The following is a 72,089-nucleotide window of genomic DNA, read 5'->3' on the forward strand; positions in this document are numbered from 1 at the left end:
ATAGAGACACTACTACAATCCTTCAAACACCTTTAATTGGAGTGTTGTATTGGGGTTGTAAATGCCTCATTAACTTGCCATATCGAGACACTACTAGAGTGCCCCATACACCTTCAATTGGAGTGTTGTATTAGGGTTGTAAATGCCCTACTATCATGTCATCTGGAGACACTACTAGAGTGTCCCAAACACCTACAATTGGAGTGTTATATTAGAGTTGTAAATGCCCTATTATCATGTCATATGAGGACACTACTAGTGTGCTCCAACCACCATCAATTGGTGTGTTGTATTGCAAATGCCCTACTACTATGCCATCTAGAGACACTACTAGAGTATCCCAAACACATACAATCGGAGTATTGCGTTGGGGTTGTTAATGCCCTATTAGCTTGTCATATAGGGACACTACTAGAGTGCTCCAAACATCATTACTTGGGGTGTTGTATTAGAGTGGTAAATTCCCTATTATCTTGTCATATAGAGACACTACTAGAGTGCTTCAAACACCTTCAAATGGAGATTTGTATAAAAATGTGAATGTTGTATTATCTTGCTACATAGGGACACAACTAGAGTGCTTCAAACACCATCACTTGGAGAGTTGTATTAGAGTTGTAAATGCCCAATTATCTTTCCATATAGAGATACTACTAGAGTGCTCCAAACACCTACAATTGGAGTGTTATATTAGGGTTGTAAATGCCCTATTATCTTGCCATCTGGAGACACTACTAGAGTGCTCCAAACACCATCAATGGGAGTGTTGTATTAGGGTTGTAAATGACCTACTATCATGCCATCTAGAGACACTACTGGAGTGTCCCAAACACCTACAATTGGAGTGTTGCGTTGGGGTTGTTAATGCCCTATTAGCTTGCCATATAGGGACACTACTAGAGTGCTCCTAATATCATTACTTAGGGTGTTGTATTAGAGTGGTAAATTCCCTTTTATCTTGCTATATAGAGACACTACTAGAGTGCTTCAAACACCTTCAATTGGAGGTTTCTATAAAAATGTGAATGTCATATTATCTTGCTACATAGAGACACAACTAGAGTGCTTCAAACACCATCACTTGGAGAGTTGTATTAGAGTTGTAAATGCCCAATTATCTTGCCATATAGAGATACTACTAGAGTGCTCCAAACACCTACAATTGGAGTGTTATATTAGGGTTGTAAATGCCTTATTATCTTGTCATATGAGGACACTACTAGTTTGCTCCAAACACCATCAATGTGAGTGTTGTATTAGGGTTGTAAATGACCTACTATCATGCCATCTAGAGACACTACTAGAGTGTCCCAAACACCTACAATTGGAGTGTTGCGTTGGGGTTGTTAATGCCCTATTAGCTTCTCATATAGGGACACTACTAGAGTGCTCCTAATATCATTACTTGGGGTGTTGTATTAGAGTGGTAAATTCCCTTTTATCTTGCCATATAGAGACACTACTAGAGTGCTTCAAACACCTTCAATTGAAGGTTTCTATAAAAATGTGAATGTCGTATTATGTTGCTACATAGAGACACAACTAGAGTTCTCCAAACACCATCACTTGGAGAGTTGTATTAGGGTTGTAAATGCCCAATTATCTTGCCATATAGAGATGCTACTAGTGTGCTCAATCACCATCAATTGGAGTGTTGTATTAGGGTTGTAAATGATCTACTATCATGCCATCTAGAGACATTACTAGAGTGTTCCAAACACCTTCAATTGGAGTGTTGTATTAGGGTTGTAAATGCCCTCTTATCTCTCCATCTAGAGACACTGTTAGAGTGTTTCAAACACCTTCGATTGGAGTGTTGCATTGGGGTTGTGAATGATTATCTTGTTGTATAGAGACACTACTAGAGAGTTCCTAACGCCATCAATTGGATTGTTGTATTAGGATTGTGATTGCCCTATTATCTTGCCATATCTAGCTCCTTCCATTTGAGTGTTTTATTAGGGTTACAACTTCTCTCTTATGTTGGCATTTGGAGACACTAATAGAGTGCTGCAAACATATTTAATTGGAGTGTTGTATTAGGGTTGCAACTACCCTCTTCTCTTGCTATATAGAGATATTACTAGAGTGCTGCAAACACCTTCAATTGGAGTGTTGTATCGGGGTTGCTACTACCTTCTTCCCTTGCCATATAGAGACATTACTAGAGTGCTCCAAACACCTTCAATTCGAGTGTTGTATTACGGATGTAAATGCCCTATTAGCTTGCCATATAGAGACACTACTAGATTGCTCCGAACACCGTTAATTGTAGTAATGTATTAGGGCTGCAAATGCCCTGTTATCTTGCTATATAGAGACACTACTACAGTGCTTCAAACACCTTTAATTGGAGTGTCGTATTGGGGTTGTAAATGCCCCATTATCTTGGCATATCGAGACACTACTATAATGCCCCATACACCTTTAATTGAAGTGTTGTATTAGTGTTGTAAATGCCCTATTATCTTGTCAACTAAACACACTACTAGAGTGCCCCAAATACCTTGAATTGGAGTGTTGCATTATGGTTGTGAATGCCCTATTATCTTGCCATATAGAGACACTACTAGAGTGCTCCAAACACCATAAATTGGAGTGTTGTATTAGGGTTGTGAATGCCTTATTATCTTGCCATCTGGAGACACTACTAGAGTGCTCCAAACACTTTCAATTTGAGTGTTGTATTAGGGTTGCAAATGCCCTTTAATCTCGTCATATGGAGATATTACTAGAGTGCTCCAAACTCCTTCAATTGGAGTGTTATATTAGAGTTTTAAATGCCTTATTATCTTGCCATATAGAGATACTACTAGAGTGCTCCAAACATTTTCAATTGGAGTATTCTTTTTGCATTGTAAATGCCCTATTATCTTGCCATCTGTGGACACTACTAGTGTGCTCCAAACACCATCAATTGGAGTGTTGTATTAGGGTTGTGAATGCCCTATTATCTTGCCATCTGGAGACACTACTAGAGTGCTGCAAACAACTTCCATTTTAGTGTTTTTTTAGAGTTACAACTTCTATGTTATGTTGTCATCTGGAGACATTACTATAGTGCTACAAACACCTACAATTGGAGTGTTGTATTTTGGTTGCAACTACTCTCTTCTCTTGCCATATAGAGACATACTAGAGTGCTCCAGACTCCTTCAATTAGAGTGCTGTATTTGGGTTTAAATGCCCTATTATCTTGTCATATAGAGAGACAGTACTAGAGTGCTGCAAACACCTTCAATTGGAGTGTTGTATTAGGGTTGCAAGTACCATTTTCTCTTGTCATTTAGAGACATTACTAGAGTGGTCCAAAAACCTTCAATTAGAGTGTTGTTTACAACCCTAGTTCATTTAGGCATTTAGGTCATGTTTATTTATGGAGTCGCTAGAAGTTTTAGCTAGTTCCGACTAGAATCACCGTGAATTCTAGAAGGACGAACTAGGGTTTTTATCTAGCATGCATTGCACTTAGAATCTTGTTGCATTAGGTCATATAGGAATCTGATTGAGATTCTTCTTCTGAAAAATTATTTTTCATTTGTAACTCCTTTGCTTCTTTTAACTCTTCTTCTGAAGCAAAGTTTTTGTCATTTTGTTCCATCTCTGTAGACAATTCATAGTAAAAAAATAATACTATTAAACCTATTAATAAAATAGCAAGAATAGCTATAAGGAGAATTGTTTCCGTACTTCTCATAAATTGACCTTGTTTTTCTATTTGATTTTTTATTTTTATGAGTATTTCATTTTTTAAATCTAATTGAAAAATTAGAAAAACCTAGTAAAGCATCCTAGAGGATAAATTAGGGATTGTTAAATATTTTAGAAATTAACATTTTATCATGATATTGCTTCTCCTTGCTTTATATGCTTTATTTTATATCCTTCAAGACACTTGAATGATCTTTTTAGAATAAGAAAGACTAAGGCTAACAACATATTTGAGATTGAAAAGAAAATTTCAAAAATGAATTTATTAGAATTATTACATATGAAAGTTTTTATAAAGTTAGAAATATTCAAATTACATTCTTTTTAAGTTTTGACCCCGATAATTTGATGAAGTCTAAGGATAATTTCTAGATTTAGGAATTGTGTGTATTCATAGTAAACATGACTCATACTTTGCATTTGTATATATTTACTTACTTTTTCAAAAATGCAAGAAAAACACAAACAAAAATCAGAAAAATAGAAAAACACAAAAAATTCAAAAAATAGAAAAACAAAAAAAATATGAATAAAGGGTGGAGATAGAAAAATGAGTACGAACGCCTACGCAAGAATGGTTGTTAATAGGCTCGAAAGATCTCCCATCCACTCGGCTTGATCTAGGGCCCAATGAAATCCTTAGGTGCATTCGGAACGCATAACCTCTCATTTGTATCTATGCATTAGAAGGGTGGAACTGGATCGAGTGAGAAGGTGGATTTTATCTATTTCTAATTTTAATTTCTGCATTTGTAATTTTTACCCCTTAATTAAATTTTCAAATTTTTGCATTTGCATAAGTCACGTCTTACTAACACACTTTGTCACTTAGCTTTATCCCAAACCCAAAGGTATGGTCGAAGAAGGGATCAAAGTATAAGGGGAGTTGTGAAATGAATGTTTATCTTCTTTATAATAATTCTCATAGTAATAGTTTTAAATTTATGTTTTTGAAAGATTCTGATTAAAGTCAAGAATGGTGTTGTGAATGTAAAGGTTTCTATTCCTAAAATATCTTCATTCAAGTACAAAATTTGAGTTTGAGCAAGTAATTTCATGGCAAAATCTAGATCTGAAATAATTTGACAAGTCTTGTAATTCAGTTTAGAGCAATATGAGTCGGGAATATGAGCCGGGAATGAATTGTTTAGATTTACTTGGGGACAATCAAATCTTTCATATTCATTAATTTTCGTATTTTATTTGAGGACAAACAAAATTCTTAGATTGTTTGTTCGGCACGAACAAAGGTTTAAGCTTGGGGGTGTGATAGGGGTTAAATAAATCATTATTTTCCCTATCACTTAGCCTAAATTATTGTCATTTATCGAGTTACAATTGCTCATTTTATCGAGAATCAGATTCATTTTTGTTGTTTCACTCGATTTTAGACAATTGCATATTTTCAATGTTATTAGAGCTAAAACAGTCATAAAACGATCCAATTCTGACATTCAGCCTCAGTTACATGAATGCCTTCATCCGCATGCTATCTAGAAGTGCTACTGCAGACGGTAATGTCGCCCGTGCGGATCTCAGCCAAACCGCATGCTATTCAGGCATCCACACGCAGAAACTGCCAGAACAGTGGTTACAAATCTAACTTCCCAATTAAGGCATATATAAGCAAATAGACGCCAAGGAAAGATCTCTCTCTCGAATCACAGAAGAATACACATATTAGAGAGCACTTAGAACTAGGGTTTCACTCTAGTAGAGGCTATGCAAAGGAGTAATCAAAAGGAATAACAAAGTCTCCATTAGAAGAGGAAGAAGCGACAAGACATGAAAACGGCGTGCATGAGATAAAGGGCAGTATAGGTGTTCTCCCTCCATCTCTCTCTGCTCTCTTTCTTTATGTAATTTGTCTCTTTTGCTGTTGTTGAACCCGCCATGAGCGGCTAACCAACCCTTTTCTAGGGTGAGACATGTAATCTTGAATTCTTATGAGTTTAATCTAGTTGTTCATTTATAATTATCTCTGCACTATGATCTGAATTCTTACTGAGATTTTATGCCTTATGTTCTTGCTTATTGTGTGCTTAAAGTGACCTCGTATGTATGGAGTATACAATCCATTCATACCCATAATTGGGAGGTTAACCAATATTCTAAGGATATAAGTATCTTAGATATAAGTAGAATAAACTGACCGGTTAACCGCTTGTATTCGAACTACAGTAAGGAACCTTTTAGGATATGGTTTAGCAGACGAATGTCGCATTCCATGACTAATAGTGGGGTATTCTTAATTGTTGTTATTACCAAAGGCTAGAGGAAAGACCAACCAAGTGAACTTGACCCTTTTGTAATATTAGTAATTATGACTTATCATTAATTTACATGCAATTATGGTAAGTACCCAACAAGTACTTGCTCAGTTAGGGTGTTGTGAGATTGACCGGAGATCAACACTAGAATAGGATTAGCAGCCCTTAGGTCGCATTGATTAAGGCTAAACCGTGTGCGATTCCGACTGGAGTAGAAACCAGACTTTGTACGGTTTACCCAGGCGTGTGCGGATGGTGACAGAGCCGCATGCTACTGAGTAACTTTGCAACTGACAGGTATTAGCAGTAGCATGTGGTTGGTGACAGACCGTGCGCTATTGTTATAACAACCAGTACCTAGATTAAACTGTTAGTTTGTAATAATCTAGAAGTCAATAATATGATAAATTATCATAAAGCTTTGTTCATGAATTGAGTGATTAATAAACTGTCATTTTGTTGCCTTGAGTATTATTGCATTTATGGATCATTCCTTTATCTGACTAGAGTCAATAACTGGAATTGTGAAACTTCATAATATAGATGATATATATTCTTAAAAGTCTCTAACCGAGGTAATTAGCAGGAACACTAATTTACCGTTACAAGGTTAGTATGTGGATTAAAAGATGGTCAAGTTTTACAGACCACTGACAGATGTCATTTTAATCACATAAATACATGTTCCAGGAACATGGTATTTGACAGACCCCGAATGAAACATTAAATGGAATTGTGTACGTGTCATTAATATTTTCATTCAGTGTTAAGTTCTAAAGTATGAGGTATTCATATTTCCAACTAAGAGTTGTGTATGTGTGATTGTTATCTAACGCTGTCGGTAAAACACAATTATAATGGTAGCTCTTCGGTATACATAACTTAGCTGAGGTAGTGATGGTTTATCAAAAGTACTATTGTCCCTCGTATCTCTATACGAGTTATAGTATCACTGGGCCCCTTGGTAAAGTAAGATTATCTGCTAGCGGTATAAATTACAAGAGTAATTATATTTGATAATCTGCTCAAGATCAAGAAAATATTAAGCTTGCAAGGATGACACACACCTACCTTGAAACTGATCTGATAGCTATGAGACAAAAGAATTAACACGAGTAAAATAGTTTACTAGATCGTGGTATTGTACAGTACAACATCATCTATGCAATTGGATGGTCATAGTGTAGATGTCAGATGCCTCCTATGATTATAGAAGTTAAAATAGTTTTAATTCTATTTACCAACATAACACAGATCCTACTGGGTCACACCATAAAGGAGCTACTCGGAGAATCTTATTGATTAATTATAAATTGATTATGATTAATAATAAGATGGTTATAATTAATTATATGTGTTATAATTAAATTATAAATGTCATATAAAAATGGCAAAGCAAAAACAAAATGTTAATTTATAAACGTACACGGTATGTTGTATAAAAGTTACTGAAACAACAAACCGCAAGAAATATAATTGTTCAGAATAATTATATGGATATTAATTGAATTTGGGCCGAGGGCATTTTGGTCTTTTTACATGTCATCCTTATCCGCATGACATGTCATCATCCCTATCTGCATGACAAGTCATCATCCCTATCCACATGACATGTCATCATTCTTCTTCGTTCAATGGCATTTTGGTAATTTTGGGAACTTTTGGGGTATTTCGGTCATTGACAAACCTCCGCAAAATGCCTATAAATAGAGGGGTGAGAGTAGAGAGAAAGATCACTAATTCACGTGTTATCGGATTGTCTGATCAGTTCGTTAATTATATTTTCTCTCTTTCTCGGTTATGGTTGTTACGAGATTCAGAAATAATATATTTGTGAAAGTTGCGATATTTCTGTTTTTGCTTATTAGTGAATCAGAATAACTACGAGTCATAATTATTATTATTCGGTCCTTTTCTTGATGAATAGTGTTTTTGCATAATTCTGCAGTTTATGGTATTTCTGGCAAAAGAAATAAACCGCTCTTCGGTTAGTCCTGGTGGATAACCGATAGAGGTATCAGACGTCTGATACTCCGAGACGAGTCATTCCCAGATGTCGCTCTTCTCGCTCAGTTATATTAATATATTTAATTGGTAAGTAGATTAAAGTTTTAGAAATCAATCATGGAGTAGATCTGTAAAAGGTTTAAATGAGGTTTTGATGCCGAAGGAATACTGAAGGTGGACCGCCTTGGAAAGTTTCTTGACATACCTCGTTTAATCCTTGGCTTAAGTTAGAAGTAAATTTTTTGTTTTACGTTCTTTCCACATCTTAAGCAAATAAATGAGTTTGAACAGTCAAAACCCCAACAGACTTAATCAATGGTTTTGAACCGTCAATACCCAACAATGGTATCAGAGCACAAGGCTCTCTCACTGATTGATTTTCTAAAAGTTATAACTTATGCAAATTAGGTGCATATACCGCATATCAGTTTAATTCTTACATTTGCAGCTTAAGTCCAAAACCGATTAGAAATGAGATTTTCTTGGTTCGGTTCTACCGACTAAGAAAGTTAAATTAGATTTAAGCTTTCTTTATGCTTTCTTATGAAATGTAAACTTTTACATTTCTTGGATCGATTTTCCGACCGAGAAATATAAAATAGGATTTTATGCTTTCTTTATGTTTTTGTTTTCAAAACTTTCGATTATGTTAAAGTTCATCGAAGAATGTGATGAAGCAATAAAGTACTTGAGTAAGAGCTGTTAATCTCCACCCGTAAAAGATAAGGTTAATATCAAGAAAAGTCTCGGCTTTTCGACTAACCCCTTTTACGTGTCTTGATGACTGGTCCAAAGGGAACTTTGTCACGTTACCAAATTGCTTTAACATTTTTTAAATGGCAAAATGTAACTCTTTCGCCTTTTCGAAAACCTTTGGATAAGTAAAGTTCATCGAAGAATGTGATGAAGCAATAAAGTACCTTAGTAAGAACTGTCATTTCCACACCGTAAAAGAGATAGTTTTGTCTAGGAAAGACTGAGTCTAAAGCGGTCCTCGTGACCCCGGTCTTTCCTGAGAGCCCCTTTTACATGTCCTAATGGTCCTCGTGACCCGGTCTTTCCTTGGAGTGTTGTATTAGAGTTGCAACTACCATCTTCTCTTCTTATATAAAGACATAACTAGTGTGCTGCAAACACCTTCAATTGGAGTGTTGTATTAGGGTTGCAACTACCCACTTCTCTTGCCATATAGAGACATTACTAAAGTGCTCCAAACACTTTCAATTGGAGTGTTCTATTAGGGTTGTAAATGCCCTATTGTCATCTCGAGACACTAGTAGAGTGCTCCCCATACACCTTTAATTGGAGTGTTGCACTGGGGTTGCAAATGCCCTATTATCTTGTCATATAGAGACACTACTAGAGTGCTCCAAACACCATCAATTGGAGTGTTGTATTAGGGTTGTCAATGCCCTATTATCTTGCCATCTGGAGACACTACTGTTGGTCTCAAAGGCACCTAAAGGGAGGTAAGTAGGTTTTTTTATAGTTTTAATCTATTTAATAATATTCTAGCGTGTCTATAAGTTATTCTTGGCAGAAACTAGAATAAATTTGTCCTAAACTAAATGTAAAGTAAATAGTAGAGTTTAGAGACACTTGACACGAGAGTTGTTTACGGAGTTCGGCACTAACGCCTATGTCTCTGGGGCTCGCGACCTTCTAGATGACGCGCCTTTCTTTGCCCAATGAGAAAGGAATACAAGGTGGAACCAGTGAGCCCTTACAATCTTCTGGGAAGTCACACGGCCCTAACAAGACAATCCAATTTGTGAGTACTCAAGGATTGATATGTGAGCACAAGGCTCGAAGTAGTATATAATTAGATCACGCGGGATCACTCTAGGAGTTGGTTGATTGATTGAATAAGCTTGAGATTGATTATATATATTGAAGTTTGAGTGCCCAAGCAGCAACGGCTTTCTCTAGATCTGTAAATACGAAATATTGAAGTTGGAGGCAGCTAGAGTTATTCTCCAAACCTTGGTATAACTTCTATTTATATAGAGCTTATAAAAGGAAGTAAATGGTGGTAACCGTTGCAACGGTACAGGAGACCATTACAATGGTAGGTTAATCTGAGCGGTTTGGAGTATAATGGTGGTTACTATTGATAATAGTGAATGACCGTGACAACAGTTCCCACAATGTAAATCCTCTGACTGGTTTAACGTTACATGACGCTAAACCCTATTTTATGCGTTATGGGTTTTGCAGAGAATTTATTTATTCCGCTGTAACAGTCACTAGACCGTTACAACGGTAGGCCTCACTTAGATAAATCTCAAGCTTATTTTACCATTCTTACATATACGTTATCCTTAATCTTGAGTTAATGCTTTTGCTATCCGGTGTCTTGTGCTTCATGACTACGTCCTTGATGTTGTATTGCAGTTCATTAATTCATCCTTGATGTATAATTACTGATCCTTCACTTGTCATGAACCTGCACAAATACTCAAGAAGGAAAACTGTAAAATGCAATTACGTATTTTTGTAAATCCAGTCAAATGCATTAGTCGAGGGCTTCCAAGGCCAACAATCTCTCCCATTTGATGATTTGCAAAACATTCATATCAATTATCAAGTGAGTGCACAAATTGGTTATTCCCAGAAAATACGAAAAATTTGAATTTTTGATGTTTTTGTTTTTCCCTTTTGTTTATGTCATATGTCATGGAATACCAATATAGCATGAACTTGTAATATCTCTCCTCCTTTTTGGAAATGGTCAAAAGGGTTGAAAATAAAACATAGTTATGCTCAAAACGAAGAGAGGGCTCCCCCCTCAATTCATACACTCCCCCCTTAATTTGGTAAAATTGTAAATTAAGGCCTAACAATAAAAAAATATAAATAAAATATTGAAATAAAATCATGAAAATTTGCACTAAATATGAATTCTAAGGGTATATAATGCAATATATGTAACTTTTTACTCATTTTCGGTCATGAAATTGTTGAAGTAAATTAGACCCTACTTGATCAACCAAATCTTCTAACTTAAGAGAATATTGTGGTTAAATTTTGATCAAGTGTATTAGCCTCTTATTTTAGGCAAAATATTAAAATTATAGCATTAAATTTATGAATATTGAAATTTAAGATTATTAATTGATCATTATGGTGATTCTTTTAATCGGTAAAATTTTGAATTGTAATAAATGATCAAGTGTTTGTGTCTCTAAAATAGGCGGAAGTATTGAAATTATATTGATCAAAAATCGACCACAATATGGTGCTACTATTTTCGAATTAGTGCTATTCTTGTTCCATCCAAACACACTCTAATTTAAAAAATAGAAGAGCAAAGAATAGATAAAATGTATTAGATTAGATATAATTTAAAAATTATTACATACAATTTTGTTATTTATTTTGTTTCTTAGAGGCCACCAGACGATTACCAACCCACATTTCTATTAAAACAAATAATAATTTCAAAATTACAAAATGATCGAATGTTACAATTTTTTAAATTTTAAAATAAAAGAAATCAAACATTGTCAATGAAACTACACAATCAATAAAAACAAAATAAATCATAAAAAACTAGCAATTTCACAACTGACGTAGATTTATTTATAAGCGTTGTATCAGTTGTCACCAGGTACAAATTATTTATCATTAATGCAATCCATTCACTTTAAATAGAGAAGTGCTCGATATACATTTTTAATATTGAAAGCCATAATAAATGAAAAGGCCTGGTAACCTGATCTGTACTCTTCTTTTTTTTGAAAAAAATGTAATAATTAATGTCCGTTTCATTGAATTGAAACTTAATTTACATATATACACACACACATAACATATTACCATACTCTAAAGTCTAAACTATGCATTTTTATTTTTCTACCCTGGACCTATTGAAAACCATGTAAATATATGATTTAAGCACTCACATACACGCTTCCGCTTCTTTGATAGTATATATATTCAATTTTTTCATTATACTCAGTACCAGAAAACGGAAAACAGATACAGAGGGGCAAAGTGCTAAACATACTAGCTATAGTCTCAGGTACACAATGTGCATCTTGACCATTTCCTTAAATAATACACAATCCCTTTGCCCTTTTTTTTTTATGTTATAAAAAGCCTACTGTTATCCATATAGCTCATTTAGGGATTCCAAGCGGATTGAAAGTCGAAAAAGAAAATGGTACATGTTCTGTTTAATTTGTCCCCTAAAAGCTTGAGCAAATCACTAACCACCTTACTATTTGCTCTCTTTTCTTTTGTTCCTAGGCCCCTCTCTCCACTGATTAAATTGGATAGTGCTAAAGACTAGTTGGGGTCAATTTGTAAGCACGATATAAATAACGAATTTTTTCTTTTCCTATTTGCTAATATATATATTATTTGAGTAAGGCTTGAGTGATATGGATAATATAAAGTCATCTGTGCTATGGCTTTAAAAATCTATCGAATAAATTTTAAATTTCGATCTAAGTAGCTCAATAAATTAGTTATATAATGAACTTATAAAATACTAACTTTTACTATTTTTGATTTTCTTTACTATTTTTTATGATTTATGAAAGATGTCAAAAAAAAACTTAAAAATAAAATAAAATTGTTAATATTTTTGACCATTTTTTGTCATATTTCATAAATCATAAAAATTAAAATTAGTAAAAAAGTTTCAAAAATAATAAAAATTATATTCTACAATTTTATTATATAACCAATTTAATGAGCTATTTAAATCAAAATCTATACGATATATTTTTTTAAATCATAATACGAATGACCTTATGTTATCCATAGCACTCAAGCCTTACTCATATTATTTTTATTATATTATTCGAAGAGTTGTCTCATATTTGAGCAATAGGACGCTCTTCTTTTTAGTTAAAAATAACGACTTCAGATATCGTTGCTTTTTGAAGAAAAAAAAAAAAACTATCGTTGTTTTTCAATTTACTTTTGTTTGTGCAACTCGTATAATGGGATGCAGTCTATACATCTTTTCAGACAGGTGGGGTCCGCATATCCAGAGAAAATGAAGCAAATTTGTTGCATAAGACCTTAAAAAGTTGAATTACTGTGAATCAAAATGAAACAGTTATCTAACTCTCTAAGGGTGTGTTCGGCTGCTAAGCAGAAATGAAAATAGATTTGAATTCAGATATAATTTAAATAGCTAAAATACTGTATGCATGGAGAAAAAAAAAAATCACTCATATGAACAGTAAAATCTCCCCCACATCTAGACAGATCTAAGAGAAACTAAAATGAATTAAAAATCACTTTTCAAAAAGTTGGTGGTCCCTTTTCTCCTTACGTCCATTCTTTAAAAAGATGCCGCCATTATTGTTCTTGTCTTCTTTATCTATTTTTTTCTTATCATGTCCAGTTTAATTGATTGGACCTGTATTTTCCGACGCTGTAATAAAAAAAAAAAAAAAAAGATGAAGTTCCCTTTTTCTTTTAACTTAGTGGTCGTCCGGCGGTGCAGTGATTTTTTTTTTATAAAGAGTAGCATTTCAAATGTTTTTATTTTTTTGTATGTCATCATATCTCTATTTTCTAATATTACTAATGAAAAAAATTGTAGAATTTATATGTTAAAACAAGACGATGAATGTGATCTATATTATTTTCTTCTCATATGCATGCATATAAAAAAATTTCACTTTTTAGTTTTAGTTCTATATGAATTAATAAGTTGAAACTTAACATTCAGAATTTATCCACATCAATATATTTTTATAAGTCTTGATTCTAATCAAAACAAAATTGAAATGTGATAATTTTAATTTATGTATAAAGAAAATGATATAAATCGTATCTAACAATAAAATTGACATTAAAGTTTTAAATTTTATGTTATTGTAGTTCTAATAATTCAAATACAAAAAATGAAGACAATTGAACCCTCTTTATTTATAAAAAAATATGTCAATTTCTATATAGTTACAAGAAAATAATAAAATATATTTTCTTAATTTCTCGAATGTTAAATATTGAATGTATGTAATATTTTTTATTTTTGCAGAGAAATCAATTCTTAAAAAAATATTACTTGCCATCTAATCAAAATCACATTAAAATATCATGCACCGTTTGATCATAATCAGTGATAAATAGCTAATTTTGTAGGTTCACCCGCCACACAGGCGATTAGGGGTGATTAATGAGCGAGCATGAGCGAGTTAGGGTATGCTCATGCTCGCTCATTAAGTAAATGAGCGAGTTGTTAATGAGCGAGTTTAAATGAGCGGATAAATGAGCGAGTTGTAAATGAGCGAGCTTTTAATGAGCGAGTTATGAGCGACTCACGAGTTATGACTTATGACTCATAACAAAATTATATAGTGTGCCCACACATAACAAAATTTGTTAAAAGTTATCATAACAAAATCTAACAAATTGTCATAATTCATTTAAATAAAATGTAATAAAAATCCAACAAAAATATAATTATATTAAAAAATCAACAGTATCATCAACACTTCAACAATAATACTTTCACAGCCATCGTCCAACAAACAACAATAAAATATTACAAAAATCAACAGTATCATCCAACAAAGTGTAATACTTTCACAGTAGCATCAACAGACAACAATCAACATATTACAAAAATAAAATAACTATGCTCACTATCTATCAATCTTAATGAGGCAAGATTGATGTTACACAGAATTATACAGGATTAAATGTGGCAAATTCTTAATGAGCGAGTTATGAGCGAGTTGGGTCATGCTCATGCTCGCTCATTAAGTAAATGAGCGAGTTGTTAATGAGCGAGTTTAAATGAGCGGATAAATGAGCGAGTTTAGGCGAGCTTTTAATGAGCGAGTTATGAGCGACTCACGAGTTATGAGCGATTTACTCACCCCTACAGGCGATAAAACATGATCAGCCACAAAATAGTAGATTGGTTTACGCCCCATGCCAAGCATAGTGACAAATCAAAAGTTCGGGTTCGGGTATAATTCGGGAATGATTCGGTACACTACGGAAGCAAAAAAAAAAATTCAACAGAAAAAAAAAAATTCGTGATTCGGGTATAATTCGGGAATGATTCGGTACACTACGGAAGCAAAAAAAAAAAAATTCAACAGAAAAAAAAAAAAAAAATTTGCCGTTTTTTTTCGCGTTTTTATCGCGAATAAAACGTGATTCGCGTTTTATACGCGTTTTATTCGCGAATAAAACGTATTATACGTTTTTCCCCGTTTTGAACGGAGTTCGGTTCGGGAACATCAAAAAAACGTTTTATACGCGAATTATACGCGAATTATTCGCGTATCATGTCACTATGATGCCAAGCAGGACAGGAAAAGAAATAGAAAAAAATACTTCCTTTAATCCGACGGCCTCCATCCTCTATGTTTCGTCCAATTAGCTGAATCAACGGACAAAATTCCGTGTGTTTGCTCCAGTTCTGCCACGTGCCACGATGCTAGTCAAGGGCCTTGCCCAGTGCCGATATTTTTATTAATAGAAAATTAAAACTAAAATAACGACAATATTAAACGTTTCTTGGAAAATTCAAAATCTAAAAAAACTGTAATTTGTTATAAAATAAAGATAAATAAGCATAAGAAGAATAAACAAAATTGAGAGGAAAAAGATGGCAATCTTTTTATTTATACATTTCTCATGTGTGTACAATACAACATTACAAAGTCTCTATTTATAGACTACAAATTGTAAATGAAAAATCATCTAAGTAAATGGAGAAATAAATTCCAATATTAGTGGCCATCAATTCCAATAGTAGTGCATGAGTAGTGGAAAAATAATTGAGGATTAATATTGGGAGTTACAACATGAATGGCATCCACACATTTATAATATATTCATAACACTCCCCCTTGGATGTCCATTACATAAGAATAAGCCTCATTAAAACCTTATTAGAAAAAACCCTATGGGATAAAAACATAGTGAAGGAAAAATAGTACAATATTCTTCTAAATACGCAACTACAGCCTTACCAGGAAAACCCAGTGGGAAAAATCATGGTTAAAGAAAATATAGTGCATATTAACTTTCCCTCATAACAACATCAATCAAGATCTTTAAGTCGGCGAACTCTAATATTACGAACTAGCTTTTCGAATATTGTAGTAGGAAGCGCCTTAGTGAATAAATCTACTGAATTTTTCACTTGAACGGATTTGCTGAACATTAATAACATTATTCTTTTGAATATCATGTGTGAAATTTTTTTTTTGGTGAAATATGTTTTGTTCTATCTCCTTGAATGTATCATTCCTTTCATTGAGCAATACATACAATATTATATTCATATATAATTGTCGGGATCATTTCTCTAAAAAGACAAGCTACATGCCTGACAATATGTTAAATCACAGATCTTAACCAATCACATACTAGGCTTGCTTTTGTGTATTGCTAAATTTTCTCATATGTAGCGAAGTATATGTTTAATTATATACCAATATCTTCGCGTGGGAGAAGAACTATATATTGCTAATAATTTTACAGCAAATGATATATCATGTATTGTATGTACATAAGTACTTATATTGCACTAAGGCATGGTACTTCAGGACCAAATAGTTTTTCATCATTTTCTCGAGGTCTAAAAGGATCTTTATTCACATGTAATGATCTTACAACCATCGGAGTGCTTAATGGATGTTATTTATCCATATAAAATTATTTCAACACTCTTGCAATATAATTTTCTTGATACATAAAAATGTCATTTTTAAATGTTCAATTTGCAATTCAATGCAAAATTTTGTTCTCCCAAGATCTTTCATCTCAAATTCTTCCTTTAAATAATTTATTGTTTTTGGAAACTTTTCAGGAGTTCCATTGATACTTAGATAGTCAACATAAACTGCAATTATAAATTATTTTTATATCTTTTCATGGACAGATCGTATCATTCTTATATCCATGTTTCAACAAATATTCACTTAAACGATTATAGCATATGCATCCATATTGCTTTAATCGATATAAAGATTTATTCAATTTAATTGAATAATGTTCTCGATAACCTAAATTACATGCTTCAGGCATCTTAAATCCTTCAGAGATTTTCATATAAATATCATTATCAAGTGAGCCATATAAATAAGCTGTAACAACATTCATTAGGTGCAAATCAACTCCTTCATGAACTGCCAGACTAATTATGTACCGAAAAGTTATTGCATTCACCACAGGTGAGTATGTTTGATCATAATCAATTATATATATTTATGAAAAATCTTAGGCAACAAGCCGTGCTTTATATCTTACAATTTCACATTTCACATTCCTCGTTTTTTTTTCGCATAAATACTCATTTATATCATACTGGTTCTACACATTCGGGTATTGGGACTACAGGCTCAAAAACTTTTCATTTTTCAAAGGAGTTTAACTCTGCTACAATTGCACCGTTATATTTTTTTTTGCCAATTATTTATTTGTCGACATTCTTTAATAGACTTCTAGTCATGATCCTCAATATTTATTATATTTAGCGCTATATTATATACAAAAATATTGTTGATATCAATTTCATCTCGGTTCTATCTTATGTCATTCATGATATAATTTATTGAGATATCTTTATTTTCATGAATTTCAGATACCTGAGTTTTTGCTGGAACTCCAATATTATTTATAAATTTGATTCTCTTCTAGAGCTATCTGAAATTATCATATCCTCGATTTGACCATTTTCATTCTTTGCTCCCTTTTTTTCGAGGATTTTTATATTTTTAATCTTTGGAACCGATTGCTTTTCCACGCTTCATGCGTGTTATAATTAGTATGTCCAACAGGGACACCGACTTTAATTGGAGTATTAGCAGCTGGTACATGTGATTTGATCACTTTCTTTGAGTCTATGAATGTGTCTGGCAATTGATTCACTAATCTTTGCAAATGAATTATCTTTTTGAACATTTAGTTCACATTCTTTAGTACGAGGATCAAAATTGGACAATGATAATTCATTCCAACTAATATCTTTTCCCAGCTGATTATTTTCATCCCCTAAGTTGAGAATATTGATTCATGACAATTGGCAAAACTAGCCGTGAATAAATCTCCCATCAATGATTCTAGATACCTATTAATGGAGATTCAAATTCAATATAAATTCTCAACTTTATTTAATGTTCCATTTTAGTGCGTTGTGGTGGAACAATTAGAATATATACCGCACATTAAAAAATTTCTTATATGGGAAATGTTAGGTATGTGATAAAAAAATCAAATATAAAGGGGAAGTTTTATAATAACTTGTTGGCATGATGCGAATTAGTGTTGTTGCATTAAAAATATCATATCTTCTTTTGATGTAGGAACATCTACATGATATTCAACATTAATTTCGGCATTGTCTAGACGTATTTTCTTAATCAAATCAATTGAGCATGTAATCTCACAAACGCCAGGTTGCAATTTGATAATAAACATACATGTGATCATCTTATTGATGCATCAATTATAATCATAAAATATTCAAATAGTTCACATGTTGGATATAATGTTCCACAAATATCATATTGCATACGTTCTATAAATAAAATCAACACATAAAAAAAAATTCATCAGATGAAAGAATCTTCTGGTTCTTTGATTAATGTTCACATTAATTCTCTATTATTTTTCGCATCATTATTGATCCGGAATGGTCCAACCGGTCATACCAAATTATAAACATATTCTTCTATATAAACTTCTGGTTTATAATAACATGTGTTTTAATTGTATTAATATATGTGTAGTACAAGTCGGAGGAAAAACATATGCATTGTTTTTCATATATTCAATATATATTTTTTTTTTCAATAGTTGTCTCAACATGATATCCATTTCGGCAGATATTCTTAAAGCTTAACAAATTCTTTTGAGACTTACAAGAATATAATGCATCATAAATTTGTGTTCCTCCATATCACAACAATGTAGCTCTTCCGGAGCCTTCAATCAATTCTCTCATTTATAACAATTGCAAATAACAAAAATAATAATAATAATTACAAATAAGAAAGAAATATTGTAAACATTACTTAATTGAGAAAAATATATAATTATGTTTCTTTGTTGAAGCAAATAATATAATAAATAAATAAATATGTTTTCTATTCTCTCGTATATTGTCTTTTTGCAAATCTCACAAATATTTTGTCATACTTCAACTATTTTTGATTTGTTATTATTATAATAGTTTGACAATAATTTTCAAATCAAATCAAGACAATATGAAATACACACATTGTTCCATTTAAGTAGCGCATCTATAAAATAAATTCAAAAATATTGAAAATTTGAATTTGTTCCATGAATGCCATAGCCAGCTCCAAATTTCGTTATTTTTCATTGGAATATGTGTGAGTACATGGAATTTCAAAATTAAAATTAGTTGCAAATATTGCCAAGATTATGAAGTTAAATAATTATTTACATAATTTAAAAGATATATTGGATATTTATCTTATTGATTATAACATTTTTATAATTACAAACTTGTCTCTTAACAAAACTAATTTTGCTGAATAAATTAGCTTCTAAATATGAATTATCAACTAATTTGCTCGTGTTAATAGTAATAATTACAAATAAGAAAGAAATACATTACAAAAATATTTTTTATTAATTTATTTATTTTTGAATACTATCATTACTAATCAAGTGATTAGTTTTTATTTTCTTTGTTAAAGTAACCAACAACATCCAAATGAGTAACATCAATTTGAATAAGATTGATGTCACCTTCACAAATAAAATTTGTCTCAATTTTTTTTTCTTTATTATTATTGATGCTTGATATAGGTCAACAAAATATTTGTGCGTACGACAGGTACGCGGCCAATAACATTTATCACCATAATAATATGATAAATTATTTTACTCGCTATTCTGTCACTTTTCTCATTCTTTTTGTTCATTTTTTTTCACTTCTAGTGGTAATTCTTTTTGTTTATTATTTTTCCACTTCTAGTGGAATGATGCGTCTTTCTTCATTGCCATGTCCATATCTAAGAGTGAGTCAATCATATTATTTTCCACTTCTAGTGGAATTATTATTTTGTTCAACCATAAGAAGACAAGAAATATACTCAAAACATTTCTAGAAATCTTCTTTAGGAATATTAAATTATTAAAAAAAATATGAACATCACATTAATTTTTGCACATTATTTAAATTTTCTTCATTATCTTTCCACATCGGGTGAAAATATGTGTTTTTGTAATAATCACCATGATAATAAACTCATTCTTGTACGTCCACCGTCCACGTCCACAATTTTTTTTTCAAATTTATTATTATATATTGCTACATTTACTTCAAGAAATGAAGCAGAACCAATTGAATTATTTTGTCCAACAACTCGTTATAATCTCTTCAACCATAAAGAGATAATAAATCAACTTATAATATCTTTTAACTTCTTCAAGAAGATTAAATTATTGAAAACAAAATATGAACATCATGTTAAATTTGCGCATCATATAATTTTTCTTTATATCTTCTTCAGGAATATCTTCTTAATATCTTTTGAAATCTTCTTCAAGAAGATTCAATTATTGAAGCAAAATAAATGAACCACTATACAATATTTGTATATCATATAAATCTTCTTCGGGAAGATTAAATTAAAAAATGCACTTCATGTAAAATTCTATGAATCATACTAAACATCTCAAAATAAATATAAATAAATTGATAACTTATTTCATTTAGCAATTACTAGGAAGTATTATTTATATAAATGAAATTGAAATAAAAGTTATTAAAATTACCTCGAATCTTCAAATAGTAGAGCTCTCGTGCTGATAACGTGTTATAAAATAAAGATAAATAAGCATAAGAAGAATAAACAAAATTGAGAGGAAAAAGATGGCAATCTCTTTATTTATACATTTCTCATGTGTGTATAATACAACATTACAAAGCCTCTATTTATAGACTACAAATTGTAAATGAAAAACCATCTAAGTAAATGGAGAAATAAATTTCAATATTAGTGGCCATCAATTTCAATAGTAGTGCATGAAGTAGTGGGGAAATAATTGAGGATTAATATTGGGAGTTACAACATGAATGGCATCCACACATTTATAATATATTCATAACATAATTATTTATAACGTTGAGATTATCAAAACTAATTAACTCCCTAATTAATTAAACAATGCAAAAAGTTCTGTAGTTGTATCACAGTATTAGATTCATTTATAAATCAAAGGGTAAATTCAAGTAAATTGACCCCCCCCCTCCCTCCGAAAGTTCTCTCTCTCCAGTCCACCACTGATATTTTGCCGAAATTTTTATTAATATTCAAAAAATATTAAATTTCAAAATCTATGCCCCACACCGAGGAATTTCGAAATCTGTCCAAACCGTAAAAATTTTCTGCAGAAATTCAGCCTAAAACCGCAATTTTTTTTGAAATTGCAGTTTTTGTTTTGGAATTCCAAACCAGCAATTATTTTTTGCTTTTTTAAGATTTTTTTAATTAAATAGAAATGTTTATAATTTATTTGTTTTTTATATTGAAATATTAGAAATATTTTATATATTTCTTTGAAAATAGATGGAATAATATATAACTTGATTTATTAAAAAGAACAAATAACCCGGATCAATATTTTTTAGGCTGGATTTTTTGCGGCTATAAGAAAAATTAAAATATTTCTTTGTGTGTTATTGAAAAAGAATAAAAATATTTTAAATCTGAGTTATTGATCCCGGTTCAAAAATCACTTCTAAGTAAATACAGAAAATATTGTGATCCTTCTATTTAAAAAAATAAAAAAATTCCCCGAAAAAATTCTTTGAAAAACTTTTTGTTGACAAATTTTATTATTTTTTCAAAAAGAGAAGAATCCAAATATTTTTTTTGTATTTACCTAGAAGTGACTTTTGAACCATGATCAATAACTCAAATTCAAAATATTTTTTTTTTCCAATAACACACGTAAATATTTTAATTTTTCTTACATCCACAAAACGTCCGGCCTAAAATATGTTAATCTGGGTTATTTGTCGCAGTCTTTCTAATAAATCAAGTTATATAATATTCCATTTATTTTCAAAGAAATATATAAAATATTTATAATATTTCAATACAAAAAATAAAAAAATTATAAATACTTTTGTTCAAGTAAAAAGAAAAACTTAAAACCGTAAATAAAGTTGTGGTTGTGGAATTCCAAAATAAAAACTGCAAATTTATTTTGTGGTTTTAGGCTGAATTTCCATAGAAAAATTTTACGGTTTGGACAGATTTTGAATTACTCCGCATAGGATCTAGATTTTGAAATTTAATATTTTTTTTTGGATATTAATAAAAATTTTGGGATATTTTGAATCAGAATTAGACAACATGAAATGCTAGTCTCGAATATAATTCGGCAACCTAGCTAATGAAAGCAACACGACAAAATAAGCTATTTCTTGTGAAGGCTAGGCACAAAAGGAGGCTAAGCCAACAACTATTAAGAGCACATGATAACTGTTTCGGCCTACATTCACTAGATATACTAAATTTAAATTAATTTAACATTTTAACATCTTGAGCCGACGGCCTTAAGTTTTTCCAAATACACATGGTATCATATAATTGTTCTTTTGATCTTTCCTTTTCCTTTTGCTTTCCATATCTGAGTTTTCATATATTTTTTTATCATTTCATGATGTTTAAACAACAATAAAGTGATAGCAAAAATGCAAAATCCATATGTGAGATCAAACAATAGGGAACCGGACCAAAATTTTGTGTTGAGTACACACTGATAACCAATAGGTAACAAAACTTGTACTGCAATTGCAGTACGCTGTTGTTCTCAGTAAAAATTGAGAGATTGCATTATTGTGGCAGATATTGCATTATTTTGCAAGGCACACTTTTCAATAGACAAGGATATTTGATACACAGTCACATAGATACTCCCTGGTCCCAGCAATATATCATAAATTGTCCCAATTCAACCCATCTTGGCCAATGAAGAGGCTATAAATAGGCCTCCCTGACCTCTCCCCATTTCATCCAAGTGCAAGAAGAAAAGAGTTCATAAATTACAAACTCAATTTGATAAATCACATCATATCATAAGAGAAGATGTCTTGCTGCAGTGGCAAATGTGGGTGCGGTTCTGGCTGCAGCTGTGGCTCCAGCTGTAAAGGGTACCGCCTCTTGCTTTGCCTTCTTCTTTTTTTCCCTACACACACCCACACCAGAACACCATAATAACAACATATAGGATATCACGTATTTGTGCAGATGCCATGTATTATATATGATTGATGTAATTGCATGACATCATTTTAAGTTTTTAACTTAACCAGCAGGAACTAAACAGAAACCACAGAAAAAGATGTTCTTCTGCGTTTTGACAACATCTTTTTTGTAACCCATGATTTCTGAATTATATACAGACAAATGATGGCTCGATTTAATACATTTTCCAACTACTATGATCTGATTTTTTTTTTCTTTTTTGGTGGCATGTTTAGATGCGGAATGTACCCTGATCTGACTGGTGAAGTGCTCAGCACCAAACAAACCACCATCCTTTTCGATCATCCACCAAAGAGGTCAGCCTCTTGATTAGCTCTCATTAACAGTACACAAATTAACTTTCTATGTGTGGAAGTTTTTATTTTAATTCCATAAGCTAGCTAGGGATGTAATTATACATACATATCACATAATGTGAATGCGCTTATGTTATGATACTGGTTTCAGATTCCCTCATGATATATTCATAATAAGTAATAAATTCATGAGATTAATCTGACTAACCATTGCAGTTTTAATGCCAGAGATGACTAACCAGTTTATACCTTGCAATCTGTTTATTTGATGGTCCAGGGCATTCTTTGACTCCGAGATGGAAGCTGGGGGTGAGAACGGCGGTTGTGACTGCAAATGTGGATCCAACTGCGGCTGTGGCAGCAACTGCTCTTGCAGCAAATGAAGCTCTTCTTTATCTCTACATATAAAAGCTTTGGGGGATTTTTCATGTTCTATAGGGACATGAACTCTCCACAGAGAGCTCTTTTTATATGAAGTTATTATATGTATGTTGTGATGCCTAAATAAGAGCACTGGTATGGACTGACGCATAATATAATGCTATGAATATGTCTTATATGATATGAAATCATTTTGCATCACAACTTTTTTCATTTTCACTGTTTTTCCCATTATCCCATCTCACGGCCCTCTTTTTTTTTGTTCTTTTCTTATCGACTCTTAATTGGAAGAAAACAGAAGACAGCCCAGAGTAAAAAAAAAAAAAGCAAACAAATTAAGAAACATATTTACACAGAAAACTTCGTTTACCAGTGCATCAATCCTATTCAACAATACAAAAAAAAAAAGTTAAAACCTATGTACGAAAAATTTACATGAATAGTCCAATTATTATAGCTTATAGCTCCATTAACAAGAGCACCCACACACACCCCAACACATCACACACACAACAACAAAGGTAAAGTTTAATAGAGTAAAGAACAGGGGAAAAACCAGTAAAATGCATATAGTAAACACCCTGCACTAAAAAACTTTACAGTATCCTGTAGCATTAGCATAACTGCCATTATTATGTACCCAGATTAACTCAGATTGAAGAGAGAGAGAGAGAAAAAGGAACTATCTTAACAAACTTGGAATTTCAGTATCTTCAACCACTAAACCTTCAACCAAATCATCCAATACAAGCCTCTCCAAATCAACTACAATTTTCTCAAAATCAGCTCTATGATCTAACCATTCATCATATCTCTCAAAATCCCAAGCAACAAGGTCATCGGCCTCATCACTACACTCTTCATGTGCCTTTAGATGCCATGTCACTCTCTCTTGCACCTCTTTAAGTACATGATTCTCCATCATTTTTGGACTAAGTTTTGACACATAACTAGAGGACCAAACCACCCTAGAAGAGCAATTAGTATATGCTTCTGTGTATGCTTGGTCGATGAGGTCAAGTACAAGTATGAGATCTTGAGGTAGTATATTACAGTCAAATTTTGCAAATTCAACCTTGTTAATTTGGTCCCAAGCTCTTTTAAACTCTTCAAAACTGACCTCAGTGTCTGAAATTCGCGTCTCATCATCTTCTTCGGCTTTAATTTGTGTTGTTTCTTCATCAGTTTCCAACAACGTGTCAAATCCCAATTGTTTGAGCAGATTAGTAAGAGACTCAAGATCTTTTGGATCTATGCATAAATCTTTTTTCCCAATATCCACTGTTTATAGAAAAAAGAAGTGGGATATAGTCAAAATATTATACCCCAGTAAAGAGATAGTTATACTACAGTTGTGCAAATTGCATGTTCTTGTTTATTTACTTACTCCAAGTTATTTGATTTAATGTGAGCAATGCTCAAGCAATAGGATGGAAGTTGCAATCACCCATGAAACCAAACAACCATGTCACAACTCACAACTCGCAACCAAAGCAACAGAAAAGCTGGTCTTGGTATTTACAACAACTTGTCTGGTACCGTATGGGTTACTTCTTTGTACCAGTACCAGATCAAAGTGATACTGGTAGTTTTAGATGACAACTTTACTTACCTTGCAATATTGTAGATTCCATGGGACCGACATCTTTTATTTCAGAGGGAATGCTGCCATTTTCTGTTTTCTCATTTCTTTCTTCTTTAGTTTCAAACTCCAAGTTGTATGACACACCACTGTCAATAGCATCTTGTTTCGATTCCAAAGACCCGCAAAACGTGTTCTCACCATGCTCTCCTGTTGAAACCATCTCTTCATCAACTCCATTTCTCTTCTCACAAACAGAGGCATCAGTTTCATTATCTTGTACCAAATCCAAAGTATCACATTTGGTATCTTTCTCATGATAATCATTCAACAGTGTCTCCTCTCCCCTTTTAACATCAATTGAATCACAAAGTTTCTTCTCAGTAACACTAGCAGGGCTGGAATGACTTCTCCAGAACTTATTTGAATCTTGATTTGCATTCTGTGGGACACCACTTTTCTTCCCTCTCTTAGTATATGCATCATAATCAGCTGAGAGAGATCGACAGAGTTTCTCTTTTATCATTTCTTCAGGCACCTTCTGACCATAAGGAATTCTATGTAGGAGGCCGTCTAATAAAGTTCGGCCGAGTTCTTTTATGCTATCGCTAGTTTGATTAAACTTGGAGCGGCGTAGGGCATTGCTACGTGATAACTGGGTTGTACCAGGGTACAGCTTTTGTTTTTTATTTTGTTTTCTGTTGATCCTTCTTTTAATCCAAGCCTTTATGTTGCGTCTGTATGAATTTGGCTTGGCGACATGATCTTTTTCCTTGACATGAGGCAACATAAACACATATTATAGAATTAGAAAGGTAAACTATGTTTTAAAAACTAGTAGTAGTAGTTATTGTTATTATCACAAAAAATTACAATTATTTATAAAAAAATAATTGTAATAATAATAACAGCAATGAGGCAAATTATTTACCGACAAGCTTGTTGTGTCCTCTGAAGTGTCAGGTTCACTATCACTGTTGTGCAAACGAGCATATGAACCTAGAATATTTGTTAAGATAGGAACATATGAGATGGTGTCAGCTGACATGAAATTAAGCATAACCATGAACAATTAATGATTTTAAGAGTGGATGCAAATAAAATTTTAATGCTCAAGCAAACATAAATAGCTAGAAAAATACAATTTTTATGCAGATAAAAAATAAAGTAGCAAAGTAGAAAGACATGATCATTTTTCAATTTGATCATATTAATTAGAAGAACCCTCAAGTTTGCAAAACTAAAAGAATGGAATTCCAGTAACCCAACTAAACTGAAACAAATTTGTTTTGGATTGACCAATTGAAAACTCACCATTATCTGGAGAATCAAGTATATCCAATTTAGTAACATTATGCTATGTTTTGGTTGGCTAATGGTACTGATAGACTGCAATCACAGAGTACAGTCTCTGCTGAACAAAACTGGATGATGTAATTTTAATATTTCAATTACATGAAATAGGCATTAGCCCTTTTTTTTTTTTAAAAAAAAAAATTTAGTAACAAAAGAGTGAGGGATGAATTGCTTACGTACCAGGATGAATTGCTTTACTAATCCTGCAACGAAATCCAAGGAATTGAAGAAATCCACAGGAGCAACGGACAAAATCTTCATCATATAATGCTGACTTGTCAAACGGCGTTTCTTGTCCCATTGCACCTTCATATCAAATCATTCAATTCTTCAATTCTAAGAGAAACGTCACGAAAGGACTAGCGATATTAATGTAAATTAAGACTAAAATTTGACAAAACATTAGTCAATCCTGGCAATGGTACAAGCATTGATTGCAAGTGCGACAGTGTTCTAGAATGGATCGGAAGAACCAATGGAAAAAATGAAGAGAATGCAAAAAAATTAAAAGCTGGTAACTTACCTTGCAAAGTTTGATCAATGACGAGAAAACGTTGAAGTTTGGGATTGACAAATGTGGGAGGAGCGTCTACTTTATCTCGCCTTAAATTGATTTATTTATCCAGAGGAAAAGTTCTTCGGTTTCTTTTTTTCTTCCTTTTGAAGATAGTTTTATGGGAGTTGAAATAAGGCGAGATAAGATAAAATAAGAAAAGAAAATAGTAGAAGAGGGAAACCATTTCTTCCTTGTTTCTAATAGGGAAGGGAAGGTTAAAAGTTTGAAGAAGCATTATCCATGAATTACAGATTGAATTTTAAACCTAATCTGTTTTCACTCGCTTTTTTCTGGTTTCTCGCTAACCGCTCAGCAAACTCTGCCTTGTCTCTTTCCTTCATGTTTTGACTAAGCAAAACAAGCCGACACAGGTCTCCTGGTCCGCTCTCTGATCGAGGTGCACTGCACCGCATTCGGATCCTCTCCTCCTAAACCGTCAGCTCTTCTATTTGCTCCAGCTCCGCTTGCTGATGCGGCGCATATTTTGGGTTGTAGCAAGTCGTGTGGGGTCCACATAAAGTTGACTTCCAACTCGATAGTTTTGCGCAATAGATCTCTCTTTCTTTAGAATATTATTTGGGTTTGTTGAAGGAAGGATTGTAGTCTAGCTGGCTTCTGCATACATAGTGGGCCTTTTAATCAGCAGTATGGAGATTTGCATCCTTTCCGGCACTTAAATTTGGTTCTGTATCAAAAATGGGCTGCTTATATAGAACAGAGAATATTTTTGTTAAGAGTGAGGTTATGGTACTATGCATAAGCAGATTGGTCTGTATTATGAATTAATATTTTCGTTTTTAGAGTCTAAATAATCGATTTGAACCATTCAACATGATCTCAGTATGAAAATATACTTGTAGTTCAAATTTTACATTTTTCAGAATTGTTTTATTATTTTTAATAGATATAAAATCATTACTTTACCAGAGATGTAGAAGAGCCGATCATTCACTATTATTTTTCGGATATTTATTTATTAAGGATTTTTTTTTTTTTTTGATAAAAGACTTCTCTCGCCCGTTTCATTTTAGAAACTGAGGATTACAAAACATCACAGAAATAGAGCATATAGATTGTTCATCAGTATCTTATCATCTAACCTAGACAGCAAAAAAATAAAATGCAGCAAATATCCAAAACAAACATGTAGCATAAAAGATGGTGTCCATAAGAAAAGCAAAGAAGATAATATAAGATCTGGTGGTCAGCTCTTCCTCTACGCAGTAGAAGAAGAGGGATGGTCAGAAGGAGGTTCATAAAGCACCATGCCTCTCTCAGCTCCCAAGTTTGGAGGGGAATGACATCTAGATCTTCTGGTAACCATAAAGCCAACAGGTCCTTCACTTGTCTCTTGACATTACCTGATCAATAAGTGATAAGAGAAATAATTAGCATGACAATGTTTTTGAATGTTTTTTTGGGTACCTGTTAAAAGCACAATTCATTTCGAATCTTTCAAATGGTCCAGCATAACGCACTTAACATGATAAGAAAAGCAATTTGAATATCTCCCTTTAAAGTGTATTTATTAAGGAAATATTTCACTAATCTTTGCAGGATATAATTATCATAGCATGTCCCTTCTTATTAGCATGCCCAGCCAATTTCTCTTCAAATTCTTGGACAGAAATTGTCTTGATAGTTTTTTCTTATTAGTTTACTTTTGAAGTGCACATTACACATAATTCAGTAACTTGCTGCCGCCTCTTAACAGCAAGCAGATGAAACCGAATATTTCTATTGTAACTTGTAAGAAGGTAAATTTCAATTATTATAATAGAGTAGAACTAGGGTGTTCTTAAGCTCACCAAAGTGTTTGGTGAGCTTAACTCTAAAACTTATTAGATTAGTTTCAAATAATAAATCCAAACCGTTGAAACCAATTTAATTCACGAATAATAAAGTTGTATGTAAAGTTTTTAAAATTTTGAATTAATTTTATATAAAGTCAAGTGGTCAAAAAAGTGCTAAAACATAAATGCACTAAAATTAATTTATAAACATTCTAATTTTGACTGCTTGACTTTATACTAAAATAATTTGAACACTTCAAATCTTTGCATGTAAATTCATCACTTGTGAAGTAGATATATTTCAACAGCTTAGATTTGTCGTTTAAAATCGATATAATAGGTTTGGAGTTAAGCTCGCTTAAGAACACCCTGGTTTTACTCATTATAATATAAGCGACCTGAACTGAGTAGAAGTTTTAATTTAGGGAAAATTTCCGGTGTACTCATGTAAAGTTTCAAAATAGCCAATATCCCCATGAATACACTAAAATAGCCAATATCCCCACCAAAACTTCATTTTCTCCCTTTTATCCCCTTTAATTTATTTTACCTTACATTTAACTATATAAAATATAAATTGACCAATATACCCTTTCATTAAAATGGAGGTGTCCATTATATTTCTCAAAAAGATTGAATAAGAATTAACAAGGCAGGGAGAGGAGACGCTTCATCTTTCCTTCCAATTCGCGCTAAAAAATATTTCGTTGCCTTCTTTGTTCCAGACTTTATGTTATTCCCTCCTCTCTCTTGCAGCCTCCTTGTTCTTCTTTGTATTTTGTGGCGTTGTTGTCTTTCTCCATTTTCCTATCTATATATTTTGAACATTCTTACAGAAATTTCGAATGGTTCGTGGAATGAATTATACAACTATATTGAAACGGTTACCTAAATTATACTGCTTCTGATGGTATTGTTGATAGCTTGCAAATGTGCCAAAAAAAATGACCCTTCATCTCAATGAGTTTTGGGTCAATTTTCAATTTTGGGTTATTGGAGTAGGCATCCTGTAGGTACACGAATTTGGGTCATGTTTAGTTAATTACACCCAAATACAACTGAGTTCCTCTCAAGTCAAATCCCATGTACTTGTGAATTTCGCTCTTGAGGCTAAATTGGGTTGGCATCGGGTTAAATGTGGTTGTGGTTCTTTAGTTGTTGGAGTTCTTTATATTTTTGGAGTTTTTTATTTTGATCCGGTTTACATTGTTGGGTCGAGAATTTATTGATTCACGTAGCTCAAAGCAGGAAGAGAATTTATTGATTCCATATACAAAAAAGAATGGATAGCACCTACAATCAAAGGAAAATGTACCTATCTCAGAAACAAAAAAATTAATGTACTGGTTGCACAATCAGAGAAGAACTCTTTGGTATCAAAGAAAAATGTTGTCTCAAAAACAAAAGAAATTGTGCTTCTTACGCATCTAAAGGAGAATTCACTAGTTGAGGTGAAGGTCTACAACAGAAAAGCTGAACAAATTCAGTTCGAAAAGCATAGGAGAATTCACCATATTTTTTTTTTCATTTCTTGACAATTTAAAGTTTTTGGCATCGAAAGACTTTGTAAATGTAACAACATTAGGTTCTATAATAGTGGATTTTTGTAAATGTAACAATATAGATGTATAATTCAATCCACGAATCATTCAATATTTCTATAAAAATGTTCAAAATAGATAGGAAAATGGAGAAAGGCAACAAAGCTACAAAATAAAAAGAGGAACAAGGAGGACGGAAGAGAGAGGAGGAAATAACTGGAAGTAAGACAACAAAATATTTTTTTGGCGCGAATTGGAAGGAAAGATGAAGCATCTTCTCTCCCTGCCTTGTTAGTTCTTATTCAATCTTTTTGAGAAATTTAATGGACACCTCCATTTTAATGAAATGATATATTGGTCAATTTATATTTTATAATAGTTAAATGTGAGGTAAAATAAATTAAAGGGGATAGAAGAAAGAAAATGAAGTTTTGACAAAGATATTGACTATTTTAGTGTATTCATGAAGATATTGGCTATTTTGAAACTTTACATGGGTACACCGGAAATTTTCCCTATAATTTACAGCTTGTGTGGTTGTGTCACTGGATATAAATTACAGAAAAGGGGTTCTCGTAACAATGAGACAAATTCAAATGTAAAAATGAAGACTGCAACTGAATTATGTTGAGATATAAAAAGCAAAATCAATAAGATAAAAAAAAATAATAATAAAAAAAAACACATGACTAAAAGAAACTAAACATTCGCAGGTCCCAACATGCTATTATACAAGACTAAAAAAATTTAATTTAAAAAAAACAAAGGCTATGTTGGTACAAAAAAAAGAACTCTATCAGGATCCCAACATGGTTTACTAAACACCCGCAGATCCTCTCTCTTTGCTGCCAAATTGGAGCATGAATGTGTACAATGTGAGGGAGGGAGGCAGCATAACTTGATCTATATACACTCCTATACAAACTGTATATACATGACTAGAACCTGGCTTTAGCCCTCTAAGCTAATTTAGACATTAGAAAACCAAACTACACTATTTACAAAAAATATGACCAAACTAAAAGCACCGCCCGCAAATCTATACAATAGAGGCACTAGTAAAACAAATGATTTTTAGGGTTGACAGAGCCAATCTTGAATGGCAAATCGAAGAGCATGGTTCGGAGTGAGGTTAAGATGCTTCAGCTTCAAGTTTGTCATCGGTGAGGTTTCTCTCCCATTCTCCAACCAGTCACGTAGGGCCCGACCCTCATATGTGAATCCATCAGCTGCCACTTGTGGATCATTCATGATTTCCTAACATTGACATAATTAAGCATAATTGGTTAGATTAAAGGATATAAACCAAAATGATAGTAATATGATAGCTTAAAAACCCTCCCCACCCTCTTCTTAAGACAAACTATTGAGTCCCGTGAAAGAGCATTTCAAGGCATTTTAGCAAAAATGAGAACATCCTCAAATAGAATCCAAATTATCCAGGATTTTCCTATAACTAGAATTACTCTAATCTCTCTAGTCTATACCAAAGTACCATCAGTAGCCTAACAAAAATAATTGACTTCACTAACCTGAAGTATTGGGCAGAGGAAGTAAGTAGGAACAGGTCTTTCCTTAATCATATGCAACTGCTCAAGTTCTCTGACGACCTCAGGTGTCAACTCAGGTCGAGCTCGTGCATTCATGTCACAGCACTTGAGACCAAATTCTGCAAGTCTCCTTGCCACATCTGCAGGCCACTCCCCTGCAGTCCTATCCAACACCGATGCAATATTCTCAGAAGCAACCGCTCTCCTAACCTCATTTGCCAGCCCCAGAGGCGGCTTCCCAGTCAGAAGCTGAAGCACTATGATCCCAAACGAATAAACATCAGATTTCGGGCTCCGCAATTTATAACTCTGCAAATCTGGGTCCATGCATGGAAATGAACCCCTTGGTCCAGCACCCCGCTGGTACAAGGGAAGGTCAAGAGTGTCCTCTGGCATGAGGAGGCAGATGCCAAAATCGCCGATCTTGCACCTGAAGTCAGAGTCAAGGAATATGTTCGCGGGCTTGAGGTCACCATGCACAATTTTTTCAGGTCTAGAGGAGTGGAGGAAGAAGAGGGCACTTGCAATCTCAGACACAATGCGGACCCTGGATCGCCACGTCAGAGGGGCAGCATTACTGCCTCGAGAGAAGAGGCGGTCCTGGAGACTACCGTTTGGGAAGTACTCGTAGACCGCACAGAGTGCTTCAGAGCATGCACCAAGAAGAGAAACAAGATGTGGATGCCTCAACTTGCTCAGCACAAACACCTGAAAATTGAAGTAAAGGGATATATTACTAATAATATTGTGTGGTATTTTTATTGTTGCATTGGGAAAATGGTCGAGAAGACGATAATACCTCTTGTTGGAACTCCATCAAGCCTTGAACATTGCGTGGATGTAATCTCTTAATAGCCACGCTCCTGTTCATCATCTCTCCTTTGTAGACGGTACCATTGCCTCCTTGGAAAAGCTTGAAACTCTCTGAGAAGTCGCAGGTAGCAGCCTTGATATCTGCCAAACTAAATTCCCTGAAATTGTAGGAGTCATCTCCCAGACCAATCATGTTATAATTCGGGACCCACATGCCAGTTTGCCTCAGCTCCTTGCCTCCGTTCTTTGCACTTTTCTGTCTCTCAAGCTGAAGAATCTCGATGGAGCACTGGAGCACCTCCAGCTCAGCAGCAGCCTCGAAGTGCTGCTTAGAGAGCACCTGTGCACGTGAATCTAGGAGGGATAGGTTCAACGTTGTACTATCTAGCTCTTTCAGGGCTTCTTCTCGCTGATTTATGAGAACTTGGTGTCTCTCCTTGGCTGTTTTCAAGAGATCTTCAATCTCTCCTCTTGACTTGGCTTCCCGTGCTTGTGAAGCTTCAGAGGCTTTGACCTGGTCAGTGCATTAAATAATTCTGTCAGTTATCATACCAGGTTTATGCACACTTCATGACATACTGGAAAAAGAAGTATAATCGGGCCAATCTAATAAACATTCATTGTAAATATTATGCTCACTCTTTTTAATGTGTCATTGATTTCTGTTTCTATTTCTTTACGCCTGAGAAGCTCAGCAAAAGCTAAACTCCTTGACCGCTCAGCTTCCTTCATGAGTTCATTCAGATCATCATATGAACTTTCCTGCTAATAGAATAGAAAGTCTTTTAATAAAAGAGAACCCAAATAAGAGCTCCCCTGAAAGACAAAATGGATGGAACCAATGAAATACAGTACCTTTGGGGTCAGTTTTGACTGGAACCTGACATCAGAAGTTGGATCAGGCCAGCAAGGTGAGCCACCCGGAGGCACCAAATCATTCAAATAAGACATCTTAGCACTGTAAGTGGCTCCCCTGAAATATAAACCACTTTCTTCAGAATCGGTGTGCTCGGTCTGGTCTAGAGCCAGAGCTTCTTGGTCGATTTCAGAATCGTCCTCTGATTCATCAGTGTTGGAACTCGACACACTGAATCTGATTCTCTTTGTGAGAGAGGTATCATCAGGATTGTAACTATTTGGGTTGGTGCTAATCACTTCTCTAGTCCATACATGCCTTCCCTTGCTGACGAACCATACTTCACAAAATGCAGGCAGGTTCTTCACTAAGAAAGTTGTCTTGCTAGAATTTCCTGTCAACCTGAAACCACTGTATAAAGTAGACCAAACTCTAATGTCAATTTCAAAAGGGCACAAAAAATAGTAGCTAAATATAAAGTAGACATCAAATCACTAATTTTTACAAAGCTGTTGAAGTATTATTGATGCACATTCGGTTCTGTTAATAATTGCCAAATCTGACCAAAATAAAAACAGCATTTGTTTGTGATAGTATTTTCACTTAATGATACCTAATTTTAAAAAGATTAATTGCTAGATAGATTTCTATACTTTTCCCAATGTTTGTTGGTTTATGTTGGTGGCGGTTGCACAGCGATCATGGGCCATGGATAGTGTGGTCATCTTGCCAGTTTGAAATTAAAATAAACCCACTCATACATAAAGTGGTTTACAAATGACCATGCAACCTATTTTGTATATAGCTAACTCATGTTTAATAAATGAAAACAAGTTGTAAGAAAAATGACCTAAAAGCACAGAACTTAGAATCTTGGATACCTAGGTATTAGACTCTTTAATATAAGAACCAGTCTGACAGGTCAAATGAAAGTGGTAGTAATAATACCAGGGTTTATTGCAAAAAAGTGAAAGTTCAGTTGCTCAGTGCAAAGTACAAACTGAAAAACTATGGTAGCTCTGTTAAAACTGAAACATACTTATCAGGTGCAGATCCAACAATAAGCTTCCGAACACCATGCTGATTAACCAGATCCACAATTCCATTTTGAATTTGGTCACACTCTACTGCAGCAATGCTTGCTTGCACCTGAATTTGCAAAATCATAATCCCCCTTGACATATTAGTTGGTTGAAGACCTCTTGGGTTCCAAAATTATGAAAATACTAGCATATCTATTATATGAAGACAGTGCTATGGCAAACATGAAGGTAGTAAAGCCAATCACACTTAGTGAAGAGAATCACCTGAGACGTGCGACAGTACTCGAGGTAACCATGCAGGATTTTTCTTGTTTCAGCCTTCTCTGTCCTTCTATAGTCTCGAACAATCCCCTCTGTTGCTTGACTTACTGGGATCTTTCCCACTGAAATTTGCAGATTGTTTGAATAAGTACACAAAGAACACAGTAATTACAAATAGTAAGTTTGCTCTTCAAGTCAATGACCTAATTTTCCACAGAATTATTACTGGTCTTCTCTTATAGAAAACAAAGAAGTTCCAGAGGATTTTATGAATCTGAATCTGAGTGTATGATTTTCTTAGATATGGGGAAGATTAAAGCTATAAGCCTATTATAATACGTCTTACTTATAACAAGAGACTTAAGAAGCAACATGTAAATTTCTATGGGGAACCATTAGAACAATAAATAAATACAAATAATTACCAGATTCAGCTGATAAAGGATCTGTTCCTAATATTACACAATTATAACCAGATATCACAGATACATAACTTTGCTGAGAAGTAGGAAAGAGAGAAAGAGAAACTAACGGAGAGTGGGAATAACAGGAGACGGCTGGTAGACATGAAGCAGGACAATCTCGGTGCAACCGAATCGGCGGAAGGTCCAGCGGAGCAGGCTGAAAGTCTTCTCAGGCGATTTACCGACCGCCACGTGGAGCCTTGAGCCAGCGCTGGAATGGGCAGCGCCAGTGGAGACGGCGAGGCGGGGGTGCGTAGAGAAGCGGTGGATGGAGGGACTGGGCGGAGGGGACGGTTTAAGGACCTCCATCGAGGCGGAGGCGGTCAACTGGAGCTCTCCAGTCAAGGCAGACCCGCGCCAGCGATTGGGATTGCTGTTGCTGTTGCTGTTCCGATCTCTCTCTGCTGGTTGGATCATAGAGGAGGAGAATCGGAGAAAGCGATTTTATTTAAAAAGAGAGAGAGGCGAGGCGGGGGAGGGAAAGGTCGTGGAAATGTTCAGACTTCAGACTATAGACCTAGCTTGGTTGAATATTTTATTATTTTGTGTTGACTTTGACTATCAGACTGACCAATCGGAATATTGGATCGAGCAGTGGGCCATCACAAAGAGGGTAAGCATTCATTTTTTTTTTTAAATATAAACGAATTCAAATATGAATCATATATTATTGACTTTGAGTCTGGATATAATTTGAATATTGAAACAAAAATAAAGTGAAACATGTCTAATGCGAAAAGCTTACTGCGAAGTATAATTTTATGCTTTGTCACTATAAGGATGGTATCAATTTGTAACATTTTTATCTTCAGATGTAAAACTAACTAATTAATATTTTTAGAGATTAATACTAAAACACGTTGAATGGAGAAAAAAAAAAAAACAGAATCCTAGCTTACTTGGCTAGCAGCCTACAACCTGAGCAGTTCAAAAAACACAAACCGATGATGAAGTCTGAAATCTATCAGACTGTTGGCCTGTAAATGGATACCCGTTTTTAGAAAATATGGATCAGAATAATTATTACTCCTGCTCATTATTTTTATAAAACAATATAATTCTTGTAAATGGAATAATGGATACATAATTCATAACACTGGCAATGATTTTTTTTTTTAAATTATGCATGTAATGTATATTAAAATAATTCAAGTAAATCATTATATCTTGCATCTCTCAATTTTTTACATATTTGTACTAGAAAAGGAGCATTCACTTCACTTGCCACTTGCGTTAAGCTTCAAAATCATTAAAGCGAGCTATGTCATTAGAGGCGGATCATTTGACTCCCATTTAAAAAAAAAAAATGTATTTATATATAATTTTCTATATAAATTAGAGTAAAATGTTGTGTTTACTATAAAATTGATTCCATGAGCAATATGAAAATTTTATTTGATTGATCTTCATTTCCGTTTGGCACCTTAAAGCTTAAAAATCGAGTTCCGTCCATGTACGTCATCAAACACTTTATTTAATGGATATATAGAACTACTAAATTATACTTTTCTTTACTAAAAAATTTTTGCATTTTTTTTCGGAATTTATTTTTATCTGATAGCTTTTATCTTAATTTAAAAATAATTTTTCTCTATTATATATATATATATATATATATATATATATATATTCAAGGCAATTTAAAAAACAGTCTAGTACAATCAAATGATGGGTATTGAGATTAATCGCACCGAGGATAAGAATAAGAAATTGTGTTTCAATTAATCTACAATTGATTCTCTCTCTCCTTTTGCTTTCTACTTATTTTAGAGGTGGGGATGAGGATTGAGGGGGAAGCATGGAGATATTGTCTACAATTCTATGCAGCATATATAAAGAATATTCCCCTTCTTCAAAGCTAAGTCTATGTTATTTTTAAACCATTTCAGCCAATAAGCAGCAGTACTTGCTGGATTTGATGCTTATAAATAATAATAAAAATTGTTTACATTATCAGGGTTGTCTGGATTAAACGAATGTTAGTTTTAGAGTTGAATATTTGAAGCATTCGAAGATTCCCCTATCTTGAGGTGGGAATTTATGAGACAGCTAAAGATGCCACTGGCGTGTTGGAGAGTGTTATGAGACAATTTCAGCACAAGTCAATTATTATTATTATTATGGCAAGTTGGTGGACAGATATCAATATTAAATTTTAGTCTTGCATTTCATATACACCTTCTTCTTTTTAATTTCCTTATTTTCTCATTCCTTTCTTCTTTGAATGCGACATATTTTTCATTATCTTTTGGAAAACCCCTATGAAATAATGGACATATTTTTTGAGAAAAAAATAATATTACGACCCAAATCTTTGACCGTCATATAATGGAAATATTTCAGCAAAACCACCAAAAGATGTACCTCATCTTTTAACTGGTTTACTGTTTCATATTTCTAATTCAAAAGTATGATTAAATTATAACTAGATGTAATCGGATTCCGCATTACTTAGTCCAATTCCATAGAATCACAAAATTAGTTCAAAGTGTACACTCGGGAGCGACGTGTATCCGCCTATCCGGGGAGGATATGAATCTGCTGCTATTCTTAGAAGAATAACAGCTTGCTACTCTTCTAATATGTGTCTATCTCTCTCTTTAAAAGAGGAGGAGAGAGAGGGGGAAGAAAAAAGGTACAGAGAGAAAGAAGAGAGAGATAGAGAGGATAGCACGGAGAACACCGAATTTGAATAACAGCAGATTTTGTTCCATCCGGGGAAGCTTGTCCTCATTAACTTATATTACATCAAAATAAAGTAATTTCAAATCAAATTAAGGACGTAAGCAAAAAAGAAAGCCTGATTTGCAAATAGGTCCCTGGCAAATTTTTTTTTTTTTAGGTGACCCTGGTAAAAATTCAAGTACAGAAGATAGTAGTGGTCAGGTTGTTGGAAATTTAAAGCTAGCTGGTTGATTAAGATGGGATTGACCATTAATAGCGGATTCAGTGGAGTGGTACGAGTCTCCATCTATTTTGAAATTAAGGCTCAAGTTTTGAAAATGACAGCTAAAACATATATTGAGATGTGCAGGGACCCTTTAAAAATAAAAAAATAAAGATCGGATGTACCAAATCTGATTAAAGATGATTAATTAATTGACATTACATTATTATTTAAAAATGTCTATTTAGGGATGTTAAATGACTAACTTATTAAAAAAAAATAGTAAACTAGAAATATATTTTAAATTTTGTCTTGAAAAAAAATGTCTGAGATAACTTTGGGGTAGAATGAGAGTGTTGTTAAGTTTATCAAACCTTTTCGTGAACTCAACTCTAAAACCTATCAGATTGACTTCAAACGATGAATCTAAACCATTGAAATCCATCAACTTTACGAGTGATGTGTTTACATGCAAAAGTTTTAACTTTTGAATTAATTTATTATAAAGTTAAGTTATTAAAAATTAGAAGGTTTATAAATTAATTTTAATGCATCATTTTTTGAACTTATCTTACCACTTGACTCTTATATTATAAATTAGTTCGAAAATTCAAAATTTTCAAATGTAAACGCATCACTTGTAAGTTAGTAGAATTTTAATGGTTTAAATTTATTAGAATTTTAATGGTTTAAATTTATCGTTTGAAGCTAATTTAATAAATTTTAGAGTTAAGTTGTAAAAAAAAAACTAGTAAACTTAAAAACATCCTAATTCTACTCATAACTTTGAACCAAAAAATATTTTGTTTTGCTAAACCAAGTAATCCCAAGCACAAGATCGATCAAACAGAGAACAACAAATGCTACTAAGAATATAACTAGAAACCAATTTTACACGGCCCTCAAAAAGAAAAAGAAGCTCAAAATAAGCTGAAAAGGTATATAAAAAAAAACCCGATATTTAATATATTTTACCACATATAATCAAGGTTTGAAAATTTTATTAAAAATACCAAAGTCGCAGGAATTTCCTGTGACTTGGAATTAAGACCTCAAGTTGCACGAAATTCCTGCGACTTGAAATAAAACTCCAAGTTGCAGGAATTTCCTACGACTTAGGGCCTATATAAGGGGGCACAGCGGTTTCTCTCTCCTCACAATTCATATTCTCAAAATTTTCTTCTCTTTTCTCAATTCCGAAATTTCTCCAATTTTTCTCCTCTTCTCCCTATTTACAAGTCCCTATATTTTTTTTAAAATTTTATTTGTAGTGTAAAAATAGTTGTAAATTAGTCCAATTAAGTCAGTAAGGTACCAAATTAGTATGAAATTAGTGTTAATTATATTTAGTTAGTTAAATTTATGTTAATTAGTGTTAATTAGGGTTAATTAATGAAGGTATCAGATTTAGTGGTAGTTAGTGTTAATGTAGTTATCAAAATTAGTTGTAATTATTGATAATTAAGATACCAAAATTAGTTTTAATTTTATTCTGAATCTTTTAGTCCAAAATTTTACAGCAATTAGCATATTGTCAAGTTTTTTTAGCCAATCTGACTATATTTTTTGCTTTTTTTAGCATATTTTACTGGAATAACATATTTTTAGCATATTAGCGTATTTAAACATATTTTTACTTTAATTAGGGAGGCCTCTAGTAGTAGGACTCAGCCTGACTATGGGTCCGAGATTGTGGGATCCTTATTCGGTACCCCCTCGCCACCGCCAGCTACCTATGCGGCTGAGGATCCATGGGATACAACACTCAGGATGAGCAGAGAGGCCGAGCCCAGTGAGATTACACCTGGCATCGCGCAGAGAGGCTAAGGACTGTGGCATGACTGGCGTCGCACATTCAACATAGAGAATAGGGGTCACCTAGCACAGCGATACTCCCCTTCATCTTTCCGTTGATAGAGAGTAGTTTTATAGTTTTAGTTTAGTTTAGCTTTAGTTTTGTTATGTTTTATTATGTTGTATTATGTTTTAGTTTGAGCTGTGTTATATATTTTTATAGTTTTATGATAGTATTTATATCCTTTTTTCATAGCTTTTTTTTGTCACTAAATTATACAACAAATCAAAACAAAAAATAACAACCAAAAATAAAAAATAACAAAAACACAAAAAAATAAATTGATTAAGTTCGCATAGCTAAATAACAAAACAAAATTAAGAACAACAATACGACAACATAAAACGGAAAATTCTACTCCTTAGGAAGCGGCTTCTGAATAGTGACACCTGACGAAGTGCTCGCCTTACCAGTATAAGTACATGGAATAAAGTCATCATCTGATATTGGAGGCTCTGCATCAATTTTTTTTTTCCAAACCATATCAGTATGAGTTTTCCACAAAGTCATCGTCTGAAATTTCAAACCGAATATGCTGCCTATCAAATCTATTTTTCACAAAGCATAATTTACATGGGCATGCTTTTTCCTCATTCCTACCTCGAACCACTTATTGGCACTCCTCTCGCTATGCCATGATTGGACGATCTACCTCATTTGCTATTGTTCATCTTGTTCAACAACAAAACAAACATAAAATAATACAATCCATATACAACATAAATTAATACAATCCAGATACAACACAAAATACTACAATACCATAGAGTTCATAAAATATAACAACATAAAATCCATATATTAAAAACCAATTCAAACATAGCAATTATACAAGTCGTAAGAGTTCAAACATAAAATATTACGACACAATACAATCCAGACTATGGCTTACGAGCTGAGGAACTTGCTCCCTTCTTATCCTCAACCGACAGACGCACGTAGGACACTCCCACTTAGTGAGACGAGTGTCATTCACCGGATCTGCATACGGGTCCATGCAATTGGGGTCAACAGCTATGCCACATTTAAAACAAAAGAACATATCCATCGTATCTCCCTTCACTGCACATAAGCAGCACTGTCCCCATCCAATTGGAGGGTTCTTGTCTTCCCAGCCTTCCATGCACATTTCTCTAATGATGGATCAAGAGTGCTCAGCAATTATTCGGGATCTCTGGGCGAAAATATACTTTGCAAATTCCTCATCGTAGGGCTTCAGTCATCCAAAAATTATTAATAAGTGTTATTTTTTCCTCACGTTGGGTTTCACTTCTTTCTCTAATTTTTTTTTTTACTTTGGGTGTCATTGTAACTAGGGTTTCAAATGACAGTGATGGATTAGACAATTGGCATTTATTCTAAATTTTTCCTGATAATTTGTAACAATATATAACAATTTCTAACAATTTCTAACAATTTAAAAAGTAATTAAAAAGTTATTCACCCGCCCAAAAGTTGTTAATAATCTCTCTTCCTCTAACAATTAAAAATAAATTAAAAATAAATTTAAAAGTAATTAAAAATAATTAATTAAAATAAATAAATAAATTACTCGAAAATCGCCTCAAAAGTCGCCATTTTTCGTCTCCAAAATCTCCTTCTCTTTCTCTCTTCCTCTTCCTCTTCCTCTTCTTCTCTTTCTCTCTATGAATTCTAGTGAGTTTGAGAGAGAGGAGAGAAATGAGGTTTTTATAGTGCAAAAAATAAAAAAAATACCCAAGTCTAAGTTGCAGGAAATTCGTGCGACTTGGATATTTTTAATAAAAGTTCAAAACCTTAGTTATTTATGATAAAATATATTAAAAAATAGATATAAATAAAAATGTCGGGAAAAAAAAGATAAAAAACAAAAAAATTATCGTCAAAATGAGATCATAGCACTGTCTTAGGTTGCATTTAAAGCTTTAATTCGTATTTCATGAGGCTTAATCATAAAATAAAAATACTATTACCACAGTAAAAAAAAAATAGAAAAAAGGAACATTTTTTTAAAAGGAGCTCGTCTAAAAAAGTCAGACCGCACCCATGAATGAGAGACTGATCATCAATGCATATAGGAAGAAGTTATAAAAATTCAAAAATAAAAAATAAATTTAAAGACAAAAATCTTTTAATGAATTTCAGCCGACAGAAACAACTCACTATTTCAGACAAGATATATTTCCATTTCCTCAATAGTAAGAACGTCATTGTCTTGTAGAAAAAAATAATTATTTTTTATTATGTTCCTATAGAAACTGATAGTTCATCGAGTACATTGGATCCATTTGTGGTAGACCAATTCTAAATCAACATGATGTAATGTGACTGAAAATATGAGAAATCCAACTCTTTTGTCTCAAATACCAATTGCAATATTAATTTTTTGCCAAAATAAAATATCAACCTTTTCACAAATTAGATTAAAAATAATAATAAGAAGAACCGGACCAATATGTCTTTTGTATGTGAATTTGAATCACTCCGGTAATGCATGTTCAATTATTAAATTCAGATCATTCTTTATTATGGCAGGAATCTCAAAAACAAATTTCCTATATCTAAGGAAATAAATATATTGTTGTTCCTCAAAAATAATATGAACCTGTTATTCCGATTCCAACTGTTAACCTTCGTCGAAATTCGCACATGAAAAACTGAGTTGATATTTGCGAATGGAATAACATATTTGTTTCCTATATCTAAATAGTCACCGAATTTTTATCGCTCGGCTGAGAGTTAATCTTAGCTCATTAGACCGATCAAATACGGTACCGTAGAAGATACAAATTCTTGTGTATGTAGGTATGCAACATGCTGCCCACATTGGCACCCAGAAATAAATTATCACTCTTTGTTTTTTAATTTCTTCAAAGAACACCTCAATACATATACTATCAATACTGATGCTTCAATACAAAAATTGACTCAAATATTATCAAGTGGACATGTCAATAACATCGGGTTCATTAACATCTAAATTTGAAATCAAAATATATACTTGGGAAACAAGGCACTTATAAAATGTTCAGATTATTTCTTATTTTCAATTGAACGTGACCGAGTAACGCTTGATTATCATATATCAGGCCAGCCCTAACTAAGATTCGGATCTAGTTAATATTTAAATGTCAAGTTGGCACTAATTCATTTTCAAGCCAACATTTTTATTATGATTAATAAAGATTTAACAAGAGAAGATCATGCGCGTATGGCATCGTGTGATGGTGTCTGCGAGAAGTTGTTTTTGATTAATTGACAATTTGGCATGCGTAACCTACTAACCTCTCAGTTGAAAAGGTAGAAAGGCATGTTCTTTCCAAGCAAATAATCAAATGAATGAACTCGTCACTCGTATGAAATGATTTTTTTTTTTTTTTTGACAGACAAATCTTAGTCGGTTTTGAGAACCAATTCAGAGACAAGGACGATCGATGTTCTCTTCGTAGGAGATCATAAATTTGAAACTGATAATTTTTTTAGTGAATATTAAATAGTTGGACGGCTTCATTTTTAGTCTCCATGCACTACTACAAAAAATATTTTTCTCATTGCTCCTCTACTATCGGATGTGCTTCCGCACAGATGGCGCTCGTCACAAGTGACAGCACTGTAATTACGTTGAACTTTTTACCATCGGTTGGCGTTTAAAACACCGATGGCCTTGATGCCCCCTCTTTGCCATCGGTTAATTTTTAACCAACCGTTGGTTTTGATTGACTCTTTCACATCGGTTGGGCTATTAAACAGATGGTGTAGATGTGGTGATCTTTACCATCCGTGATGTAGATGAGCCGTCAGTATAGTTTGATCAATACCAACTCTGTTCTTTTTTTAAACCGATGGGGATATTCAAAAGGATAATTAATATATTTTTTTAGAAGTAATATTCATGCATGCACAAAATACACAACATCCATCCACAAAATACACAACATGTGTATATCCATACAAAATATATGCCTGACATATCTAGCTAGCTATTATAACAACAAACTCTTCTCGACATGCATAGTGTCGATTTCCACAGCTGCTAATTCTACAACTCCCAAATCTCATCCACTATAACTATTTGTTCCACTGTTATCCGTTGTATTTTCAAGATTGCAATAATCATCCCTGATTATACAATAGTTCCTAAAATTTTGCAATTCCCCTATACCAAGCATCAGATATTTAATCACTCGCCACACCATTAAATCAAACCTCCAGAACTTGACCTCAACTATCTCGAGATATCTTCTTGGAGATGGTTGAAGCCTCAGCGGGACTCGTGGATTTGATGGCACTCTATCCTCAACTGGCCATTGCAGAGCATAACAGTGCTGCAACAAATTAAATTAACAATTATCAATTGATAATTAGATCCTTAATTTAACTTACAACAATTAATTAAATGATGCATGGAAGCTATATTAGCTTAATTAAGTTGGAAAACTATATATATACTTATCCAATTCTCATGTTGCACTATTGTGAGCCTTGTCAAGTTAGGGCAGCTCTTTATGATCCAACTTTCCATTTGTAAAAAAGTAAATGTACAAATGGAAACAGTGAAAACCTTCAAGTTATCAAATTTTGGGAGTTCTGCCGGCAAAACTGGAAGTTCCTATATATATACACATGTAATTAGGGATAATAATATACAAACACGAGTCGGAACAATTAATTGAACTATATATAAATTCAATTCAGAACACCCCTACATGCATGCATGCATATATGCATGCAATTAATTAGCACACCAATTAATATGCATATGCAATTGATGGGGACCTTCAAATTATGTGGGTCAATTATATAAAATTACACCAATTAATATGCATGTAATTAATTCAGGACCTTGAATTTAACTAGCTATGTGGGTCAATCATTTAAAATTAGCACTGCAATTTGTGACCTTTTTTTTTACATTGTTTGACAGTGGTGCAATTTGTGACCTTAAAACTATAAATGTGGGTCAATCACATAAAATTGAATCTGATAATGTGATTGGGGATCAATTTATTTAATTACAGTACCGAATATTTTATTGTAAACACTTAATTAGACACTCGCGCATGTCAATTAGAGAAATTAATTAATTATACCAGGAGAGCGCACTTGAGATGTAACTCCAGAAGATGAACATTTGTAGTAATCTTCTCAAGTAAATTAGCAATGATCCCCTCCATGGAATATTGGGCTTGAGAATCCCTCGCATTGATGTTGAGGACGAGTAAAGAGGTCCACAGGTTAATCCACCTCTTAGACAATACACATATACGCACTGCCTCTTGGGTGGCCAGTAACCCTAAGATTACGACAAGTATTGGGTCGGGCAAATTACTAATGTAATCGCTCATTGTTGCTATAGTGGAAGAGGTAAGATGATCGGATAAACCCCAAACAATCGAGATAGTACTGTATGCAGGCTTGAGGTGGAAGACGAACAGGTCAATCGAGAATTAATTTAATTTTATACACGCCATGGGTTAAACCGATGGTGTTAAAGTTGAACACATTCTCCGAAGTTAAGCCCCCAAAGTCATGCAAATTTTGAGTTGCGAATTGAACGGTCTGATCTTCAATTGTGTGGTATGATATTTTTTATCGCTCAGATCTGATGGTGCGATACAAATTCAAAGTGTGTGTTACTTTAGAGTTAGTTTATTGAGAAGATTTGATAGAAAAATTTAAATAAATGAGACATTGTATATATAAGCAAATTAACTACATATCATATATATTTGATGAAATTAAAATGTGTCCCTCATATGATTAAAACATGTTCAATTCTATCATATTTGATCAATTCAATTTTAACATGTTAAATTTATCATTTAAATTGCAAACAAACTGCTACAACAATGTTATTACATCATGTTAAAAATTGAAATAAACGAGACGTTGTATGTATAAGCAATCATAATTTAATATTTGATCATTTAAATTTAAATTTTATCATATTTGATCGTATTAAATTTTATCATATTTGATCATTTAAATTTAATAGCATGTTAAATTATAATAGTTTTAGTTTGCTTTAATAGCTGAAAACACTAAGAGCAATCATAATATAAACTTTGCATAGGAAAAAAATTAGTTTCATGCATTTTCATATATTATGTTCAACGTACGACTTGGATTGACTGTTAGTACTTCCAAAATCAAGTTGTAATTCGATGTTGTAATCAAGTACAGATTGTTGCAATCAACTATGTATAATATCCCTCCTTATTAAAAATATATTAAAAATAGATTTATTATCTTCACTGTTCCCTCATTCCTCCTCTACTCTGACAATCATTATTTTCAGGTATTGCAACACCAATATTCCTTGCACGGAGAAAAACAACATGTTCATCGGACATATGGATGTAGGCATGATGTGCACAACAATGATTCAACACTGTAAACAAGCTTCATTGCAGTACTGCATCAAAAACTTGCTGAGGTTAAAGGACAAGACAATCATCTTTGCACTGTATCACGAGAGGTAATATCATAGAGTTCACTCATGTTTCTTCTCCCTAAATCACAAGTCCATATTGATTTATTACTATTACTATAATTGTAGGGATTATTGGGTACTGCTTTTGATACTTCCAAGCAGGCATGTGGTGTACTGCATCGACTCCAACATTGTGGATGGCAGGGTGTTCGCAATTGAATTTGATTTGCGAGAGTAAGCAAAATTATTATTATGTAAAATACAAAGTAATAATTTAATCTACGTGATAAATTCTTAGGATAAGTACCACACTGACCTTTATTAATTATAGGGCTTATGCCGAATATCTACGGGAGACTGGACAACAATCAGAGGAGAGACAAACTTGTGACTGGGCAATGTTTGGGGTATTATAAAATTTAATAGAGTATTTCATTTTAACTTATTTCAAGTTCAAACATAAAGGAAACATCAAGGAACCAGTACAGAGGATAGTTGAACATTATTTGGCTGTTATTGAAGATGCTATACCCCTTCACCAGTACATGTCTTTGGAAATTATGGTGTACTTAGTTTATATCATTAGCCCCTTGTTGTGTGGCTTAGTTATTGCTACCTTAGTATATGTACTTTTGGAGTTTAGACTCACAGAAGCTTGGTTTATAAAATTGCACTGATAAAATTGAATTTTGTTTTCAAACTCTATTTTCAGTCTCCACAGCAAGTATCCAACTAGGAGTGCGAATACTATGTGATGAAAAATATGTATTTCATCATCCGTCACTATGCAAGACGATTTCCACATCAGGTATGTCAATTTGTTTCTATCATGCACTGATTTTTAAGTTCTTAAATAATCATACATGCACTGATTTTTAAGTTTTTAAATATATGCAGTCTCACCTAGCACAACATCCATATCCTTTCACAGAACTGGCTTCAATTTGTGATCAGTGGTGCTGGTACATGTTGGAGTATATTCTACCACTACAACTTTCTGAGGAGGGAAATTAAAAACTTTATGTAATTGTGATGTACATTGTGTAAGCACTAAATTAATCGTTGTGTTTTGCTATTATCTGGTATAAGTACAATGCTAGTGGTTTTTTTGGTGTAAGTACAACCAGTGGGGGTGTCATGTTTGAAAGATCCATTGCTGGCTTTAGTTTAGTCATACGGGTAGAGAGGACCGGTGTGTGATTGATCTGGTATGTCTTGGGGGTGGTTCTAATTTGTTGCAATAGAACATATAGATCTAGTATGTATTGGGGGTGGTACACACATATTAATGATGGTACTTGGATTAATTTAGTGCTACAGATTAATTATGTTGGTTAATTTAGTGTTGCATGCATTGTTCTATATATATGTGTGTGTTGGTCTTCTATATTATCTTGCTTAATTTGCTGCATGTTAATTGTATTTGATTTGGTGCTATATATATAAATCTAGAGAGGGGTTATATATATATATATATATATATATATATATATATATAGAGTTAGGCTGGGGTGCTATGGATAGCATAGTGGCCTCTATGCTACGGCTCAATATTCGAGTTTTCAAAATTCAAACGGTCGATCCGAACCGTTCATCTTATTCTCCATATTAATATCTGCTTGGAGACCAAATTTTACATTTTTCTGAATTTTTTTACTATTTATTAAGTATTTTACAAAATTGTTGATCCAACGGTGGCTGCACAAAACAGTAAAACCGTTGGATTAGCGATTTTCAAAGTGGCTTAATAAATAGTAAAAAAATTCAGAAAATTATAAAATTTGGTCTCCAAGCAGATATTAATATGGAGAATAAGATGAACGGTTCGGATCGACCGTTTGGATTTTGAAAACTCGAATATTGAGCCGTAGCATAGAGGCCACTATGCTATCCATAGCACCCCAGCCTAACTCATATATATATATATATATAAATGGAGGCTAGCCCCTAATACAGGCATATATAATGAAATATATAAAAAGAAATTACCAACGGTCCAAAGTAATAACAGATGGCAAACTACGACATGCAAATGCCAACTCAAATACATCTGATGGTGCAATACACTTTTGCTAACGGCTATTAACACCCATAGACGACGGTGTTTCCATTTTAACGGCATAATTAACGGCCGAAAAAACTAATATTTTCGTCAATCTCTAATTTCTAACTGATCGCGTTGGAGCTTAACGCCGTCGGTTCATACCCATGGCGTACGGGTAAACATTTCCTATCGGGGCAATATGCATCGGATCGGACCCCAATGACGGAACGCGATTTCAACTGATATAAAAGGGTTTTTTTGTGGTAGTGATGTAAAAATTTTAAATTTTAAAATTAATTCTATATAGAGTCAAGTGGTCAAAAGGCATCCAAAAAATAAATACATTAAAATTAATTTATATATCTTCTAATTCTGACTGCTTGACTTTATACTAAATTAATTGAAAAATTAAAATTTTACATGTAAACGCATTACTTGTCAAGTAGAAAGATTTCAATGATTTAGATAATTCATCGTTTAAAACTAATTCGATAGATTTTAAAGTTGAGTTCACAGAGTTTCTTGATGAATTTAAGAACACGCTAGTTCTACTAAAAATATATATATATATATAGGCTGTGGCTAATTTGCTGCCGGCAGCATTTCTGCCGGCGGTGCTGCCACTGTTTTTTCTATTTTTTGTTGTTCAAACGACAAATCTAAACCGTTAGATGTTTAATCTATATTATAATCTACTTGGAGACCAAATTTTACATTTTTTGAAATTTTTTTACTATATATTAAGCTGGTTTGAAAACCGCTGATTTCAATGCTGCAGAAATTTACTGAAATCAGCGGTTTTCAAACCAGCTTAATATATAGTAAAAAAATTCCAAAAAATGTAAAATTTGGTCTCCAAGTAGGTTATAATATAGATTAAACATCTAACGGTTTGGATTTGTTTTTTGGACATCACACGGCTAAATATAGCCCCGGCAGCACCTCTGCTGAAATGCTGCCAGCAGCAATTTAGACAGACCCTATATATATATATATATATTTAGTCTGTTTTCGAGATACATATTTTCTAAAATTAGTATGGATTGTAGATGAGTCAATAATTGAATGTCTTGTTAAATAGTTATGCGTGTATTTTGTAAATTTAAATTGTGAATTTGAAATATTAAAATAATTGTTCATAACTGTCAAGTACAATAATTGAATGTCTTGTTTCATACTATTAAGTGTGAATTGAACAATAATTAGTGTGCATTAAGTAATAATAAATGTGCACTTTTAAATGTATGAAAATTTAGTGGAGTGTTTAAGATATAGGTTCATATATATAAAAAAAAAGTTATCAGACTTATTTAGTTAACTTTATAGAATAATTGAAAGTATGCATCTAGTTTATCACATGAAAATAATTAAAAATCTCATAATATATTTACAAAGTACAACCCTTAACCTCTTAGTATTATTTGAATAGAATTAGCACCAAGGCTAAGCATTGTGCAGTCACTACTACAGAAAGGGTTATCGTACCACTAGTGGAAAAACATGAATCAGGATCGGCCTATCTGGATCGGTTATATGAAACAACCGATACTAATACCTATCTGGATCGGTTTTCTGAACAAAACCGATCCTAAAAACTAGTTAGATCGGGTTTTTTAGTCAACCGATCCAAATTTGTGAACTATCAGGATCGGTTGTTCTAAAAAACCGATCCTGATACTATCAGGATCAGTTGTTCTAAAAAACCGATCCTAATAGTTAAACTATTAGGATCGGTTGTTTAGAACAACTGATCCTGATACTATCAGGATCGGTTTTTTTATAAAACCGATCCTGATACAATTTTTTTTTCAAAATTGGTTCTGCAAAAAAAAAAAAAAATCTGGGTCGGTTTTTTATTAAAAACCGACCCTATTTTTTTTTTTTTTTTTTTTTTTTTTTTTTTTTTTTTTTTTGCAGAAATTTTTTTGAAAAAAAAAAATTGTATCAGGATCGGTTTTATTGCTAAAAACCGATCCTGATAGTATCTGGATCGGTTTTTAGCAATAAAACCGATCCAGATAGTTTTTTTCTTTTATTTGGAAAATCTTTTCATATGGTTATGTTTAAATAAATATAAAAAATTACATATTAGAAATATAAGTTAATTATTTAATAGAAATTTTAGAAAGCGTGCATTTTTTTTTCTCAATCCAAAATTAATGCATGTATCTAATAATCATGACTCATGAGAGATGAACCATATATATTATACGAGTAAGGCTGGGTGCTATGGATAGCATAGAGGCCTCTATGCTACGGCTCAATATTTCATATTTTAAAATCCAAACGGTCGATCCGAACCGTTCATCTTATTCTCCATATTAATATCTGCTTGGAGACCAAATTTTACATTTTTATGAAATTTTTTACTATTTATTAAGTATTTTACAAAATTGTTGATCCAACGGTGGCTGCACAAAACAGTAAAACCGTTGGATTAGCGATTTTCAAAGTGGCTTAATAAATAGTAAAAAAATTCAGAAAATTATAAAATTTGGTCTCCAAGCAGATATTAATATGGAGAATAAGATGAACGGTTCGGATCGACCGTTTGGATTTTAAAAACTTGAATATTGAGCCGTAGCATAGAGGCCTATATGCTATCCATAGCACCCCAGCCTTACTCATATTATACTTACCACTATATGTATATGAGGCTTACATCATTTGTCATATATATATATATATATATATACATTAATTAAAAAAAATGTAAAAGTTTATTGTCTTATTATTAATGATATTTGAGAATCTTAAAGTCATTTTGGTCGTTCTTTTGACGACCAATAACAATTCTAGTATAAAGAGCAACAATATTGGTCGTTGCAAATCTGATCATTTCAAACCGGTCAAAATATACATAGAAATTAATGAATTTGACATTGGTCGTCAATTGTTATAAATCAGAGAGAATCTCCTACATAAAAATCATATAAATAGCCATTGTTAATTTATTAACCCGATAACTGTTGTTTTAATAAGAAAGTTTCTTCCATAAATTATTATTGTAATTATACATATACCACAATATATATCTAAAGATAATCAAATTAAACATATAGCTGAAAAAAAAAAATCCCCTTCCTTCATTTTATTTAAGTGTTGAAATGGAAAATAAAATATATTATATGGCACAAGTCATTGATGCATAACCATATGAAAAGAAAATATATTATATGCACAAGTCATTTGAAAATTAAATAAAATTTTTATTAAATAATTAACTTATATTTCTAATATGTAATTTTTTATATTTATTTAAACATAACCATATGAAAAGATTTTCCAAATAAAAGAAAAAAACTATCTGGATCGGTTTTATTGCTAAAAACCGATCCAGATACTATCAGGATCGGTTTTTAGCAATAAAACCGATCCTGATACAATTTTTTTTTTTCAAAAAAATTTCTGCAAAAAAAAAAAAAAAAAAAAAAAAAAAAAAAAAAAAAATCAGGGTCGGTTTTTTATTAAAAACCGACCCTGATTTTTTTTTTTTTTTTTTTTTTTTTTTTTTTTTTTTTTTTTTTGCAGAAATTTTTTTGAAAAAAAAAATTGTATCAGGATCGGTTTTTTATAATAAAAAACCGATCCTGATACTATTTTTTTTTCAAAAAAATTAGTATCAGGATCGGTTTTTTTATAAAAACCGATCCTGATACTATTAGGATCGGTTCTTTATAAACAACCGATCCTAATGATAACTTTCTATATAACCAGCTTAGCTAGGGTTCTTCTTATTTTCATTTCGCGCCTCTCATTTTCAATTTAGCGTCTCTGTCTCTGTCTCCGTATCTCCCTCTCAAATCCTCAGTACTCTCTCTCTCTGTCTCCGTCTCTCTCTCTCCTCCGTGTGTCTCTCTATCTTTCTCTCCGTCTCTTCCTCTCAAATCCGAGCATCTCGCACCTCCGGCTCAATTGTGCCAATTTTTTATTTTTTTTATTGTTTCAAAAATGAATTAATGGTGTTTGTATATTGTTTTACAGTTTTGAGGACATCTCTCTCAAGTTACTTAATCATCCGGCCGATCAACTATCATGGTATTAGCTTTATCTAATTTTCTCATTATTATACTTTTAAAACACATTTTTTTGTATTTTTTATTGGAAAATGTTTTTCTATCTAATTGTTACCTTTGTTTTTGTTTTTAGGATTTTTTTTAATCTCAAGTGATGTGATTGCAAAAGAGGTAATTATTGATTTTTTTATTGTTGTGCTTTACATTAATTGCATAATTGTGTATATTGCATAAATGTGTGTTAATTGAAGAAATAGCCCAATTAGTCACTTGTATGTTTGTTAATTAATTTTTTTTTTGGATTTAAATTTATTGTTATAATATGTAATGCTTCACAAAACTTTGTATGAAGTACATGAATTTTTTGTAATAGTTTAAGATGTGTATGATAATTAATTTAGAATGTGTATATGATATTTAATTGATTATTGCTTCTTACTGTGCAAAAAAAAAAAATTTAGGATGCTGGCCAGCAAAATATATATGGAAGCTGGTCAAATAAATAAAAATATTTTTTTTAGCCTCAATAAAACATCAGGATCGGTTTTATATAAAAACCGATCTTGATAGTACGTATCAAGATCGGTTTTTATTCAAAAACCGATCTAGATATGTAATTTTAAAAAAAAAATCGAAAATACTATCAAGATCGGTTTTTATATAAAAACCGATCTTGATATGTAATTTTTAATTAAAAAAAAGTTCGAAAAAAATATCAAGATCGGTTTTTATATAAAAACCGATCTTGATAGTACTATCAGGATCGGTTTTTAGCAATAAAACCGATCCTGATACAATTTAAAAAAAAAAAAAAAAAAAAAAAAAAAAAAAAAAAAAAAAAATCAAGGTCGGTTTTTAATAAAAAACCGATCCTAATACTATTAGGATCGGTTTTTTATTAAAAACCGACCTTGATTTTTTTTTTTTTTTTTTTTTTTTTTTTGCAGAAATTTTTTTGAAAAAAAAAAATTTGTATCAGGATCGGTTTTTTTATAAAAACCGATCTTGATAGTACGTATCTGGATCGGTTCTTAGTCAAAAACCGATCTAGATAACAACTATTAAGATCGGTTTTGTTAAAAAACCGATCCTAATAGTTTCTATTTGGATCGGTTCTTTAAAAAATATAAAACCGATCCTGATAGTATCAGTATCGCCTTCAACAGGATCGGTTGGATTCCGATACTGATATGTGTATATAACCGATCCTGATTCCATATTTTCCACTAGTGTACACTGCACATCGTACACGGATTTGATAATTTTATTTAAAAACTGTGTGCCAAATAGGTTTTTTTTAAAGCCCGAAATATCTGCGGGATTTCTACATGGATATTTATTAAAGAATTAGTATAGAAAGTCTTGAGAGAGCTACACAGATATTTATTAGGAATTGTACACGGATTGTTGTTTAAATAACAGTGCAGAAAGCCTCGAGAGAGCTACACATATATTTATTAAAGAACCGTGTAGAAAGGTAGGAATTGTACACAGATTGTTGTTTAAATAACAGTGTAAAAAGCCTTGAGAGAGCTACACGGATATTTATTAAAGAACCGTGTAAAAAGGAGAGAGCTACACGGATTTATACTTAAAAAATCCGTGTAGAAAGGTTATTATAGGGTTTTGGTTATATAAAAGACATTCTCCTTTCAGCGCCGTTTTGATCAATGAACTCTCTTTGTGTGTATTGAATGTTGGTCTGATTTCTGCACACAAGGAGGCTGGATCTGAGATCTTTGAAGTTAATTTGTATTTCTCCTCTCTATCTTGCTAAGGTTAGTCATGTATATATATATTTCTCTTTTCTTCCTCTAATTTTATGTTACTTATTATTGCTTATTTAGGTCAATTATTAATTAATGCATGCATGGTTGATTTGTTAAGATAATATAAATAATTAGTGTATTGCGGTCCAATAACTGACCTATTGATGCTTTTAGATGTCATGTTTGGGACTGCTCTTTGAATATTGTGTCTCATTTAGGATGTGAACACATATTAGCAGGATTTAATTAGTATTTGAGAAAAGTTTGACAGTATTTCTCCTTATTGCTCCTACAAGTATGTGGTTCATACACATACTTGGGGAGTTAAGGGAAAATGCTCCTACGAGTCTTGCATCTACCTTTTCTTGTTACTAACTAATACCAAATTATAATTGTAGTATGGACCAAAGCAAAAGTGTTACTCCAAGGAGCAGATCGACGATGTCAGATGTATGTGGGCAAGGTGGTTTCAATTAGAATTTTGTAATGCTAAATATGAATTTGTATAATTCTGTATAATTTAGTGTATATGAATTTTTAATAACCTTGCTATATTTTGGAATTCTAGATTTTAAATAACTTCCTCTGTTTTGAAAATTCTCTGTTTTGCTATCTAAAAACATAGAAATACTGGCTAGCAAAAGTGGAGGCTAGCCAAAAAAATAATAATAATAAGACAATTCTACATGAATATTTAACTAAAGTCCGTGTACGAAGAGTTATCCATAAAATAATAATATAAAAGAGCTACATGGATATTTAGTTAAAAGTTCGTGTAGAAAGATAATCATACATGTATATTTAGATAAAATTCCGTGTAGAAAGATAATCATACACGGATATTTAGCTAAAAGTCCGTGTAGAAATAGTAATCGTACACGGATATTTAGCTAAAACTCCATGTAGAAATAGTAATCGTACACGGATATTTAGCTAAATATCCATGTAGCTCGGTAATATGGAGAGCAACACTGGCAAATGTTCGTACACAACTGTTTATATAATCATCTGTGTAGCTCTCGTATAATCGCACACGGGTAAATATCCATGTGTATTTATTCATGGGATTAGGAAATCAGAATTGGAATAGAAATTGACTTTTGAAAAAGTGAGAACCCACAGGTACGGAATGCACGAGATTAATTATGGGAATATGAGAAAATGAGTGTTTGTTTGTATCATGGGATTAATTATGGAAAATCTTTATTTATTTTAAAATATGTATATTTATTTGTTTTAGTTTAGTTTAGTTATAAATGATTTTTTATTTAATTATTGTTTTTTAATAGTATAGCGTTCTGTTTGTATTGATTTTAACCAATTAAGTTAAAGTTAGCTTAATATAAAAAAGTAATTAAATATAAAATTACGATAAAAAAAACTGTCGTGCCACCATCTATTTATTTAGACCAATAATATATTGTAAATTTAATATTTTAATGGGTTGTAAATTGTAACATTTGGTAAACATATTTTTTTAATTATATTAATGAAATTAAATAAAATTGATTAAATAATAATATTAAAAAGATAAACCATTTCTAATAAAAAAATATTATTACAATGGTACAAATAAAATAAGAAAATATTTATAAATGAATTAAAAAAAAAGAAAACAACAATTAAAAATATTTACAAAAAATAAACATTTATAAACAAACAAACAAACATTTAAAATATATAATTAGAAAAATTAGAAAACAATCAAACATTTAAAATATGTAATTAAAAATATTAACAAAAAATAAACGTTTACAAACACTTACAGAAAAACAAACATTTAAATTATGTAATTACAATTGAATTTGTAACTACATATTTATATTTAATGATACTGAAAAAATATTTAATATTATCTTTAAATCTGATTTGTTATTAATTACTAGATTAATTAATATGATTTATAATTTTTATCAGAAAAATAAGAATAGAATCATTGGTAATTATTTAATAATCGAGCTTCATTGTAAATAAAAAAAAATACATAAACCCAGCTTCATGATTACTTACTGTATTTTATAACCAAATAATTTATTAATTATTATAGTGAAAAAACTGAAAGTCTAACTAAAATAAAACAAAAATTAAAAGAAAATTCCGGATCCGGATTTCGATTAGTTCCACAACAGAAATTAAACAAAGAGGGGTTGTTTATATATAACATTTCATGCATGTGTATGAAGTATGAACTATGTATGAAGCATCTGTGGAGAGAGAAGAGAAAACATAAAAAAATGCATATCCATCCACGTGGGGCGATAGCGGGAAGAGAGAGTGGTGGGAACAAATTAATTCACTTTTACCTAATTTTAGTTTTTTCTTGCTTTTGATCTGTAGGGGACGTTTTTGGGAAGAGAATATGCGGTCATTTTTATTAATACCCTAAAAAAAAGATATTTTTAAAACTGCTCCCGCAATTTGTTTTTTTTTAAACTGTCCCGACCGCCAGATCCATGGGCGGCCCAGATCCTCTAGCAGACCGCCCGGGCCAGGGGCAGTCCGCTAGGGACCAGACCGCCTGGGGGCCGGACGGTTCTCTATTTTTTTTTCTTAATATTTTGATTTAAATAGTTTTGTGAAGAAATATTTTCTTATATGCCAAAAAATAAGACATTTGATATATTTATGAGTGAGATGTCGTAATTCTTTATAACTTTAATTTGATTTGTCAGTTAGATACCACAAATCTAAAGATAACACTAAATTAAGAACTTGGCCTTGATTCTTAATAATTTATTTTATTCAAATATACACAAGGAAATATGGTTAGATTACATCAATGATGTCAACTTCTTTATTTATTTTTAGAGAATAATTGGAGAGCGAGAGAGAGAATAATTGAATTATTTGATTATTGTCAACATATAACATGTGCTCGGAGATAGGCAAACGAATACAATAAATAGTAAATGCATTTTAAAATAATTATATGGATAATTATTGAATAATCTCTTAGGCTTTTGACTAAACAAAATACCGATCGTTGTCTACCTACAGTCGAACAAAAACTTAAACTGAATTTTTAAGGCACTAAACGACGTTTTTTTTTTAAAATTCTGATGCTTCGGATGCCCGAAGAGAACAAGAGTTAATGAGTACACAAGAAATTAACCCTTGATTATATTAAAGATAAAAAAAACACCTTAGAATTTGCCAACCCGGAATTATATCTAAGAAAATTATTGTCGTGCTATCCGATCATATTAAATGAAAATTTGTAACATTGCAATTAAATACCCATTTTTATATTCAGAAGTACTACCAAATCGTTGAAAAAGAAAAACATCTACAGAGTTTGTTCTTTCTGCTTCATGCAGCCAACATCAGTTATCTAGAAAGAAATTTTTAAGATTTCATAATAAATATTTCAAAAAGAACGTCATTAACGACCTCATGTTTACATCATTTGACTAATGCCGAATGGTAAGCTGTAGCGTAAGATGAATAAATAATTAATGCAAACCTAGGTGCTGATTCAATCCTGCCAAAAATAGCACAAAGATAGTTACGCAATAACATGTAAGATGAGAAATAATAGCCAGTTAGCTACAATTGAAAGAAAAATAATAATAGCGCAAAAATGGAGAATAACGAAGGTGCCAGACTGCCAGGCATCATGGGTAAATAATTTTATTAGAGTAGTTTATGCTTCATGCAGCGGACGAATATATACAAAGCTGTTTTGATTATATAGTCAGTGTGTTGTATGAAGCCAAAACTGCTCTATTAATATCTTTACCCGAGGTAATGATCAGCGCATAAGGCCCTACAACTAGGAAAGTCGATCAATGCACCAGATGGGATCATACATCAAAATGAATGGCTGAGATCAGGTCTAAACACTTGAAAATGTAGTGTTATGGACCGATTTTTTTATTTATATAAAAAAAATAATTAAATTTCAAAAAATAACCGAAGCTGAACAGGATATCGAAATCTATCCAAACCGGAAAATATTTTTCCGGTAATTCAGTCCAAAACAGGAAATGTTTTTTCCAGTTTCAACATTCCAAAACAGCACCTACAAAAAAAAAAAAAGAGAAACCGTAAAATTTTTTTCCGGTTTGAACATTTTTTTTCCTTTTTCAGATTTTTTTTATTTAAATAGAAATTTTTATAATTTATTTATTTTTTATTAAAATATTAGAATATTTAATATATTTCTTTGAAAATAGATGTAATACTATATAATTTGATTTATTAGAAAGACTGCTACAAATAATCCGGATCAACATTTTTCATGCCGGATTTTTTGCGGCTGTAAGAAAAATTAATATATTTATTTATGTGTTATTGGAAAAAAATAAAAATATTTGGATTCTCAGTTATTGATCCCAGTTCAAAAGTCACTTCTAAGTAAATACAGAAAATATTGTCATCTTTCTAGTACATTTAATTTTTTAAAAAGTGGTATCTATTTTTGAAAAAAAAAATTTAAGTTAGTTAATGATTGTTATTAAAAAGAATTCTTAAAATAGATACAATTTTTTATAAATTAAATGTACTAGAAGGATCACAATATTTTCTATATTATCTAGAAGTGACTTTTAAACCGGGATCAATAACTTAGAATCCAAACATTTTTATTTTTTTTCAATAACTCATAAAGAAATACATTAATTTTTTTTACAGCCGCAAAAAATCCGGCATGAAAAATGTTGATCCAGGTTATTTGTAGCAGTCTTTCTAATAAATCAAATTATATAATATTCCATATATTTTCAAAGAAATATATTAAATATTTCTAATATTTCAATACAAAAAATAAATAATTTATAAATATTTCTATTTAAATAAAAAAAATCTGAAAAAAGAAAAAAATGTTGAAACCGGAAAATTTTTTTACGGTTTCTCTTTTCTTTTCTTTTCTTTTTTTTTAGTCGCTATTTTGGAATGTTGTAACCGTAAAAAAAATTTCCGGTTTGGGTAGATTTCGAAATCCTTTTCAGCTTCGGTTATTTTTTGAAATTTAATTATTTTTTTGGATATAAATAAAAAAATCGGTGTTATGGATGTCTAAATATTTTTATTCGGAATAAGGACTTCTGTAAATCTTAAGTTATTTTGTTAGATGTTTTATGTGAGAATTAAGTTTGCATTTCTTCGTAGAAAAATGAGATATAACATTATCTGTACTAGACATATAAAACTTAAATATAAAAGTATAAAACTGAATATGTTTAATAACATCACACTGTGTTTAGAATATGTTTCACCAAACGACCATTCTGAATTAGACATTTTGAAGAACAGATTTGAGAAATTTGAAATATAGAACTAAAAGGGGGAAGACTGACACGCCAGAAATGAAAATAATCAAATTAATGCTAGGTCATTTTAGTTGGCACTTTGCACAGCGCCTCTGATTTCCAATACTTCCCTCATTCATTCGGAATGTTTTGGGAAATTTTAACTTATAATTTAGATGGTTCAAAGTTCTAACTTATGTTCAACTCTTATGATAAATTTATTTGATATCTTAAAAAAAATAAAAAATAAAAAAGAGGAGGAGAAGGGATCCACTTACACTATTTTTTTGTGACACCGAATTACGCTCTACATATTCAAAGTTTTAAAAGTCCAAACAGTCGATCCAAACCGTTCAACATGATGGATATATTAAAATTTACTTGCATATCAAATTTTACATTTGTCTGAATCTTTTTACTTTTTATTAAGTATTTTACAAAATCATTGTTTTCATACCATTGAATTTTTGTACCCATCTTAATAAATAGTAAAAAACTTCAAAAAAAAAATATAAAATTTGATATGCAAACACATTTTAATCATTTTAATATATCCATCATATTGAACGGATTAGATCGACTGTTTAGACTTTTAAAATATATAGTATAATTTAGTATCACTAAAAAAGATGTAAATGGATCCATCCTCATAAAAAAATTTAGCTTAAAAATTAAAATTCTGAATGTATTATTTCATTATTCTTAGAGTATCATTATTCAAACTTCTGACCGCCATAGATCCTTTGGTCAATACAAACTCATATTTTCATAAATTTATATTTATGATATAATATATCAACATGTATTTTTTTAAGAAGAAGAATCGACATGTAATTGAACTGTTCGTTTTATTTTTTTCATAATTATAAAGACATCGACAAATTAAATAGCATATTATAGTTATGAGGTCATCATAATATATGTATTCGGCTTTCGGCATGCAATGACATTCGGTCTCAAACAAAAGCTGTAAGATAAGATAGCCTTCAATAATATACGATTTGTGCTATGTTGTGAGATAAGATAATCTTCAATTACTTTCTATCCTGTCAATGTCAAATTGTCAACGATAGCGAGGTTTGAATTAAGAGAAAAGGTTCTGGTCCACAACGTTCTGTTCACGTTTTGTCCACAATTTCTTATTCACTCGCGGTTAACTGATTTTAATGACCGATGTCCCCACCTTCCAATAGAAATTCAAATTCTTCTGAAATCTCTCATATTTAAATATTCCTTCTTCCGATCGTCCATTTTCTTTTTTGAATTCCATTTTTCAAAACTTCCTTTCCGAACATATTTTTTTACTTTCTGAGGTGATTTTCTTTCTCTTTATGATTTCGTGTCTATATTTATCGGGCCGATTCACTATGCTGAAAATGTTGGATCCGATATTTCTGAAGGAGATCGCTATGCGTCTATATTTATCTCGCGTATTTCTGAAGGAGATCGTTGGAAATGATGGATCTGATATCGGGCCAATTCACTGTGTTGCTTCCTCGACAATCACCCTGGTCAAAGAACAGACCTTGTCTGAGAGCATCTCTAATCCATCAATTGAAATTAATTGCTAAATAACAATTATGAAAATTTTAAAAATTAAGCAATTCACTCCTACATTGGTACAATCAACTAAATAATTGAGAATTAAATACTTGGCTGATAAGAATTAAATATTTGGCCAACTCATCTTTAGAAAATAATTTCTTATTAAGCAATTCTTTCCAATAATTGCTAAATAAGCAATACCCATACAACCCAGCAATTACAAAAACAATTGACACATCAATATAAGCAATCCATAAGCAATCACCGTTGGAGATGCTCTGAGTGGCTGTCACACCTCGCGGCCACGGGTTGCAACAGGACCCCGCCGTAAGCATACACTCCATGTATACTTACAAGGCATTTAAAATAAATTAAGCAATTCACAATAAAATAATATAAAACAGGTTCATATATATATATATATAATCAGAGTACACAGTCTGGTCAGAATATAACACATCAAAAGTATCTCATCCGGATACCAACCATGAGGCCTACCCTAAAGCTATACAACAAAACATATCTAGGGTCATATGAAGGTAAACTACCAAGGCCTACTACTCGCGTGCCTCTCCGGAATCAGTCGCACCCGAACCTGTAAAATAACCCGAAGGGTGGGGGTGAGAATAAATTCTCAGTGCGAAATTTGCCACATTCGAATTATTGGACTTGCAATCAAACTCCATATTCAAAAATGAAACCCAAACCATAGCAATTCAAACCAATACATATTCATAATAATAAAAAGGAATGCACATGCTCGACAACAGATAATAAACCGAATCACAGTTACGAAATTTCCAAGGTGAATTTCAAACACAATATATATTTGGCTTAACTCGACACATTAGGGCTTGTAACAACTATAGATGTTCTTTCGAGCTGGACCCTTTATCAAACCCTGTCTGTAAGGTTACTGACACCTACAGACGTCCCACCGAGCTTGACCCTTTATCTGACACCCATCTATAGCTGTTTGGCTTAACCATTTTCTAAGGTCTGGTTACAAGTCACCTATACAGGTCAACTTGACAAAAATGCATTCACACGGAATCAAAGTCAGCCATACTGCTCAACTTTGCAATTTCATTCAAATGGGATCAAAGTCAGCTATCAGCCTTGCAAAATTCATTAAACAGGTCAACGGATAGGTCACTGTCACCTTATCCAGCCACCTAAACAGGTCGGTCTGGCAAATTCAGAAACAGGTCAACGGATAGGTCACCGTCACCTTATCCAGCCACCTAAACAGGTAGGTCTGGCAAATTTAGAAACAGGTCAACAGATAGGTCACTGTCACCTTATCCAGCCACCTAAGCAGGTCGGCCTGGAAGATTCATTCACATATAGAACAATTAATAGAACTAATCAATTAATAACCATACCAACATGCCAAATAACCTTAACCAAACAATTCAAATCATTCTCATTTATGCAAGAATCAATATACAGCATGAATTTCAAAATATGCAACAATTAAGCATACAACATGACAAACGAATAAACAGTTTAATTCTTGAAAATGAAATATCAAACAAGTCCAAGAACCCCGCACCTGTTTACAACGAGCTTATCGCATACTTATGGATCAAACGTCTCGAAGTGTCCCGCAAGGTCCTGCTCAACCGAGCCTACGCCTATATTACACATATATTTGGTTTAACATTGGTTCACAATCGAGATGTTTACTCGAGTTATATTAGGGCTTATACTTTCCTATTCCTCTTTCTCGCTTAAGAATCTCACCTTTGCATCTAGGTCCTCTAAATCATGTACAGTTCAATTTGGTAACAATTTAGGTACCGGTTCTCTATTTTTGGTTCCCGCAACAATTCGATTTACCGAGTGGTTAACCCTAATTTGGTCAAAACCTCAATTTAGCTGTTCAACGTTATAGCAATCCAAGATCAAGAGGTAACTCCACCGATTACAAGTCTAATTGGTCGGATTAGCCCAATCGATCAACAACCTTTCTCCGTTTCTAATTTGGCACCGAAACCCTAGAAATGAAAAATCAAGAATCGAGAAGAAATCGGGAAAAGAATCAACAAAGAACACCCAACGAAGCTCAAGGAACAAGTCTACAAGGAGTTCAACCACAAATCTCGAGTTTAAAATGAAAATTCGAGAAATCGAGAAATTCGGGGTTTGAGAGAGAGAGAAGCAGAGGAAGAAATACCGAATAGGAGAGCTAGGAGAGATCTACGACTAATTTCTCGGCTCCACCTTCGATTTCCTGAGGTTTGGTGCGGTTTAGAGGGAGAGAGAGCTATTTCTCTCTTTTCTTCTCTCTTTGGGCGGAGCACACGCAGAAACAGGGAAAATAGGCGGAGGGGAAAGCGAGAAAGAAGAAAAATCTGGATTTTGGGTTAAAAACACCCTGAGTGCGGACGCACTCAATTTCAGTGCGGGTCGGCCACCCGCACTTAGCACTTAAACAGATTTTCAGCAGTTCAAAATACACAGAAATATACACGGGTGCGGACGCACTCAATTTCAGTGTGGGTCGATCACCCGCACTCAGGACTTGGTCAGAATTGGAGAAAAAGAGAAATTGGAGTCAATGCGAGTCACCCATCCGCACTCACACCAGTGCGGACACACTGAGGAGAAATTCATAAAACAATCTAAGGCAAACAGAGGCCAGTGCGGGTCAGCCACCCGCACTCACCACCAATGTGGACGCACTGAGCCTATAAAGTCTCAAATTCTCGAAATTTCGACGCGGTTTCGATTCACACTTGACTTACTTATTTAGAGAATCATTAATTAAGGTTTAAATGTCTATTTCGTTAGTACGATTTTCGATTCTTGCCTTTAAAACATTCAGAATTTAATTGTTAAAGTTCCGTAACGTAACAGTGGCCTAAAGGTGCGATCTCCTTTGCGTTTTACATCTGTAATTTTTTAATATTCGCTTTGATATTTAGTGTACATATGACTTCGGTTTGGAAACTTGTTGCTTCCGATTTTTTTTTGTTCAATTTATTATTCAATTCAATTTATTGGTCTGAATTCCAATTTTTTTTTTTAGGGATTTAAATTTTATTAGATATATGAATTAATTTTACATAATACATCAGTTATTTTGTTTGAATGATTTTGATCGTTTGATTTTGCAGATGGTTGAAATGATTCTAAATATAATGCAATATGAGACACCTGTCAAGGATAAATATTTTTCATTAATCCTTATTTATCCATAAGTTATTATTTGCTTTTTTGTTTCATTAATTTAATCTTTAGATGTTGAAATACTTGAGTACTATTTAATGTGTATTATTTTGTTTAATACAGAGTTGTATGCATGATTACACCGCATATTCAGCTTTGGAGGCCCTTCAATTTTTTTTGATGTTCTGGATATTGTATACATTCAATTGGTTTATAGTTTACATCTACCAATTTTACAATATTGGCATTTTGTAGTTTGTACGTTTTGTTTTTATAGTTTAAGTTGACAGTTTTACAATATTGAAATTTTATATTTTTTACATTTTGTTTTATCGTTTTCATCGGCTAATTTTACATTTTTGAAATTTTATAGTTTGTACATTTTGTTTTTATAGTTTAAGTTGACAGTTTTACAGTATTGAAAATTGGTACTTTTTACATTTTGTTTTATCGTTTTCATCTCCTAATTTTATATTATTGAAATTTTATAGTTTGTACGTTTATTTTTATAGTTTAAAAGTGACAGTTTTAAAGTATTGAAATTTTATATTTTGTATGTTTTGTTTTATAGTTTTCATTTGTCAATTTTGCATGACTACAATTGTATAATTTGTACATTTTATTTTTATACTTTAAAGGGGACAATTTTATAGTATTAATTATTTAGATAATTTTTTTTGTGTTGATTAAATAAAGAAAAAAATTCTAAAAAAAAATTAAAATTTTCCTTTTTATCTCTTTTCTTTTCGAAATAACTGCTAATAACTAACACTAACTGCTATTAACTTTCAATAACTGCAATTTCCAAAAGTACAGAGAATTTTTTTTTTTTGTTCTGTTCTGCAAGTTGCAAACTGTTATTAACAAACTTGGGACCACTTTGACTAACAGCTTGTTGATTTTTTATTGACTGACATATTTTATGTGATATATACAAAATGAAAGAAAAATTTGTAGCATTTGTGCAAGTCAAATATGTGAACAAACTATGAACAACTTATCGTAAACAATTAGACCCTTTCTTGAATTAAAGGTCGTTCTTTTGTCTCGCACTCTGAAAATAATTTCTTTGATTTTATTTTCTGATAATAATCTGACACAACTAAGGCCAATGTTAGCAGCTTATTGTAGTTACGTGCTTCGCTGCAGTCAAATATATTCACTTCTAAATTGATCTGATCTATTTCTTTTATGCTTAAAAATATTACTCTCCAAAGAAAAGTTCATTTCGATAACTTGTATAGGAATTAATTCACAAAGAAATACAGAGAGAAGCTTCACATAATTTGAGAATTTTGACTTTCACCGCATATTCAATAAAAAATAAAAAAGAACTTCATTATGCACGATTAGATGATTTAGATCTCCCATTATAAGGCACGATTAAATTTATGAATCTATATTATTTTTATCTTTTCAGGTCATCTGGCGAAGAATATTATTTTCATTTGTTGGGTTTAATATTCAGTTACTGACAATTACTTTATTAAAATTTTCGCTAAGAAATATTTGCATGTGCGACGCACGTGCATTACGTAATACCGAACTGTAAAGATTTGCATATCAACAGGATAAACTGGAAATTGTGATATGTTGCCTAATGAATTAAAAAGAATCTCCTGAAAATATTCCTTTTCTTGCAATGCTCATTTATTCTATGAACAGCATACCCAAGAATATTTACATCATGTATGTCCCCGTTCAAATTAACAAAACAAAAGAATTGTTGAATTCAAAAAGAAAAGAAAAGAAAAGAAAAGGAAAAAATAGTATACCAGAAGGAAGCTATGGAACCCAGGGCAAGGACGCAAGGTACCCACAGGGAGAAGAACACACCTGAGAGTTAATGTGAAAAATCAAAACCAATTACCGAATTAAAAGCTTCAGTAAGTTCCCGAACCGCACCAACTCGATCGAACTCTTTCTCAGATTGTTTCAAAAGAGAATTGCACGCATGCAGAGCTGGCTTGCAAATTTAGTTTCGGAAGTTTGCATCAGTATCGCCTTTGTTGTTGGCCTCCTTTCTGATATCTACATTGAGGATCGCCACATTCTTCCTTCAAGTGAAATGATAATAATGGAAACATCGTCGTGATACTTCCTTCGGTCTCCTTGCGGTATGCTAACTAGTTCATGAAACTCCATACCTGCAACATACAAGTCATTTTTAGAATGTAAAAAAACATAGAGGTGCACTTACACAGGTACTTACCATGTACTCTGTAATTTCTGAGTTGTAGGCTACAATGCCAGCAAGTTATTACTCAATTATTGCTATTATTTTAACAAGGCCCTCTTAGCCTCTGTATAAGGTATAGAATTTGTAAGCGGAAAGTCAGTATTACTAACTATATTTATCCTTATTAGCTCTTAGATATATCAATAATGACAATTAAGCATTCAGCTTTGATAAATCAGAGCTCCTATGGACCGGCAGAAAATTGTTAAAAAAGACGATTAATGCACTAACCAGCCTTTACTGATGTAAAGGACTTCTATACTTGAGCATTTGTTGAAGACTTGAAGTTCATATTTGTATTTGGTGTGGCTTACCATACTCATTGGCTGCACGGTGAAGAACCTCTTCAACGAGGTGCTGAGCAGGATCGCCATCAGGGTTGTTAGCAACATAGAGGTTTACTTCGTTGACTAAATCTTCGTTAGTGAAATACTGGTAAAGCCCATCAGATGACAACACGAGAAATTTATCTTCGGATCGAATTTTATGATGATATAGACCGGGCAAACACGTAATGTATGGCATGGTACCGACGTAATTTTTTATTTTGAAGGCCTCGAGTAATTGGTCATTCCACTTCGGCTGCATACATGTGAAGAAAAGGGTAAAATTTAGAATAAAGAAAAATATGTAACTCGAGACCAATTTCCAAAGAATTTATCATATTTTGAATAGGGTGTTTAATTTTATTTTCAATTATTTTGTTTTTGAATTATATCAGGATTCACAAATTGTCTGAAAACTTTGTTCTGGCCTAATCAGGATTCACAAATTTTGGGTACTGCTACTAATAGGTACATCAGTGTACATCTACAAACTACTGAGATAAGGTATGTTCTTAATTCTTGCTGTGACCATCCTCTCAAAAGAAAATAATAATTCCTTGCTGATGAACATGAGGTAATATTTATGTGCAAAATGCATTGGCTACATAAGTTACGGAACCACAAAAGTTATTATAAGTAGATCAGAAACAGAAGCTCACACTCTTCAGAAAACCGGCACCGAAAGCTCTAGTGACATTCAATTTGCCCTTCACTCTGTCTTTTTCCACCACTTTGGGGTCATCCGGGTGCTCCATCTCGAGCCTCCTTACCTCCTACAAATTTTTTTCAAAGAAAAATTTAGGCAATGGTTAATTCAATTCAATTGGACAGTCTTTCCTAGTGTCAATGCAATATGATCAATCGATGGATCCGGCAAAAAATTTAAACATCAGATGAAGATACCTTAATTACCTCATCAATGCTGGTGCTGTGATCAGATGTAAGCTGCTTTGCAGTGAGCCCCTCGAAATCGGTCACGTCAAAGGCGCGCCGTATCTCCTCCCCACGAATTGTCATGTCATGTGGTGTTCTACCTAATATATTGCACAAGTCCGGCTCGTTCTGCTGTGCCAGCACAGCACGGCTATCCCCGACATTCATCAAATACACATGATCTCCCTTCATCAATGCAACGAGCACACATGACCCCATCATTGCCAGTTCAGGATTTCGCAGAGCCATCTGATCGGCCATTTCAAAGTAGGCTTTCTCTGTTTTCTTCAAGGCTTCTGCCAAAGCATTCAAGATTTGCTTGTGTTGGACTTTGGAACAGCTCGACTGGGAACTTGTCAGTTGATTTCTCAGCACTCTGTTTACATTGGTGAGATTTACACATTCATTCGTCCCACAACAATCTGATTCTTGGTTAGTGTTTGCATTTGCGTTTGAATTTGAATTTGTGTCAGTGTTAGTATCTGAATCCGAGGAGATTTGATCGGGCTCATGTTCCCCCGCAAAAAGCCTTTTCAGCTCCAGATGTACCGATGGATAGAGATGTGTCTGGAGAAAATCGGTGGCATCTGGGCCGTTGAAACCATCATAAATGCCCACAAAAACCCAGCTGTGTTCTTCTGAGACAACGACATGTACTCTGTCTTCTCCAGCTCTCCCTTGCGCCCATTGCACGCTGCTCGTATCTTCCGCACAACGATCTTTACAACCTCTCTGACTGTCTCCCTCGTGACTCGCTACCCCATTGGTCATAGCAGCGTGTGCCTTCTTGTTGCGACACAGCTTGGAGAAGAGCCGAGCAAGGGGCCAGGAGCTGCGGCGGCAACGGCGAGCGCGCCGATCAGCAATGATCTGAGAAATGGAGCGCTGGAGTCGGGCACCCGCACTGGAGTTGAGGGAAGAGCAAGAGAGGCGTGCATCTAACGGGCCAGAGAAGAAGCCACTACGCTCGGAGTACAGAGAACCGGCTTCTGACAGCGGGCCCGAGAGATGGCCAGACAAGGAGGAAGAGAGGCGCGACTGTAGAACGTTGGAGGTGAAGGAACGGGAGCTCTCAAATGAGGCTGCTGGAGAGGCTGTTATCAGGTTGAAGCTGTCGGTAAAGAGGCTTGGAGAGAGAGCTGTCGATGTATTTGCGCTTATCGCCGCTCCGTTGATCCTGACGGTTGGGTTGTTTGTGATAGCAGAAGCGTTAGCGGTTGCGGTAGCTGATTGCTCGGGTTGGTAGGAAAAAGCGTGGCCAAGACTGTCGTCGGGATGGGGCTCGAAGGAGACGGTGGCAGGGGACACGTGCGTGTGGCCGGAGAAGCACGGTTTAATGCTGTTGCCCATTGTCACAGTGGCATGGAGATGGTGCTTGCCTGATTGTCTGTTTGCTGCTTTTGGTTTTTGTTTTTAGAGATGAGAAGAGTGGATTGAGAGAGAGAGAGAGGAGAGTTGACTTTGTGAGGTAGAGGGTGGGAGGGGTTGAATGCGGAGAGAAAGAGAGAAAAAAATAAAAATAAAATCCTCCTTTGAGGAGTTGACTATAGATAAATCCAATGAGAAGCGGTTTGATGGGAGATATGTCTATTTTTGTTTTTTCTTTCCCTTTTTTTCTTGGGAAAATTTCTGCTATGTCCTTGTAAATTTTTGAAATAGTCAATTTTCTCATAAAAACACTATAATATCCAATATTCTCATTACAACTTCACATTGTTTCTCTTATCCCCATTTAGTTATATAACATTTAATTTAATTATTTTAAAAAATAATCTGACCAATATACTCTGTCTAATTCTAAATAGAACTGTTTAGTTTGTCTAATTATCTTCTTCTCTGTCCCCTTTTACTTATCAGTGAACTGACCGTTAAAACTTCACCCTGATTATACTCCACCGTCTCTATCTACATCTCTCTCCATTTGGACCCTTCTATCACAAATCCTCTCCTTTATGACTAAGCTTAAATCTCTTCTTCTCATCTTTCGTGCACTGGATGTGTCTGAGCAAGCTTTATGATGGACATCTCCTTGTTTTACTCGCACTCTCTCTCTGTATTGATAGTGTTTTCACTTGGCCCTAATTCTATTTTGGTACTTGTAAATTGATTATTGGTAATGGGATCTTTAGTTAAATTTTACTAATTTTAGATGAAAAGAGAATCCATATGGTGTTTGCAGAGGATAAGGCTCTGGGGAAAGGATGTAACTTATATCAAGGATAAATTGGAAGATAAATAATCATAATGTGCTGGAGAACTACGTACCTTTGTTTTTATATATTGAGTTTGAGTTCGTACCGATCAGTTTGGTTCATATTGGTACATGGCTGAGGTTGGAACAGCTTGTATTGTTATGTTTTCATATAATAATTTCCATTTATTTTCTCTGTTGTGCTGGGATGGTCATCTGTTATAGTTGATTTTATGGTTCCTTCGAATTGTTTCTCTTTTCTGTATCAATCAATATTAATTAATATGAGTCAAGTTTTGAGCGGAGAAAAAAAATGAAATCTTCAAATAAAAGATGCTATAAAAATATTATAAATAAATAGTACATGAAAATATAATCAAGTTTTGCGATAGAAGGGTCCAGAGGAAGAGAGAGAAAGAAATGGAGACATAGACAGAGTACAATCGGGTGAAGTTTTGATGGTCAGTTTACATAATACAGATAAGTAAAAGGGAACAGAGAAGAAGATAATTAGACAAATTGGACATTTCCATTTAAAATTAGAGAGGGTATATTGGTGAGTTTAGTTTTTACAATAATTAAATTAAATGTTATAGAACTAAATGGGGATAAAAGAAAGAATGTGAAATTTTAATGGGGATATTGGATATTAGAGTGTTTTTATGGAGGAATTGGCTATTTTAAAAGTTTACATGGGCATAGAAGAAATTTTCCCTTTTTTTTCTTTTGTATATTTTGACCATGAATAGAAGAGAGCATTAAATGATCGCCTTTTTTTACTCTTAATTAGCACTTTTATCCAAAAAAAATAATCATTAAGAACAATTTCATTTCTTTATTATTCTTTTTATTTACTTCAACATCCACTCCAAGCTCAATTAATTCAAAATCGTTTGTCTTTTGATTTAAACTTCTGTCATATGAAAATAGATTAAATTACACTGAAGAAATGCAGAGGATTTATTTATAGTCCAGGTAACAATTATGTTTGTAATGGATTCTGAACTGCAAATTCTTTGAAACAATAATTACTCTTGACTTTGATAATGAGTATTGAATAAGATGGGTTATTATAATAAAGAAGTGAGAAAGTTTATACGAGTGAGGTAGTAAATACAATGACTTTTTTATTTATTTATAAAGAAACCCGTAGGTCAAGTCAATACAATGACTGGATGTAATGAGAAAGGCAGTGGGGGCCTGTTGGCTGTTGCAGTTGGGGCTTGGGACTTGGGAGAGAGGATTTGAAGTTAATACAACAGGCCGCGGTCGAAACAGCTTTTAAACTTTAAAGACATAAATCCAAGAGGAGGAAAGATGGAGAGCATTGGAAGACGTGCAGACAGACCTTTCGTAAATAGAATGTAGGATCTTATGTGACCAGTAATCATGTGTCCATTCTATCAGACTATTTTATACAAGGGAAGGAAGAAGAGCATATTACCAATGTTAATGACCACAAAATAATGGCATACAAAGGATCCAGGTTCATGGCTAAGTTGACTTGCCTTTGATTGAGAAGGACGAATCTACCCAAAAATCTGCTCAGGTTATCATCTCAGACAAAAGGAGCTGCATCTTTCGGGCTATTTTTTAATCCTCTCCATTTTTTGGAAGTACAGGACATATTTCTGCGCCGTGAAGTCGGTAGAACTTTTGCTTTTAGTGGCCAAAATATTACTCACCAATTCAAGATGTAACTGGAGAGCATCCGATCTTGTGCCGTTGTG

The 72,089-nt window shown here is 32.8% G+C and overlaps 3 protein-coding genes and 2 long non-coding RNA genes across 7 annotated transcripts; 2 read left to right on the forward strand and 3 right to left on the reverse strand.

Moving 5' to 3' along the window:
- Positions 1–22,955: 22,955 nt before the first annotated feature.
- Positions 22,956–24,108, forward strand: LOC144555328 (uncharacterized). Its single transcript, XR_013512030.1, has 3 exons — positions 22,956–23,112; positions 23,443–23,523; positions 23,801–24,108. It is a non-coding gene; the product is annotated as an uncharacterized LOC144555328 (long non-coding RNA).
- Positions 24,109–24,468: 360 nt separating this feature from the next.
- Positions 24,469–27,824, reverse strand: LOC144555327 (uncharacterized). 2 transcript variants are annotated; one of them, XM_078303618.1, is made up of 5 exons: positions 27,362–27,824; positions 27,023–27,148; positions 26,418–26,485; positions 25,517–26,258; positions 24,469–25,185 (listed from the first exon to the last, which is right to left on the reverse strand). In XM_078303618.1, the coding sequence occupies exons 2-5, from the start codon at positions 27,141–27,143 to the stop codon at positions 24,587–24,589; spliced, it is 1,530 nt and encodes a 509-aa protein (XP_078159744.1). In that variant the 5' UTR covers positions 27,144–27,148; positions 27,362–27,824; the 3' UTR covers positions 24,469–24,586. The 2 variants fall into 2 exon arrangements, with proteins under 2 accessions (XP_078159744.1, XP_078159743.1); XM_078303617.1 differs by having other exon boundaries at positions 27,366–27,823.
- A 3,587-nt stretch (positions 27,825–31,411) lies between these two features.
- Positions 31,412–36,222, reverse strand: LOC144555337 (U-box domain-containing protein 33-like). 2 transcript variants are annotated; one of them, XM_078303633.1, is made up of 8 exons: positions 35,788–36,222; positions 35,259–35,377; positions 34,991–35,100; positions 33,951–34,362; positions 33,735–33,857; positions 33,082–33,609; positions 32,265–32,990; positions 31,412–31,989 (listed from the first exon to the last, which is right to left on the reverse strand). In XM_078303633.1, exons 1-8 carry the CDS (start codon positions 36,134–36,136, stop codon positions 31,807–31,809), a joined length of 2,550 nt encoding a protein of 849 aa, XP_078159759.1. In that variant the 5' UTR covers positions 36,137–36,222; the 3' UTR covers positions 31,412–31,806. The 2 variants fall into 2 exon arrangements, with proteins under 2 accessions (XP_078159759.1, XP_078159758.1); XM_078303632.1 differs by having other exon boundaries at positions 33,735–33,860.
- Positions 36,223–52,624: 16,402 nt separating this feature from the next.
- Positions 52,625–53,350, forward strand: LOC144555330 (uncharacterized). The gene is made up of 2 exons (XR_013512031.1): positions 52,625–52,955; positions 53,067–53,350. It is a non-coding gene; the product is annotated as an uncharacterized LOC144555330 (long non-coding RNA).
- A 12,937-nt stretch (positions 53,351–66,287) lies between these two features.
- Positions 66,288–69,669, reverse strand: LOC144555331 (putative protein phosphatase 2C 4). The gene is made up of 4 exons (XM_078303619.1): positions 68,148–69,669; positions 67,895–68,008; positions 67,224–67,491; positions 66,288–66,817 (listed from the first exon to the last, which is right to left on the reverse strand). The coding sequence occupies exons 1-4, from the start codon at positions 69,516–69,518 to the stop codon at positions 66,702–66,704; spliced, it is 1,869 nt and encodes a 622-aa protein (XP_078159745.1). The 5' UTR covers positions 69,519–69,669; the 3' UTR covers positions 66,288–66,701.
- Positions 69,670–72,089: the final 2,420 nt, after the last annotated feature.

Source organism: Carex rostrata, chromosome 6, assembly GCF_964058835.1.
Source record: "Carex rostrata chromosome 6, lpCarRost1.2, whole genome shotgun sequence".
Lineage (NCBI taxonomy): Eukaryota > Viridiplantae > Streptophyta > Magnoliopsida > Poales > Cyperaceae > Carex > Carex rostrata.

Bases quoted from the DNA above. Each gene is read 5' to 3' on its own strand.
- LOC144555327 (XM_078303618.1), bottom strand. From the start codon at position 27,143: ATGGGACAAGAAACGCCGTTTGACAAGTCAGCATTATATGATGAAGAT. The intron at 26,486-27,022 runs GTACGTAAGCAA...CAAATATTCTAG, and splicing joins TAGTAAAGCAATTCATCCTG to GTTCATATGCTCGTTTGCAC. The intron at 25,186-25,516 runs GTAAGTAAAGTT...TTCTATAAACAG, and splicing joins GGAATCTACAATATTGCAAG to TGGATATTGGGAAAAAAGAT.
- LOC144555337 (XM_078303632.1), bottom strand. From the start codon at position 36,136: ATGATCCAACCAGCAGAGAGAGATCGGAACAGCAACAGCAACAGCAAT. The intron at 34,363-34,990 runs GTATGTTTCAGT...TACTTTATACAG, and splicing joins GTTGGATCTGCACCTGATAA to TGGTTTCAGGTTGACAGGAA. The intron at 33,861-33,950 runs GTACTGTATTTC...CTATTCTATTAG, and splicing joins AGTCAAAACTGACCCCAAAG to CAGGAAAGTTCATATGATGA.
- LOC144555331 (XM_078303619.1), bottom strand. From the start codon at position 69,518: ATGGGCAACAGCATTAAACCGTGCTTCTCCGGCCACACGCACGTGTCC. The intron at 68,009-68,147 runs GTAATTAAGGTA...AAAAATTTGTAG, and splicing joins ACAGCACCAGCATTGATGAG to GAGGTAAGGAGGCTCGAGAT. The intron at 67,492-67,894 runs GTGAGCTTCTGT...ACATGTATGCAG, and splicing joins GTGCCGGTTTTCTGAAGAGT to CCGAAGTGGAATGACCAATT.